Source organism: Paramormyrops kingsleyae, chromosome 10 (assembly GCF_048594095.1).
Source record: "Paramormyrops kingsleyae isolate MSU_618 chromosome 10, PKINGS_0.4, whole genome shotgun sequence".
Lineage (NCBI taxonomy): Eukaryota > Metazoa > Chordata > Actinopteri > Osteoglossiformes > Mormyridae > Paramormyrops > Paramormyrops kingsleyae.
In genome coordinates, this window is record NC_132806.1 from 1,631,212 (window position 1) to 1,703,300 (window position 72,089).

Consider the following 72,089-nt stretch of genomic DNA (forward strand, 5'->3'; position numbering starts at 1 on the left):
GTTACAGAACATACCTGTTCTCAAGCCGAAATGTACAGATGACAGAAGCAACAGTAAATCGACTCAGGTTGGGTTGGATCCTCTGTCCAGCCTCTCATTGTCAATCCATGATTTATAACATGGTCAACTAATGTTGCCCGAATTTCATTGGAGTGCTTGTCTTCTTTGTCTTTGTCCTCTTTCACCTCTCTGTGCACCCCTACCCCTACCTCTTCCTCTACCTCCACCTCTTACGCGTCCTCTACCTCTAATGTCTATTCCTCTCCCTCCGGCTTCCATTGTTCTTTAGTGTTGGTAAATCTGTGGAGATTTATAGTTCTCACATTCTGATTTCTGAGTTAACTAATAAGCAGTCAAGTGCTTGACCAGGTGACGTTTGTGTTAGCCTAATGGGTACATGGGTGTGGCTTTCTGAATGGGTGTGTTTGGAAATACCTAAAAGTGTCTTGGTGTCAGATTCCTGTGTTTTCTGTAGGAAAGTGTGTGCACTCTAATGCAAAAGAAGTCAAGTTAATTGCTTATTGTGTTCAAAGGTGTGATTTGTGTTTTGAATATAACAAATGTTAGGAGAAATTTTGCTCTCTGAGTGCCAGTTTTTGCAGTTGAGCTTTACATTAGATTTTAGTGTGTTAGCAATTGGAAAAAACTGTAAGACAAAGTGGAGTATATGGGTTATTCTTACAATTTCATTATCATGACATATAAATTTTGTGTCATTTTAAAATTGAAAACTTAAATTTTACCCCCTAGTAACCATTTTTTTCCCTAGAAGTGAATGTTGAAGAATGTTGAATCTTGAATCTGTCTTTTTTATTCTCATGAGATGTAATGGTTTTTTGTGGGTGCATTAAGTTGGGCTCAGAAAAAAATTAAATGACATAATTTTGCTTTCTCTGGGCTACTCCGGCCATCTGCTGAAAAGCACAAATAATCTGGTTGTCCTTAATAAGGGGGTCCAGGCACAAACAGGCAGCTCAGGCAGGCAGGCCATAGTATCATAGCTGGTGGCGAGGCATGCTGATACAAAACCCAACAAAATCCTCTGATAAACTGCAGATTTCCTTTGTTTAGTTGAATTGCACATGAACTTGATTTATCATTTGTTTTAATTTTCCCCGGTTTATCCCATTCTAAAGTGTACAAATACACTCAGTGACAAAAAATAGTTAAGCACCCAGAAGTAATGGTCTAATTTGGATGTAATTTGGTACATGTGCAGACCAGCAATGGGTATATAAATGTTTGGATATGCAACACTTGATGGAGTTTGATAGGGGTCGCATTGTGGGTTTACATGAGGCCAGGTGGTTGTATCATACAATTGTCCGACATGTGGGGCATGCAGATGTCACAGTTACCCAATGTTGGAACCAATGGGCACGTGGGGCCACCCACACATGTCGAGAAGGTTCACAGCTTTTTTCCACAATACAAATAGGTAACACTGGATAATTTTCCTCAGTAAATAAAGGGAAAGTATAATTTGTTTATGCTATTTGCTTAACTGGGTTCTCTTTATCTAGTTTGAAGACTTCTGTGAAAATCTGTGAAAATGTTGAGGAAAATTATCCAGTGTTTATTATCCAGTGATTGTATGTCATAAAATTCAAATGTCATTTGCAAGAAAGTGCCGGTATGTGTGGCAAGCCGTCAACTAAGGCTTCTTCCTCCGTTTTTTTAAATTGTTTTTTTGTTTTTGTTTGTACTCCCACATTATATCTTCTCTCTGTTGGTTTACAATCTTCATTTACTTGTTAACATTTCAGTCTTCATAGAGAAGTTGTTAAAGATTCAAAGCAGTGAAAACATTAGAAAAATTAGTGAGTCTGAAATCCCATGGAAAATTAAGCATGAACTTAACCCCATGCAGTTTGCTTACAGGCATGATAGGGGAGTAGAGGGTGCTGCAGTGACTTTGTTTTACCTAGTTTTTAAACATTTGAAAAGAAATGGGTGCCATGTTGTGGTGGTAGCTTAGCGGACGCTGTTTAATGGAAGGGGATTTGGCCAAGAAAAATCAGAATCGGCATGAGAATGAACTAAATAATTTAATTTCAAGAAAACATCACAAAATTCTCAGTCCACTAGCCTGCAAAGGACAAATCACAACAGTTGCAGAGCCTCTGGGCTCACACGCAACAAAAAAAAAAAACCCACATAAGACTAGACAAGCAAACATATAGCAGGTGGCCAGCACCATTTACAAACCATGGTGAACACATAAATCAATTAACCCCCTACACAACAATAAAAGACTAAGACAAAAGCACACACTCTTACATATGCAGATAAGCAGATTTACTAAATAAGTACAAAAACAACCCATTCCTTGTAGCACAGGAAAAGACACAATACAGAGGTGGTTTGATCAAGGCCACCCCTGTCATCCCCCTGGCCATAACTAGCGAAAACTAGGCCAATTAGGCCCAGAACCAAATAATAAGGCTTTGCTGCCTGAGGGCACCCTTTTGCTGCCGGACCGATGCTGCCAACCCGAAACCAAAACACTCACCGCACCAAATGGTAATCCTTTTATGCACAAACATCTCCTTTACGCTCAAGTTTACATCCCAACCTAAACACAATAAATATCCACAGCATAACAAAATAATCTTGCGTTTTTTCATTACAGGTACATTGCCTTTATTAAAACCGGTCCAATGTTTACTTAATGTTGAATGCAAAAGTCCATGTACACATGTGTAGGTGTGTGCAAACGTCTGTGTGCACATTTATGTGTAAAACAACCTCCATGAACGCTTTCCCTGTGCGGTCACTCCATGACCGTCACACATGTGTAACCACCAGACCTGCGCATGAGCGTGGCGCTTTAGCGTTAATAGTACTTGTCTCACCCCTGTGATGGGAAATAAGACGACACTTCAGTTTTCGTGGCAAATGGCTTTCAGCGTATTTTATTCTGCATCTAGCCATTGCCCGTCTCCCAATCCCACCACTCTTGGAGCGCCACCTACAGGCCTATTTCAGTACATTCTGTACTGTGTTAGATCACAGATAATAATGAAAATGACTGTATTAGACCAACTTTCCTTTTAAACAGAAGTTTTATTCAGCTGAGATTTTAGTAAATGAACAGAATGAAATAAATTCAAATAAAATGTGTTGTGTGAGTCTTTCTGGGTGGAAGTATTGTATTGTGTGATATTTGAATTTGTATGTGGTAGAGCAACCCTCTACATTCTCCCCCATTGTCTCCCCCAAGTTTTCCCTATATTTCTATCTTCTACATCTTCCCAAACCATTAACTTTTTCAGTAAGTGTAACTATAGCTATTACTAGGAAGCTGCTGTGGTACAATACAAACACAGTACATGGGAGAGATATAGCATGGGTTACCCATATATCCTATTGGGGACGAATAACTGGGATCAAACATGAGGGCATTAGTTTCTGTCCATGGTGTGTATACTGATTGACCTAAGACAACTTTCTAGTGTTTGGCCGTCCAGGTAACAGGCGTTCTTCAGTGTAGCTCACCCTTTTGCATCTGCTGGGATGGTCTACTAGTTCCGTTACCCTGTCGCTTAGTGGTCTGCACATTTGTTTCAAAGGAGCTCAGTAGTTCAAACAAAGGCCTAACAAGTCAAGAGAAGTCCTGAATGAAAGACCTTTAATAGCTTAAAAAGCCAAGAAGTCTTCATACATCTCTGATAGTGCATGGTGTTCTTTCTTTCAAAACTCTCACAGCTTCTACATCGGTGGGATCCATCTGGATTCCTTCTCCTGATACCAGATGCCCAATGCACCTGACTTGTCTTTTAAAGAGTTTGCATTTCTTGTGATGCAGTTTAATGCCATGATTCCTCATGTGACACAACACCTGTCTCAAGGCATTCACATGCTCCTCAAACGTGTTAGAGTAACACTGCACACAAGTATGGTACACAGGACTCGTCTCTGATGCCCTCCAAGACCTCTTCCATACACCTTTGAAAGGCAGCTTGTGCGTTCAGGAATGCGGACCAATTCATATAAGCCCCACGGTGTGCTAAATGCTGTTAAGTGTCTGGACTCTTAGCTGGCAAACCCTTGGTGGTATGCACCCCCTTGGTCCAACAGGGAGAACCACAACTTGCCTCCTAAGCTGTCTAAAAGGTCTTGTATATGCGATAATGGGTGTCTGACGGGTATGGTCTTACGATTCAGTTCCCTAAAGTCAACGCAGAAACGCAGGCTGCAGTCTTTTTTTCGAATGCACACTACTGGGGATGAATATGTGAACTCTGATTCCCTCATCCAACCCCTGTCCAAGACATTTTGGACATACTTCTTTACTTCTCGAAGCAAGGGTTTGGGGATTAAATTATAGCTTTTCTGTACTGGGTGGTTGTTGGACAAGTTATTTTTCAACCTCAAGTGAGGAATGCAACCGATGTCGCCATCTTCAAATTCCTCAAAGAGCATGTGTCTCAATTTTAGAAAAGCATTTCTTTACATAGCATGTAGTTACAGTATGGAATAGTCTTCCTGTTAGTGTAGTGCAAGCTAAAACCCTGGGTTCCTTTAAGTCAGAGCTACATAAGATTTTAACAACTCTGAGCTATTAGTTAAGTTCACCCCAAACGAGTTTGATGGGCTGAATGGCCTCCTCTAGTTTGTAAATTTCTTATGTTATGATTTTTTTTTTCTGCTGCGACTCTGAAAGGTGACTCAGATCAACAGGTGGGTGCCATATCTTTCTAGTGCTCTTTAACACCCTCTCAGTATTGTACACACTGACTGAGTATGAACTGTGTTCTTGCTTTACATTCACAAGATTGTAAAACATTGGCATAGCATCTACTGGCCTGCTCTATATCACTGGACTATATCAAGTGTGCCCAGCACGGTCCACTGAGGTAAGTAGATATCATGCTGGATGCCATTACATATGGGCACAGGAACCACTTTTGAGGCACAAAGAGGAACATCCAACAGTGCCGGTCATAACTCTAGGCCTTCACGCATTGCACCATCAAGACATGGATCAAACATTATGGTCCCTCCCTCAAGCAGTGACCTGATGCAACACCGCACGTCTTGAAGCCTACCACTGTTAATCTTCACTCCTATTTCACCCAGTCTCACCACACCGATGCTTGGCACAGCTTGTACTTCTTTGACCGTGGAGACTAAACATTCTGCTCTCTCCCTCTGCAGTTCACACAAACTGACACCATCGGCCCTCTCATCACTTTCTTTGATTAGTTCCTCCATTACATTACAGTTTTTTTGGATTGCTTACACACTAAAATTAACCCTCAGGAGTCGGCGGACCCGCCGGCGGGGACACTTGCATTTTTTTCTGGTAACCGTGAAAAGAACTTAAAATGCGTCGTCATGTTTGATCATACACGTAAGTGTAGTACATCATTTTAATCTGTAAATGGTCTACTTTTATTCATGTATACTCACAATATCCACAAAACATTGTGCTTTTGTAAAATAAAGAAAATAAACAGGGTGCGCTTTCAGCTGTCTCAGTCTCTGCGAAAATCTTTTTGAAACACGTCACTAAAATGAACTGAAACTCCGCGAATACTGCACAGACAGACATGAGAAATATATCTATAGAAAGCTTAAAGTGTCTACTTTTAAATAAAGCAATTTAAATTAAAAATAAATATTTTCAGTTTATGTAATTCATGTGAAACCAAGGAGAGGCACAGAATTTCTGTCGCACTTCATTATCTGCTAATGACCCGAGGCAGGGCACGCCCACAGCCATTCACACGGAAAACAGTCCGGGCAGCATGCATATAAGGCCACGCCCCCCGGCTTAAAAACACATACAGTCTAATGGTGCGTTCGTTTTTCTCTCGGATCTCGGAAATTCTGAGTTGAGTGACATTATGGTGCGTTCGACTATTTCTCTCCAAGTCGGAACTCGGATGAAAACGTCACGAAACGTCAAGAAAAACGTCGCTTCCCTTCGGAAACAAGCCTCTTTTATGACGTTGAAGTCGGACAAGATTTGCCCCAAGAGCCTGTCAGCCAATCAAAAAAAAAGAAAGGGTGTACACAATAGCCAATCAGAAAATAGTACTATTGTATCTGGGTAAAATACAACACAACAACCAATGAAAAGGCATCCTGTGGAATGTCACTCTTGCCTGTCTTCAAAACTTGACAGCCCTGGGGTAAGTTATTAAGTCTTATATAACTCTTATTTTGATAATATTAAACTAATATTAGTAAATATTTTCCACACTTCAGCTAGCTTTTGTCAGCTTATGTGAAACATTGGCTTTAAATGCCATTTAGGTTAGTGTAGCATGTAGATAACTCTGCTAACATGCTGCCTTATGTAGCAAACATGTTGTTTCCTGGTGGCTAAGATAATGCCTTATGGAGTTTACAGATGTTTGTAAATGTTCTAATGTATTTCACCTCGTTTTGGATAGCTTTAGATTATGGTTGCTAACATACACTCACCTAAAGGATTATTAGGAACACCATACTAATACGGTGTTTGACCCCCTTTCGCCTTCAGAACTGCCTTAATTCTACGTGGCATTGATTCTACAAGGTGCTGAAAGCATTCTTTAGAAATGTTGGCCCATATTGATAGGATAGCATTTTGCAGTTGATGGAGATTTGTGGGATGCACATCCAGGGCACGAAGCTCCCGTTCCACCACATCCCAAAGATGCTCTATTGGGTTGAGATCTGGTGACTGTGGGGGCCATTGTAGTACAGTGAACTCATTGTCATGTTCAAGAAACCAATTTGAAATGATTCGAGCTTTGTGACATGGTGCATTATTCTGCTGGAAGTAGCCATCAGAGGATGGGTACATGGTGGTCATAAAGGGATGGACATGGTCAGAAACAATGCTCAGGTAGGCCGTGGCATTTAAACGATGCCCAATTGGCACTAAGGGGCCTAAAGTGTGCCAAGAAAACATCCCCCACACCATTACACCACCACCCCCAGCCTGCACAGTGGTAACAGGGCATGATGGATCCATGTTATCATTCTGTTTACGCCAAATTCTGACTCTACCATTTGAATGTCTCAACAGAAATCGAGACTCATCAGACCAGACAACATTTTTCCAGTCTTCAACTGTCCAATTTTGGTGAGCTCGTGCAAATTGTAGCCTCTTTTTCCTATTTGTAGTGGAGATGAGTGGTACCCGGTGGGGTCTTCTGCTGTTGTAGCCCATCCGCCTCAAGGTTGTGCGTGTTGTGGCTTCACAAATGCTTTGCTGCATACCTCGGTTGTAACGAGTGGTTATTTCAGTCAAAGTTGCTCTTCTATCAGCTTGATTCAGTCGGCCCATTCTCCTCTGACCTCTAGCATCAACAAGGCATTTTCGCCCACAGGACTGCCGCATACTGGATGTTTTTCCCTTTGCACACCATTCTTTGTAAACCCTAGAAATGGTTGTGCGTGAAAATCCCAGTAACTGAGCAGATTGTGAAATACTCAGACCGGCCCGTCTGGCACCAACAACCATGCCACGCTCAAAATTGCTTAAATCACCTTTCTTTCCCATTCTGACGTTCAGTTTGGAGTTCAGGAGATTGTCTTGACCAGGACCACACCCCTAAATGCATTGAAGCAACTGCCATGTGATTGGTTGATTAGATAATTGCATTAATGAGAAATTGAACAGGTGTTCCTAATAATCCTTTAGGTGAGTGTATATTTGGCTCCGTTTTGATTAGCCTATAATACTGCTATCGGTAATGTTATTTAGCACAAACATTTCGGGTGTAAATGTTTGAGATGCTAACATTTTTTTATTTATTTGTTTTTAGGAATGTGTCTGCATCACCCTTGCCTTCACCAGCACCTCACATTGGGACACGCATGCTAAATAAACCACAAACCAAGAAATATGTTTCTGTCCTCAAATTATTTTCTTGTAGCACTTTCCTCTGTCCCATACCTGACTGAAAGGGGTAATTATACAGCTCATTATGCAGGTCTTTGTCTTCTCTGGTGTGAACTACAGCATTATTCATGAGCATTCCCACCTCCTCGCATATGGCCTTTCTAAACAAAAAGTGTCTTAGAAAATTTTAATTAATGTATTGTTTTCTGTAAATGAGTGAGTGAGATGATTGTCATATCATTTTGAAGTAAAACCTCTACACTACAAGATCCAGGTCACAAAAGTCTTGTACACAAATGTCATGAATGTGTTTTGTGGTCTAATTTCAGTGACTTATTTTTTTGTTGTTTTCAATAATCACGCATAACTGTTTTTTTCTCCAATATAAAGACTTGTACATACATACTGCTCATATATTATTGTAACCCAGTTTCTGCTGAATACAATGTTATCAGACTTTAGACATTTATATGTTTATAAGTAACTGAAAAATGCACAAATGTCAGGACATGTCAGAATCTCTTCAGGGCTCCAAAACACCTTCAGACTCCTAAGGGTTAAACGTAGTACACTATTAGCAAAACCTTACACTCAAGAAGCAAAACATCAGCCCATATTTGCACAACTATAAGCACATTGTCAACCTCACACTTGTTGCAAAACTCTACACACAGTGATTTGCAAAACACTAAACACACTTAACATATATCACACACAAAAATCTATCATGAAGTCACTTCCTTGCAATACCAAAGCACTGACTGTCAAATTACCGCACCGTCCAACCAATTGGTTCAACATAGTCATCAGGTGTGCAAACACTTGTTTGCTTAATTGTAGACACACCAATCAGGTGTTTAAGCACTATAAAAAGCAGCAGGTGAGTTCATCTGTCTTCAAGCACAATGGAAAGAGTCAGAGAAAGAGTAAGACGACGAGGAGGACAACGAGGAGGAGGACGAGAAGGAGGAGGAAGGGGAGGAAGAGGAATCAACAGAGGAAGAGATGGAGGCCATGCTGGAGGTAGAAGAAGAGGAAGAGGAAGACAAGAAGGTGCTCAAAGAGGACCGAATCTGACAAATGAGATCCGCGCAACATTGGTTGACCACGTTGTCAACCACGGCCTGACGCTGAGGGAGGCTGGACTGCGAGTACAGCCAAATCTAAGCCGATACACAGTGGCAAGTGTGATAAGAACATTTCGGCTGGAAAATAGGTATTGTACAAATATCACCATATCAAAAACATCTGCACGGTTTCAGTAACTGCTTTACAGTACTGTATTCTATGCAGTATCAGCACTTCTGTTACCTTGTCCTGTGAAATATACTGTACTATTGTTTACTGTTTTTTTTCTACATAGGATTGAGGGTCAGGAACGACAAGGGGGAAGGCCTCCTATGTTCACAGAACAGCAAGAGAGGGAGATAGTAAACATGGTTTTGGCCAACAATGCTATAACACTCAAACAGCTCCAAGCTAACATTGTCAATAACCATGCCAGTTTCAACGATATCCATCAGGTCTCAATATCAACACTGGCACGCATCCTAAAAAAAAACACTATTCAAATGAAGCAAATTTATCGAGTGCCTTTCGAGCGCAATTCCGAAAGGGTGAAACGACTGCGGCATGAGTATGCAGAGGTACAGTATGTAGTCACTTTAGCAGTGTGATCTTGCATACTGTATCATAATCTTTTACTGTACTGTAATATGTATACTACATCTACACTGAACTACACAATTTTGCCTGACACTGTTCTTCAGGTAGTTTTACGAATGGATGGAGAGGAGATCCAGCATGAGTTCATTTACGTAGATGAGGCTGGGTTCAACCTGACGAGAACACGAAGGAGGGGAAGAAACGTCATTGGCCACAGGGCTATAGTCAATGTCCCAGGGCAACGTGGGGGAAATATAACACTCTGTGCAGCCATTACACAGAATGGGGTCCTCCACCGCCATGCCCATATGGGCCCTTACAACACAGCACTCATACTTACATTCTTGGACCAATTGCACAACATAACAGCAGCAAATCAAATCGATCATATGCAATACATTGTTGTCTGGGACAATGTGTCTTTCCACCGCTCTGCTCTTGTTCAGAACTGGTTTCAGCAACATCCTCATTTCACCGTCCTATATCTTCCACCATACTCTCCATTCCTCAACCCTACAGAAGAGTTTTTCTCGACATGGCGGTGGAAGGTGTATGATCTCCGTCTCCAGGCTGAGGTACCCCTCATCCAAGCCATGGAGGAGGCCTGTGACCAGATGGAGGTAGCAGCAATACAAGGATGGATTCGTCATTCAAGACGTTTCTTTCCAAGGTGTCTTGCTAATGACAACATTGCCTGCGATGTGGATGAAATTCTCTGGCCAGATCCAGCTAGGCGAAGAGACAATGTCTAGTGTTTTTTTTGTAACAGTAAACTTACAGTACAATACGTAAAGTGACATGTTGTTACAGTACTATGAATCTCCATGTCAACATTTTGGGCATGTTGAGAAATAAATGAGTTTCTTCAGTGTGCAACATTGGTCTTGTGTAGTGTTTAGTGAATTTACTTTATATTTGTACTTTGTTGATGGTAGCCTACTCTAATCATAGGGAAGTAGAAGTGCTAAAAGTGTTTTAGGTTTATCACAGCAGAGTGTAACTCGTGCAAACAGAGTATGGTAAATGTGAAACGTGTGTTTCTTATGGTAAAAAAGTGTGGTTTTTAAACATAAGTGTATAGTTTTTACAGGAGTGTTTAATTATGCAAAGGATCTGTAGTGTTTTGCCAATTGGGTGTGTGGTTGTGCTAATTGTGTGTACTGTTTTGAAAACACGGGCCCTGTTTTGAAAATCGTGCTTAAGCAATCCAAAAAAACTGTAAAACCAAGTAGAGGCCGGTCTACATACGATTTATGTATGTATTTATGTATTATATATAACTGGAGGGTATTCCATGAAAGCAGCTGAAGAAAGTCAGACTTTCTCAAAAAAGTCAGACTCAAACTAGTGCCATCTCTAAACTTAACCTCATGTCATTCCACTAACGCAGTTCATCTTTAATTAAACAAGCCTCATACAAGACAGACTTGCATAGTATCACTTAGTGCGCACACCCGGATATTTGAGAAGCCCAGATGAATGGATGAATGGTAGATCGATCAAATGAGTCGGAAAGCATATAAAACGAGAGTGGTATTTTTTTCCGCCGCAGAACAAACGCTGCTGATGGAGCTGTATGATACAATCGCTAAAAAAGGCAATACTGTGGCCATAAATACAGCCAGGAAGTTGGCTTGGCAATGAATTGCAGACAGACTAAAATGCATAAGTTACGTAAATGTTTCAAGTGCTTAGTACAGTGGCATGGTGGTACAGTGGTTTATGCTGTCGCCTTACATCGCGAAAGTTCCTGGTTTGATCCCCATAGCCAATGGGGAACCTTCTGGGTTGAGTTCATGTGTCATTCTTACTGTATAATGCTATTGTGCATTATTTGATCTCCGTAAAATACTTTCAATTGCATCCGTGTGAAATGTTCTGCTAATAAATTAATAAACTTTCAAAGTACACAGTGACTAAACAAAATATAAAAATATCTTCCTGTTCATATTATTTTAACGTTTCAGTCATTGCATTTCATGCTTGACCATTCTAATATGGGTACGCTTTTACTTAAATTATTTTGGAATTAATTAGAATGCTGAGACGTGATTTTTCTAAAGGCTTTATTACTGTATATTTATTACACAACATTAGTAGTGAGATCGCGGAATTTTGTCTACCGGAACATTTCTTTGAGACAACGCTTAACTAAGAGAGACAGTTAACCTGGTCCAGAGCAGACTTGTTCACTCGCCTAAGTTACCATGGTATCTCAGCAGGGATTCATTTAAGACACGTTGATGGAACAGAATTCCCACTAAAATGAGCCAGACTTGTCGAAATAAGTCAGACTTTCCCTTAATCCTGCTTCGTGGAATACCTCCATGAGTATGAAAGAAAGTAGCAAGCATGTTGAAACAAGTCTGGGCATGTTGTGACATGTCTTAAGGTTACTCATGCACAGTTGTAACATCAATCACAGGCTGCCATCCAAAAATGTGGGTTCCAACAGCTGAACCATCCACCCTACCGTCCTGACCTGACTCCCTCAGATTATTTCCTGTTCCGAGTTTAAGAAATCTCTCCATGGACAACGGTTTTCAAGTGATGAAGACGTCAAGGCAGCTGTTCTGGTTTGAAGGTCAAACAGAAGATTTCTTTTCAAAGGAGTTAAGATCATTGCAGGAAAAGTGGATGAAGTGTATGGAGTTATCAGGGGACTATATTGAAAAATAAAACAAAAATTTTTGAAAACTCTTTTCTTTCATACTCAGGTAGATAAATTATTGAATGCCACTCATACTGTAGCTCTGGCTAACCACACAAAAAAATTGCTGTAATTTTTACAGTAAAATTTTACAGTATTGTTTCGTGATTTTACAGTATTAAACTGTAAAACACAATGCATCCTGGGCCATTAGATGGATACAACTGTTTACTGCTTATTTCACAGTAAAGTATCAGCACGGAAAACAGATGGCACATTTTTTCTTTGGATAAAGTGAAAAACGAGGTTTTACAGTATATTTTGCATGAGAGACCAGGAGGGAGTGAGTGATAGCTGGCGTTTGAATAAAGAGAAAACCGAGGTTTTACAGTATATTTTGCACGAGAGACCAGGAGGGAGTGAGTGATGGCTGGCGTTGGAGAGAGTCAATTTGAATTAACGTTAATGTAAGTGTTACCCTAGGTTTCACTACACATTTTCTCCAAGAAACCAGGTGGAACATAGTTTGAATGAATGTTCATGTAGGTGTATACTGTCGTGTTGTGGGGCCACACATTAAACACTGCTTTCAGCTTCGTTGAATATCTTTACTGATCAACTCAGAAGACGTATACAAATAAACCCCCTTCTTACATCCCGGTCGTGCCAATAACATACACGACCCCCACCCCTCGTGACATCACCAGGTCAAATGACAAACAGGTTACATTACACCACATCCCCCTTTCTTTAAGGACAGGTGAACTTTAACTATAGTTTCTGTTCACTGCAATTTCCCTGAAACCATTACTGTAAACATTTTACTATCTAACTTAACACATGATTATGTGTACTTCAAACACTGAACTCAACATTTAGTCATATATTTTTTTCTCTCTTTTCTCACAGATTTAGTCTCTGTGGTTTTATTACTTCTCTGCCTGATCTTGTCCTCATGATGCTGGGCGTGAGACCTTGTCCCTGTAGAGGGGTCCCCCCCTGGTGGGCAGACAGGTTGGTCCTCATTGTGTGACTGAAGCGCATGTATAGGCATAAGGTGGCAGTAGTTCCTCCTCAGTGTCCCTGATGGTCCACTGATTAGATAGGACTGTGGGCTAGGGTGTACCGATCTCGCTGTGCCCTGTGCTCTTGCGTCAGAGATCCAAACTTGGTCTCCAGGTACCAGCTGTGACAAATCCCTTGCTTTGTGTCTCCGATTGAAGTGTTTGACTGCCGTGTCTCTTTTCCCCCTCCTTGTGGTGAATTCGAGCCAGGTCTGGGAGAGATGGTCGCAGGTTCCCAGAAAGGGCAGGAACACTGGTGCGAAGGTGACGTCCCATCAGCAGTTGGGCAGGGCTGTAGCCATTGCTCAGTGGTGTGGCACGGTAAGCTAATAAGGCACGGTATGGATCTCTTGCCTTCTTCAGCAGGTTTTTAATCATTTTGACAGCGCGCTCAGCCTCACTGTTACGCTTAGCATATCTAGGGCTATTGGTCACATGGACAAATCCATAGTCTGCTGCAAAGACCTGCATCTCGGGCCCTGAGAACTGTGGGCCATTGTCGCTTAGGAGGATCTTAGGGATGCCATGTCGAGCGAACATCAACTTCAGATGAACGATCACGTCCATGGACCTTGTTGGGTTGAGCTGTGCTATCTCTATATACCTAGAAAAGTAATCAGCTACCAACAGGTAAACCTTGTCTCTAAGGGTGAACAGGTCTGCACCCAGTTTTTGCCAGGGCCTTTCTGGAAGTTTGGTTGGCATGAGGGGTTCTTTACAGTTTGATCTTTCTTTGATGCATACTCTGCATTTGAGGACAAGCTCCTCTATCTGACTGCTTAGGCCAGGCCACCACAGAGTCTGACTGGCACTGTTACGAGCCCCCGTCTAGGGTTGGGGCGTAACAGAGTGGAAGGGAAAGGGGAAGTGGAATAAGGGAAACACAGGGTGTGGTGCACAAGGGAACACACGTGGACAAAGGGGTATATTTTTATATTTTTCTGGTTTTCATTTACATGCGACAGACACAGAACAAATAAACCCGGTGCAGAAGGACTCAGGAGTGATTATAGCCAAAGTTATAAACAAAAACCCAGCTACCGAACGCAACCCAAATCTTACTTATCTAACTGCAGGGAAATCAAAGAACAAAAACAACAAGTACTACTCCTCACTCCCTATCCAAAACAATAGCATACACAAAACTCATAAACAAAATGGCAACCACTCCCTATGCACCCAACAAACACCCAGAACATACACAAGCCAAAGCGTCAGAATCCAAGGGGCGCGTGAAGACGTAAACAAAAAACCAGGTGAGAGATCGAAAACAGAAAGCAAACAAATCAAGACAAAGGTACAGATAAGGGCAAAGCGAATAATTATAAACCAATAAACCATTTGCAGAGATAATATAGCCGAGAAACTTTACCTCACTTTTCCCAAACTCGCACTTTGACATGTTGAGTGTGACTCCCACCTCTCGTCGTGCTGCTCCTGGGTGGTCCCCCAGATAAGAATGTCGTCCATGTGGCAGACAACCCCTTGCAGACCTGTAATAACCTCAGTCACCATCATATCCTCCTGAGACCCAAGGAAAAAAGTGTCCTTCAATTTTAGGTTATTTGTCTTTGGAGGAAATAAGACATCTTACAATTTAGATTTTTTTCAAATTAATTTTTATTTTTAATTTCACAGCATGTCCTATTTAGTGTACAACAGGAATAAATATGTTTCCTTACATCAGTGAAAAGATAGATGCAAAAACAAAATGTCCACTACAATGGACATAAATGAATGGGTAGGGTCTCAGGAGGATATTCTGGAAATGTTCTGGGACAGAGGAAATGCCAAAGGGCAGACGATTAAAGTGGTAGTGCCCAAATGGTGTAATATAGGTGGCATAGAGAGCTGACTCATTTGACAGTGGTATCTGCCAGAAGCCCATGTTCATGCCCAGTTTGGTGAAATGCCGTGCTCCTGCGAGCATGCCAAGGGTTTGATCGACAGAAGGGAGGATGAATGCGGACATTCATTTAATTAAAGAGTCAAATCAACGCAGATACATACTTCTGCTTTGTCTTTTTTCGGAGCTACCACTATGCCACGACACCAGTCGGTTGGTGCCTCTACACGACTTATGACCCCTAGTCTTTCCATCCTCTCCAATTCGTTTTTTACCTTGCCCATGACTGGCAATGGGACCCTCCTTGGCACTTTAACCCTGACAGATAGTCTGACATGCCTTGACATTTTTAAATATTTCACCTATCTAAAAAACATTTATCCCAAAGTGTTACGTGTGCTTTTATTCAGCACAAACTCAGCACCAATAACACTGGCCAACAAATTTTAGGGAATTTTTTGTTTCTTCTTTAATTTTCGGTGAAACCAATAGATTTTAACGTGCTGAACACAAATATTTATTTGAAATTTTTTAATCAGGTAGGGTTTTAAAGAAAACTGCAGTTATGCATTTAACATTATAACGTCTTCAGTGGCATAGGCCTATGCTATGATATTGCAATGTAAACAACACAAGAGAAGATAAGAAATGGTTTGATGCAGATTTTCGTTTGTAGTCACTGTCCGGGGCTTCATGTATCAGTGTCTAACAATAGTCCCCCAGCATAGACGGACTCCACTTTCCCTGGTAACGTTTCTCCATGTTTGCAATTTCTTGGTGAAACCTTTCTCCATCTTCATCACTGACTACACCGAGGTTGGCTGGGAAGAAATCCAAGTGAGAATGGAGAAAGTGCAACTTCAGTGACATGTTGCAGTTCACTGATTTGTATGCCTGGAGCAAACTTTCAACCTGTTTGATGTAGTTTGGTGCCTTGTAGTTACCCAGAAAGTTAGAAACGACATTCTTGAAGGTGATCCATGCAACACGTTCGACACCCTGCAGCAGGCCATCAAAATGACTGTCCTTCATCACTTCATGGATCTGTGGACCAATAAAGATGCCTTCTTTCATCTTGGCATCACTGATACGTGGAAATATCTGTCGCAAGTGCGCAAAGGCTTTGCCTTGCTTATTCATTGCCTTAAAGTTTTTCATTAGCCCAAGTTTGATGTGCAAACGTGGATGAAATATTTTCTTTGGATCAACCAGTGGCTCATGTGCAGCGTTCTTCTTTAAGACATGCTTGGGCATGCCTGAATGTGCCCAAGTACATATGATGAGACAGATTTCCATGAAGGATTTGATCTAAATGAGTCTCTAGTATAAATGACATCAGTTATTTTTAAAGAATACAACAGTTCTGACCTACTACTGCCAGGCATGTAAACTGGAATACCCATTACTATGCAAACCACTCCGATTCTAACATTGCTTCCCTACCATTAGAAAATTAGTTGTTTCTCAAAAACCTTGCCCACTGAGAAGATTTCAAAGCTATTTCTGTGATCAGCATCACAAAATCTATCTGGTGCACAAAAAAAATTTGAAGGAAACAAAAACCATGTTGACCAGTGTAATCTGAGACCACTTAGAATGTTACTATTCTATTTTTTTATTGAGGGAATAATTTTATAAGGGGAAATAAAGGGAATGATTCTATAAGGCTGTAACTAATCAAAACGAGAACTGACTGGCACGCCGGCAAGGCAAGGTTACCTAATCGGAACAGATAGGGGGGGTGACAGAGAACATCAGCGGCCCCTACTTATCTTTTAGCCTTCCAGAAGGACAACTACGAACCGATTAACAAGGGCAAGTGTCAAACATGTGGTTGTCACGTACACGGAAGGTACCGAGAAAGGGGGGGATGCCCAAAGGGCTTTAAAAAGGATACAGCTGATACATATGAATTTTTCTCAAAGTCAGTGGCCTATACAATGAATATTGATTAGATAGGTGTCTCCACACCTGTAGTAGTTTGCATACTGTCAATGGCCCATCAGTCTGGAATGTCACTGCACCCCACACCCATCACTTTGGAAAGGCAGTTTGAAACGCAAGAAAAGTAGTAACAATAAAATCCTTTTCACAGTTTATTGGTAGATGGAATAAAAAATGAAAAACTGTGAGCAGTCGCTATAGAAAGCGATAAATATGACGATGCAGTGCCTATGCAGAGTTAAATGGAAATAAAATAATTCACTATTATTAACGCTCTGGGGACAAGGGCATCATCAACCGCGTATCTTTCTCATGTATTTCAGTTTATATCTCGCTGAATTCATTATGTAGAATCATGAAAAGAACACTGACTTAATCCGTAATCTGTCTTCTTTTCAAAACTTCCATTTTCTGAAGTATTAAAGTTTTTAAAATTAGGTTAAATAGGCAAAAAATTAAACCAAGCCACCTTTGTTTTACCTGCATCAGGGACGCGTAGTACCGCTCTCAGCTAAAGATTACTATTCACATTCTAAATAGCAGCATTACAGCATATTCAAACATGGGTTTGAACCAGTGACCTTGTAATTACAAGCACACAGGCTTAGCCCACTGAGCCATGAACACAGGTATGAGAGTTGCTGCTGAAAGCGGCAACACTGGCACAAAGCTTCAGTGGCAGAGACGTATCTGTGTGCCATATTGCAGCCGATCAGTGTAAACACTACCCAGACATGTGCTCTTGTTTATTTGAGTCACAATGGGCGTATTGACATATTTCTTTACCCAATACCAACTGTCGGATTATCATGTTATTATCATGCGAATAGCGCAATTTGCAAGTGGGCAGGCGATCAGAGCTGCTTCGAGACGCAGACGCTTAAGTCAGTCACTCTTGTTCTTTCTATTCGTATCACGAAGTTGTACAAATATATTTAGTTTCTACCTATACATATTTGAAAAGTAGACCATCCAAGGTTTCTGAGGGTGTTTTTTAAATGTGTATATAACAAAAACTCGCAGAGTTATTTAAACAGTTTGGCAAAATTTCTGTCAGGTCCCGCCAGTGGGATCGCCGACTCCAGAGGGTAAAGGGAAAATGGCTTGCCGTTAGGCTTAAGGACAATGGTGTAGGGCTTTTGAACACGCCCAAGTCCTTCACAGAGCTTGGGGTATTCCTTTTTAACACTATCTTGGTCTATAGTGTCAATTCTGGCTACAAGCCGAAGTTTCACTGAAGCTGGTCTGCTTAACAGTGCCACCTGCAGATTTCTGACTATAAAGATTTTCTCTGCGGTGCTCCTCTTCTTGTATGACAGTGTTTCGATAGCTGACCCCACAACATTTAGTTTCATACCGCCTGGCCCGTAAAGTGGTTTCTGTGTCTTTTGTAGCTGTTTATCACCTTGTGTGATTAGTTCATAAACATGTTCAGGGACTGCTGTAACATCGGCCCCAGTATAGATTTTAAATGTTACCTTATGGTCTCTTATGTTGATGTCGGCCATCCATTGGTCGTCTCCGGAAATCACCACTCCGAGAAACAGCTCATCCATGTCCTCAGTAACCTCATTCACTGTGCAGTTTGACCTGCAGACCATGGCATAATATCCCCTTTTACCACATTTGTGGCATTCCGTGTTCTTAGCAGGACACTCATATGCTGGATGAAATGGTGATTTACCACATTTACTGCATGTTTTATGTCCCATCACGATCTGTGCAGTTCTCGTGCCTTTTAGTTGTCCTTGTGTCTGTTTTTTGAATTTATCCTTGTGCTGCTGTGCTCTCTTAACCCACACTGTGTCAATGGCTATTTTAGTTGCGCCTATCTCCCCTCTCAGGTCAGTCTGTTGCCTTTTTATTTCCTCTGACTGTCTTGTCATTGTGATGGCTTTCATCAGGGTAAGGTGTAGCTACCCGGTTGAGTTATCGGCAATGCCCAAGGACTGATGATTCATGAACAAATGGGGGATTTATTTCTCATGAATTCACCGTAAGAGCTAAATGAAAGGAAAGAATAAATTAAAATACATTCCCACAACTTCCATGTATGTACACACATAAACAAACATAAATGAGCTCTCTTCAGATTCCGCTGCTGCATAACTTAAATTTTACAGCGAAATAAACACTCTACCTTGTTCACCCTTTCAACCAGGCACTAAAATCCTTTCTTTTAAGCCGCAGTCGCCAGCTCGTGTTTTTCTCCTTTCTCCTTCCCATGAGCAATAGTGCGCTGCGTGCCGTATTCACGTTAAACCATCAAAAAATAATACGCACAACTTTCAAAGTAAAAGCCCTTGCAGCATTATGAAACGTAAAGCAAAATACATGTTGACAACAAAAGAAATAAAAATAATATTCATCAAAGAAATATATATATATATACACTGCTCAAAAAAATTAAAGGAACACTTTGAAAACACATCAGATCTCAATGGGGAAAAAAATCATGCTGTATATCTATGGAAATGAAAATGATCAACCTACCGAGGGCTGAATTCAAAGACACCCCAAAAATCAAAGTGAAAAAATGATGTGGTAGACTAGTCTATTTTGCCGAAATTTCATTGCAGCAACTCAAAATCGTACTCAGTAGTTTGTATGGCCCCCACGTGCTTGTAGGCATGCCTGATAATGTCGGGGCTGCTCCTAATGAGACGACGGATGGTGTCCTGGGGGATCTCCTCCCAGATCTGGACCAGGGCATCACTGAGCTCCTGGACAGTCTGAGGTGCAACCTGGCGCCTTCGGATGGACTGAAACATAATGTCCCAGAGGTGTTCCATTGGATTTAGGTCAGGCGAGCATGGGGGCCAGTCAACGGTATCCATTCCTTCATCCTCCAGGAACTGCCTGCATACTCTCGCCACATGAGGCCGGGCATTGTCGTGCACCAGGTTGAACCCAGGACCCACTGCACCAGCGTAGGGTCTGACAATGGGTCCAAGGATTTCATCCTGATACCTAATGGCAGTCAAGGTGTCATTGTCTAGGCTGTAGAGGTCCGTGTGTCCCTCCATGGATATGTCTCCCCAGACCATCACTGACCCACCACCAAAACGGTCTTGCTAAACAATATCACAGGCAGAATAATGTTCTCCGTGGCTTCTCCAAACCCTTTCACTTCTGTCACATGTGCTCAGGGTGAACCTGCTCTCATCTGTGAAAGGCACAGGGCGCCAGTGGCGGACCTGCCAATTCTGGTATTCTATGGAAAATGCCCATCGAGCTCCACGGTCCGGGGCAGTGAGCACAGGGCCCACTAGAGGACGTCGGGCCCTCAGGTCACCCTCATGAAGTCTGTTTCTGATTGTTTGCTCAGAGACATTCACACCAGTGGCCTGCTGGAGGTCATTCTGTAGGGCTCTGGCAGTGCTCATCCTGTTCCTCCTTGCACAAAAAAGCAGATACTGGTCCTACTTATGGGTTAAGGACCTTCTATGGCCCTGTCCATCTCTCCTAGAGTAACTGCCTATCTCCTGGAATGTCCTCCATGGCCTTGAGACACAGTAAACCTTCTGGCAATGGCACATATTGATGCACCATCCTGGAGGAGTTTGACTACCTGTGCAACCTCTGTAGGGTCCAGGTATCACCTCATGCTACCAGTAGTGACACTGACCGTAGCCAAATGCAAAACTAGTGGAAAAAACTGTCAGAAAACATGAGGAGAGAAAGATGTCAGTGGCCTCCACCTGTTAAACCATTCCTGTTTTGGGGGTCGTCTCATTGTTGCCCCTCTAGTGCACCTGTTATTAATTTCATTAACACCAAAGCAGTTGAAACTGATTAACAACCCCCTCTGCTACTTAACTGACCAGATCAGTATCCCAGAAATTTTACTAACTTGATGCTATACTCTGACTAAAAAGTGTTCCTTTAATTTTTTTGAGCAGTGTATATATACTGTATATATACACTCACCTAAAGGATTATTAGGAACACCTGTTCAATTTCTCATTAATGCAATTATCTAATCAACCAATCACATGGCAGTTGCTTCAATGCATTTAGGGGTGTGGTCCTGGTCAAGACAATCTCCTGAACTCCAAACTGAATGTCAGAATGGGAAAGAAAGGTGATTTAAGCAATTTTGAGCGTGGCATGGTTGTTGGTCCCAGACGGGCCGGTCTGAGTATTTCACAATCTGCTCAGTTACTGGGATTTTCACGCACAACCATTTCTAGGGTTTACAAAGAATGGTGTGCAAAGGGAAAAACATCCAGTATGCAGCAGTCCTGTGGGTGAAAATGCCTTGTTGATGCTAGAGGTTAGAGGAGAATGGGCCGACTGATTCAAGCTGATAGAAGAGCAACTTTGACTGAAATAACCACTCGTTACAACCGAGGTATGCAGCAAAGCATTTGTGAAGCCACAACACCTTGAGGCGGATGGGCTACAACAGCAGAAGACCCCACCGGGTACCACTCATCATCACTACAAATAGGAAAAAGAGGCTACAATTTGCACGAGCTCACCAAAATTGGACAGTTGAAGAAATGTTGCCTGGTCTGATGAGTCTTGATTTCTGTTGAGACATTCAAATGGTAGAGTCAGAATTTGGCGGAAACAGAATGAGAACATGGATCCATCATGCCTTGTTACCACTGTGCAGGCTGGTGGTGGTGGTGTAATGGTGTGGGGGATGTTTTCTTGGCACACTTTAGGCCCCTTAGTGCCAATTGGGCATCGTTTAAATGCCACGGCCTACCTGAGCATTGTTTCTGACCATGTCCATCCCTTTATGACCACCATGTACCCATCCTCTGATGGCTACTTCCAGCAGGATAATGCACCATGTCACAAAGCTCGAATCATTTCAAATGATTCTTGAACATGACAATGAGTTCACTGTACTAAAATGGCCCCCACAGATCTCAACCCAATAGAGCATCTTCGGGATGTGGTGGAATGGGAGCTTCGTGCCCTGGATGTGCATCCCACAAATCTCCGTCAACTGCAAGATGCTATCCTATCAATATGGGCCAACATTTCTAAAGAATGCTTTCAGCACCTTGTTGAATCAATGCCACGTAGAATTAAGGCAGTTCTGAAGGCGAAAGGGGGTCAAACACCGTATTACTATGGTGTTCCTAATAATCCTTTGGTGAGTGTATATATTCAGTTACTTACATAAGGTCTTGATCCAGTTGCATCCGCTCTGACAATGATGAATCCCTAAGACCCACCACTAATCTGTCTCTGAGAAGTTCATCATGCAGTCCTCCATATTCACAATTCTCAGCCAATGCATAAAGAGCCGTGATAAATGAGTCCACCGATTCGGAGTTTTCCTGCACTCTCTTATTGAGCTTGGCCCGTTCATATATATCATGTTTTTCTTTGGGACAAAGTACATGTCGAACCCTCTCTTAACTGCATTGTACTGCTGGCGCTGCTCGGCAGTTAAATCGAGCCCCTGTAGCACGTCGTCAGCCTCATGACCCATGCAGTATACCAGTGTATTTACCTGATTGGCTTCAGAGGAATTACCCAGGTTACTTGCCTGTCTGAAGTGCTCAAATCTCTGGATCCACATCCCCCATTCCTGCAGTTTCGAAAAGTCAAACGGTTCCGGAGATTCTATTGTGAAGGTCGCCGCGGTGGTGCCACTAGACCCAGCTGTGCCGGCTCGTCCGCCATGTCTGGTCGCGCGCCTGCTCTTTTTTTCTCTCCGATCTTTTTTTGTTTTGTTTTTTCTAGGCGCCGTCACCACCAGTCCTCCAGCCTGACGCTCAAAGCAGGTCTGCTTCTGACATCATGTTGTGTTGTGGGTCCACAAAATAAATAACACACACAACCCCCACCCCTCGTGACATCATCGGGTCAAATGGCAAATAGGTTACATTACACCACATGTACTGCGCGTTCACTGAATATTCACACTGAGAAACCAGGCAGGAGTGAGTGATGGCTGGCACTGGACAATGCCTTTTGACTCAACGCTAATGTTAGCACAAACAAGTACAAAGCTTTTCTGCTAGTTGTAAGCACCGCTACTTTTTTTTTTTTTTTACAAACAATCGTAATATTATTTCAGTCTTTCCAGCAATCACTTTTATTTTGAATTTTGTTAGTTGCACGTTGTTAAAACGATGAACTTGTAGTGAAATATCTTAATTGTGTGACGTCCACAAAAGTACCACATTTGTAATTTATGAAAATACTGTATTATTTTATTATTGTCTTTTCTTTGTATTACATGTGTATATATGTCTACTCCAAAGAGCATGAGATATTCATGCATCCTAAAGGTTTCATCTTAGCCTAAATGTGTGGTTCTCACTCCAACCAGCAGGGGGGGGGGGGCACTGCCGCGTAGCGATTCTCTGCATCATTGTTATGAACTTTCTCATAACTGCAGAGAACGCCAAAGCATCAACATGCTGTTGTCCTGCCTCCTCATTATTCTCCTGTTTTTTGGTGATTTGTAAAATACCAAAAAGAAACAGATAAAACCACATAGAGATGTCCACTAGCTATGCCAGCCAAGTAGGTAGAGTAAAACGGAATTTTGTTATTGCACAAGTTTTAGTGAACAACACGAGAAAGCTAAGTTTGATGAGCGATGTTAGCGAGCAACAATGATTTAGTTATGCTACCAGCGAAGCTAATTAATGTGGCACACGCGTTTTCCCCTTTGTGAATGTCAGCGAATATTTTGTGAAATTGTTGGTTTTTGTCATGAAGCGTGGTCGGCGGACGGACAGAAAGGCAATGGGAGCCGGTCAGACGGGCAAACGGGGTTTAATGGGATAGACAGGGCTGACGATCACAGGCAGGGTAACACCACACTACACACGTCACACTATATTGCCGGATCTGGCAGACATGGGGAGACGCGGACTGATATACACAAGACTTGGTAAACGGAACAGGCAACAGGTGAGAACCATCAGGGCTGAACACGAGGTAATGAGGGGGGCATGGCACACATCGGGATCGTACGGAGCGGGATATGACAGAACCCCCCCCCAAAGGCGCGCACACCGGGCGCGCCAGAGGAGAGGCGACGGACGAGACGAACCGGGAAAACAGGACCTGGAAAACAAAACAGAACGTCAACCAAAACCAGGGAACAGAACGGAGACACAGAACAAGAACAGGGACGAGATGAAAGACAAGACATGACACAGAACAGGGAAGGCGGACAGACAAACCAGGAAGGGAGACACAGAAGGAGGGGAGAAAGGCGGAACAAAAGGGCCAGGAGCGAACGGAGGAGACAGAGAGGGACGAGGAACAAAGGCAGGAGGGACAGACGGGAACGGAGGAGGAACAAGGGGAGCACGAGGGAGCCCAGGCGGGCGACGGGCAGCGGCCGGAGGGGCCGCAGGGGAGAGGGAGGAGGGAGCAGGAGGGGACCACCCAGGGGCCAAGGGAACGGGACGAGGGAGTGACAGAGGGGACACGGAGGGAGCAGGAGGGAACCCCAGTGAAGGCAAGCAGGAGGGGGAAGCCGCGGCAGGCGGAGGCGCAGCCGGAGCCGGCGAAGGCGCCGTCCGACGCTCAGCCGGAACAGGGGGGCCCGGAGGCGACCGACAAGGAGCCGGAGGCGCGACCGAGGACCGGCACTGCGGAACCAGGGGGGGACCCGGAGGCGACCGCCGACCCTGAGCCGGAGGAACCGCAGGCGGCCCCGGAGCCCCAGCCAAGGCGAGCGAGGGCGAGCCAGGGGGCAGGGCGGGCGGGAACCGGGCCCCACGCCTATGGCCCCGGCCCTTTCGGGACACGGACAGGCGGGGTCCTGAGGGGCGTGGGCCCCTGCAGGGAGAGGGATCTGGGGTCCACAGGACGGTCCCCAAGGGATCCCACTCAAGGTCCCCCTCGGGGACAGGAGTCTGAGTCTTGGGCGGGGCCACGGGTGTGGCCAGTGCAGCAGGCGGAGCCGCCGACGAGCAGGGCTGGACCGGCTGGACAGGCAAGCAGGGCTGGACAGGCGAGCTGCCAACCGGGGACGCCGCGGGCAGAGCAGCGGCAGCAGCCGGCGATGCAGCCGCGGGCATGGCCGCAGGCAGTGCAGCCAGAGGCCAGACGGGCGAGACGGGCAAGTCAGGTACGTGGCCAGCAGGGGGTGCTGCAGGCAGAGCAGGGACCACTGCAGGCGCCTCGGGCATACGGTCAGCAGGGGGCGCCTCAGCGGGCGCCGCCAGCACGCGACCAGCAGGAAGTGCCGCAGCGGGCGTACGGTCAGCAGGGGGCGCCTCAGCGGGCGCCGCCAGCACGCGACCAGCAGGGGGCGCTGCAGGCAGAGCAGGGGCCACTGCAGGCGCCTCGGCGGGCGCCACCAGCACGCGGCCAGCAGGGGGCGCCTCGGCGGGCGCCGCCATCACGTGGCCAGCAGGGGGCGCAACCGCGGCCACCTCAGGCAGTTTAGGCGCCGGCAGGACAGGCGAGCAGGAGCAGGGCTGGCCGGGCAGGACAGGCAAGACGGGCAGTTCAGGTGCCGGCAGGACAGGCAAGACGGGCAGTTCAGGTGCCGGCAGGACAGGCAAGACGGGCAGTTCAGGTGCCGGCAGGACAGGCAAGACGGGCAGTTCAGGTGCCGGCAGGACGGGCGCCGCCATCACGCGGCCAGCAGGGGGCGCCGCAGCGGGCGCCGCCATCACGCGGCCAGCAGGGGGCGCCGCAGCGGCCAGTGCCGCAGGCAGAGCAGGCAGGACAGGCGGGTCAAGCAGGACAGGCGGGCAGAGCTGGCCGGACAGGACAGACGAGACGGGCAGGTCAGGCGACTGGACAGCAGGAGCCGCCGCTGTCTGGGCAGGCGGGTCAGGCAGGACAGGAACGGCGGCCTCAGCGGGCGCGGGAGTCGCAGGGGGCGCCTCAGCGGGCGCGGGAGTCGCAGGGGGCGCCTCAGCGGGCGCGGGAGTTCCGGGGAGCACTGGAGTCACGGGGAGCACTGGAGTCACGGGGGGCGCTGCAGGCAGCACAGGAACCTCGGGGGGCGCTGCAGGCGGCCCTGGAACCTCGGGGGGCGCTGCAGGCGGCACAGGAACCTCGGGGGGCGCTGCAGGCGGCACAGGAACCTCGGGGGGCGCTGCAGGCACCTCTGGAACCACGGGGGGAGCTGCAGGCGCCTCTGGAACCACGGGGGGCGCTGCAGCCTCTGGATCCACGGGGGGCGCTGCCCACTTTCGAAACCGCGGAATCCGCGGGATCGCGTCCTTAACGGACCTGGCCCCTTTAAGGGCCAGGCGCGTCCTGGTGAAGGGGCAGGTTACGGGCTTAGGCAGCGCAGCGGCGGTGACGTCACCCGCAAACACCGCCGGGTGGAGAATCGGGCAGGGATTCTCCCAGCGTTCAGCAGGGCAAGCTGCGGAAAGGGAGACAGCCCCCAAAAAGACCTCCTGCGCGTCTTCCCGTCCTCTGCCTCTCCGCTTCTTCCGCGTTCTTCTCCGCGCTGAGGTAGGCGGAGGCAGGGGCACCACGGGTAGCTCGCTGTCTGGCAGCCCGCAGTCCAATGCGACCTGCCTCAACGTTATCCTGGCGACCCCTTCCCTAATCTGCCGCACGTTGTCACGCACCTCCCCCGCAAGGTGCGCGTCTCCGGGCAGGGACATCTCCTCTAAGGCGTCCCTGCTCCGGCTGGCTAAAGCCCGAAGCAGGGGATCCTCCTGGACTTCGGGCTGGGAGAGCCAATACAACACCTCGTCCGTGAGGTCGAGGTACTCAGCCTCACCGATCAGAGGTGTTTTCTTGTGGAGTTCTGTCATTCTGTCATGAAGCGTGGTCGGCGGACGGACAGAAAGGCAATGGGAGCCGGTCAGACGGGCAAACGGGGTTTAATGGGATAGACAGGGCTGACGATCACAGGCAGGGTAACACCACACTACACACGTCACACTATATTGCCGGATCTGGCAGACATGGGGAGACGCGGACTGATATACACAAGACTTGGTAAACGGAACAGGCAACAGGTGAGAACCATCAGGGCTGAACACGAGGTAATGAGGGGGGCGTGGCACACATCGGGATCGTACGGAGCGGGATATGACAGTTTTCCGGTTAGTTTAGCTTACTGTTACCCACCATGCTAGGCTAAGGTTAAGAGTTTTTGCACTTAAAGTTAATACTGAAATAACTCATTTACCAATCAAACATTAGAATTTATACTTGGGTGAAACAGTTGTAATGAGTTTTGAGTATTTTGTGCAGCTACGTGTTAAGCTAGTACTGGTAAATCTGCAGTGAATGAGTTTTACTAATGGAATAAGCAGTTAATTACGGAAGAGGATTAGGGCCACCATGAAAATATTATTTGAATTCTGACTTTAATCTCAGAATTCTGACTTTTTTCTCAGAATTCTGACTTTAATCTCAGAATTCTGACTTTTTTCTCAGAATTCTGACTTTAATCCCAGAATTCTGACTTTTTTCTCAGAATTCTGAGATTAAAGTCAGAAATATGGGTACCTGTAAGGCACCAACTTCAGTGAGTTGGTGCCTCCTCATATCCCTGTATAGTTAGCATGCAGTCTTCCTCCGTGAAACATGGACATTGCGCCAAGAGTCAAACTGTGATTTGCGCTGCTGAACGTTTTCCATTTATGCAAACGTGCACAAACTCCAGTGCAGTTAACACCGATGTAACAAATCAACTTCTTAACTGGCGTCGTAGTACCGATTGAGACAACCCGATCTTGTTAACCCAACGTTCGCAAATTAACTCCAGGCTAAATCTGATTTCGTAGTACAGGCCACGGGTGTAGAGGAGTAGCATCAGGGACAGCTAGCTAGCGGCACAGAATATAGCGACACACATCGCAGCGGTAGCTGCTGCATCGACATTCACGTCATTCATTCATGTTCTTTAGCTGCAAAAGGTTCCGTAGGTGTCCCAAGATCACTGCTAATGAGCGTGTTCATGCACAACACTAAAACCGACTAATTAGCAGTAGGCTTAATGGTAGTACCTGCACTTATCATCCTTCATATCAGTATCCGCTATTCTATGTTTTCAACAAATGCAAGCCACTAAACCATCACATATCTGTTTTTCACTCACCTTTTGCTCTTCCATTATTGACATAGCTTCTTCCGAAACCCCTCGAGCCCGCAAAAACTCACTTAATGCTGACATTTTCGATCAGCGTGTGGTTCCTCTGCTGCATAACAAAACCACATGTCATCGCGGTTAAGTTATTAGCCTCATATTGTTCATCTGTTCATCACTTTAAGTATATTTTGCTGGTACGTGCCATAAGGAAGGTATGTGCCGTAAGTTTCGAGAGGATGCCTACAGGTTCTCCGGACTTCCTGCCCTCGTCGCCATTCGCCAGTTGCTCCCTTCGGCTCCGCCCTCTCTGACCTGGCCACGCCCCTCCCGTCTCCGGCGTTGCTTTCTGTTTCCTGCTTGCGCAAAGAGAAGGCCACACCTCGGAAGTCGGAACCTCGAGAGCTCTGCTCATTGTTTTTGATTATTGTGGCTTGTTTTATTGGTTTTGGACTTAGTGTATGACAGTTTTGGTTATTGGTTTCTGATTTTCCGTTTTGCCCTTTTGTACTTTCGCTTTTGGTTTGATTGCTTTTCTGGTTTGACTATTCTTTTGCTCGCCCCTTCGGACACTGTCGCTTTAGATTGTGTGTTTGCTGTGTGTGTTTGTAACTTGGTGCGTAAGAAATGATTGCCTTTTTTGTTTTGCGAGACGTGGTGATTTATTGTACGCTTGGTTAAGGAGATAGGTTTAGTATTGTTGTTTCGTTTCCACTTGTTTTTGTTACACTTAGGTTTAGCTTAGTTTGGATTGTGTTCATTAGATGTATTTTGTTTATTTTGGCCACTGTCACTCCTGAAGTCTGTTGCACCTACGGTTGTGAAATGTCTGTGAATAAAATATAAAAAAAACTATAAAAAAAAATCACGTTGTGTCTCGTGTTCCCTTTTTCTGTTCCCGTTTGTCTTGTCATTCCCTAACGCAAGGTTCTTCAAATCTAGACCTCGATTCCAAATCCAGACCTTGTTTTCAGTTCTCCCAGGTAGTTAGTTTAATAATTACTGATTCTGATTGGTCAGAGGCTTCACACCTGACTGACAGGTAAAGGGAGGCTGGAAAACCAGCAGTGCTCGGACCTCGAGAACCGTGATTTGAATAAACCCACTCAATGTGAGATTTCACACTAAGTAACAGGTTCCAATAGATTACCTGAAGAAGTCTGGTCACTCAAAATATATGATTACAATCTGTGCTGCTTTTCAGTTCTCTCCAACTTTGTGTTTGCGATTGCAAAATTATAATTATGCACAGCAGCTCTCTGAAAGTATCTCATGCATCTAAAATTTTTGGGTGAATAAAAAGTGTACCTGCTAGCTAGCTGTTAAAAATAATTACTAGATTATATTACCAACAGCACCCTGCTGTTCTAATCCCCTTGAGAGTTTAGCAATGTTGCGATCCCCAGTCTATGGTTAGGGATCGACAGAAAGGAAAGGGAAAGGGTTAGGGCAGGGTTATCACTCCCATACCCTTTCTTTTTGAAGCCGGAGAGGCAGATGTCCTGGTTATTGGGGGGGGAAAATATACATTTGTATAAATAAAATGCATGTTTTATTAAGAACATAAGAAATTTACAAACGAGAGGAGGCCATTCGGCCCATCAAGCTCGTTTGGGGAGAACTTAACTAATAGCTCAGAGTTGTTAAAATCTTATCTAGCTCTGATTTAAAGGAACCCAGGGTTTTAGCTTCCACTACACTAGCAGGAAGACTATTCCATACTCTAACTACACGCTGTGCAAAGAAGTGCTTCCTCAAATTTGTTTTAAAATGTTCTCCCGCTAATTTCCACTTATGGCCACGAGTTCTTTTATTTAGACTAATATTGAAATAGTCATTTAGCTGAACAGCATCCAGACCCGTTAGAATCTTATAGACATGAATCATATCCCCCTTAGTCTCCTTTGCTCAAGGCTAAACAGATTCAGTTCCGCTAACCTCTCCTCATAAGACATTCCTCTAAGACCAGGAATCATTCTCGTAGCTCTTCGTTGCACCTTTTCTAAGGCAGCAATGTCCTTCTTGAGGTATGGTGACCAAACCTGCACACAGTATTCTAGGTGGGGTCTTACCAAGGAATTATATAAGTGTAACATCACCTCCCTTGACTTAAACTCCACACATCTAGAGATATAACCCAACATTCTGTTCGCCTTTTTTATTGCTTCCCCACACTGGCGAGAGTGGGACATGGAAGCATCAACATACATACCGAGATCTTTCTCGTAATCAGCTACCTTTATTTCAGTGGAACCCATAAAATATCTGTACTTTATATTTCTGCTCCCTGCATGGATTACCTTACATTTATCTGTGTTAAATTTCATCTGCCAAGTATCAGCCCATTCGCTAATTAAATCCAGATCCCGTTGAAGCCTCTCTGCTGCTAGATTAGTATCTGCTACCCCGCCCACCTTGGTGTCGTCTGAAAATTTAACCAGTTTACTGTATGTATTTGTGTCAATATCATTAATGTAAATTAGGAACAATAGAGGTCCTAATATTGAACCCTGCGGTACCCCACTATGAACGGAGGCCCACTGTGACATTGTGCCTCTAATAACTACTCGCTGCTTCCTGTCAGTTAGCCAGTTTTTGATCCAAGTTGCCACAGTTCCTAAAATCCCTGCAGCTTTAAGCTTTAGCAAGAGCCGTTTGTGGGGGACAACATCAAAGGCCTTCTGGAAATCTAAGTAAATCACATCATAGGCCTTTTTGTGATCAATTTCACTTGTAGCTTCCTCAAAGAACTCAAGTAGATTCGTTAAGCAGGATCTACCTCTCCTAAATCCATGTTGGCTATCCTTTATGATGTTATTTGCATCTAGGTAATCTACCATTTTCACTTGAATTATAGCTTCCATTATTTTTCCAGTAATGCTAGTTAAACTGATTGGCCTATAGTTTGCTGGATTACTTCTATCCCCTTTTTTGAATATGGGTGTTATATTAGCATGCTTCCAATCTGATGGTACCACACCCGCAGATAATTTCTGGAATATTAAAGTTAAAGGTTGGCTAATAATATCCCTCATCTCTTTTAAGACTATAGGTAAGATGCCATCAGGCCCCTGCGATTTATTTATTTTGAGTTTAGCTAGGCTTAGTATCACATCAACCTCAGTTATACATATATTGGTCATAGACGATGCTGTATTCGTATTAATTGGTGGTAAGTTACTTGTGTTCTCTATTGTGAACACCCTTGAAAAATAATCATTAAACTCATTTACCATATCAATTTCATTATCAATTATAAGTCCCTTACTATCCTGCAAATTAGTGATTCCAGCTTTTAGTGCTCTCTTGGAGTTAAAATATTGGAAGAAACCTTTACTGTCATGCTTAGCCTCCAAAGCAATTTTTCTTTCTACATCCCTCTTGGATAGCCTAATGTCATTTTTTAACTCTGCCTGTAGACTTAGATACTCATGCTTAATTTTGAAATCATTAGTTATTTTCCATTTGTGGAACAGAGCCCTTTTCCTCCTGACTTTATTCTTAATTTCCTTAGTAAACCACCTTGGTTGTCGTTTCCTAGATTTAGTTTTGCTGGAAACAGGTATGAAGTCCTCTTGCACTTGCAACAATGTGCTTTTGAAAAATTCCCATGCCTCTTCTACTGTTTTGCTATTTAACTCTGTCCAGTTTACAGTTTCTAATTTCCGTCTCATACCATTAAAGTTAGCCTTCCTAACATTGTAATACCTTTATTTTTTCTGTTGTTTCATTATTGTACTGATACCTGCATAGAAAGCTCTCCAGCAAATTAGTCTTTTCTTCCTTCTTCCATGCAGATTGACAGTGAAGTCATTGGGCTGATGGATGATGCAACTCTGGCAAATTATATCCCTTCCTATGGAGACCGAATTGCTCTCTTCAATTTCTGCAAAACTACAAAACCTCTTTCAAAACGAAAAGAGGGGCTTTCGGAAAAACTTCGTCATAAAATAAAACTCAGAAAGGAGAGCAGCAAGGAAAACATATCAGAACCCCACACAAGACCAACACAGACAAAAAAGCTGAAAACAACACGAAATATAGAGATAGGATAGATTCACAAAGACGGTAAAATAGCTAAGCAAGTAAGGGCAAAACAAGGAGGTGGCACCAGAAAAATTCCAATGGCAAATGAAGCTGGATTAAAAGACATCCTTCAAGAAGGAAAGAAGCTTTTCTTTCCTGATGGAGTATCTCCTAAAGGTTCTGAATCAGACTTTGAGTTTGAGGTGTGGGACTTTAAACAGAACTACCTTTCTGATGAAACTTGCCAGTCTATTGGCACTATGTATGAGACCGCAAAGCTGACCATGTTACGTTTTTACATTGCAACCACGCCAAAAGGACTTGAAGATGATGCCAGTGGGACATCTGAAGTGATCTTTGTCTCAGCACACAGTGCCAGTGATATTAGTACAGCAGATTTACAAGTGGGAGATGTCATGGGAGATTTTGATGGAGTCCAGCCTGGTTTAGAAGTGTCTGTTGATTCTGAAATTGCATTTGCCCCCCTTTATGATGCTGAAGAAGACCTAGAGGACACACTGATCTATGAGGGTCTTCTTGTGCCTGCAAGTCCACCTCATCCAGAGGATGTGATATCGATCACTGTACATCATGCTAACACTTTACATGATATGATTACTGCTTTCTCTGATCCTGAGATTTTGAACAAAGCATTAAATGTGAAACGCATACTTCCAGACAACCAAGAAGAAGCAGGCAGCGGATCTGGAGTATTAAGAGATGTCCTCAGCTGCTTCTGGCATGAATTCTATGAGCGTTGCACACTGGGTACAACGGTTAAAGTGCCCTTCATTCGTCATGATTTTCCTGCTGAAACATGGAAGGCAATTGGTAGAATCCTATTGATGGGTTACCAGAATTGTCAGTATTTGCCTAACAAACTTGCACTCCCCTTCCTTGAACAGGTTCTTTTCAACAGCATGTATAGTAATATTAAAGAACATTTTCTCCAGTTTGTTAGCAGCCAGGAACGTGAGGTTTTGAAGCAAGTGATGAGTGATTTCTCCACAGTTGACTCTGATGACCTTGTGGAAGTTCTTGACAGCTATGGCTGCAGAAGAAGAATCACAGCTGAGACTCTTTCTACAATACTTGATGAAATAGCACACAAAGAGCTGATCCAGAAACCCATGTTTGTCATTGACTGCTGGAGGGAGATCACCCATAATCATCTCTCCCTTAGTCCAGAGGCACTGAAAAAGTTGTTCTCTGACTTGCAGCCAACCTCAAAAAAGGTCCGTCAGCTGCTGAAATTTGCAGCTAATTTAACTCCCAAACAAAAGGAGGTGGCAAATCATCTCAAAAGATTCATTAGAGAGCTAGATGAAAACAAACTTCAGAAGTTTTTGCGGTTCTGCACTGGATCTGATCTCATTGTTGCAGACAGCATCTATGTGGAGTTTAAAGAAATGACAGATTTCACAAGGAGACCAGTTGGGCACACATGTGGCAAGATTCTGCATTTAGCCGAAAGCTATGAGAATTTCCCAGATTTCCGCTCAGAATTTAATGCAGTTCTTGAAAGCAATGTCTGGATAATGGACATTGTTTAGATTCCTACAATCATTGCCATAACAATACACTGTTGAGTATTATACATTTGATTTCACTGTGCATTGTGCATCGTGCAAATTATTTTTGCATTAGTCACACTTGAAAAATGCTTTATAAGCCATTTCTGGGTTAAATTCAGTTCAGGTCTGTACCGTTTGGATACTTGCTGCTAAAATACAGTTTCCTAGTTAGTGCAAGTAAGTTTTAAGTGTATTTAGTGTTTTGAAGTCTTTATAATAAATTCCTAAGCTATTCTGATGACTTCTCAGATGTCACATCACCTTGACGACAGATTTTACAGTATCTTGGGACACCATAATTCTGGTTCTTCTTTCTGAACAGACCATGTCTTCTGTGAATTCCTTTTGAAGTAAAGACAGTTATTGCTCCTATGCACCAAAACTGTTGTTGTGTGTAAGGGGGCACACTACGTAGTATAGAACGTTACTGCAACAGGTCAGTAACAGGTCAGTGCCCTCTTTCTAAGGAACTTTTCAAAGAGGAGTAGAGGAATAAGAGTAACTGGACCTCACTGAATGAATATCCGGTATTTATTTACAAAAGAAACAGATATAAACAAAGTACACCTCTTTTAAGGCTTTTCCCCACAGTTGTAATTACAAAACATAACTGAAACCAAAATAACCTCAGAGCTCTTAAAAACCCCAAAGTAAAATGTCCAACATAAAATGTCCAATCTACCCGGGTAGCATATTTTTGTTTTGTTTTCAAGGTGAATTGAGGTCTCAACGCTTATCTGTAATATGGGACGAAGGTAGAAGGCAGGGAAAGGTTCGCTTCGGTTAGCAGGCGCTCTTCTTCAACCTTATCCTCCGTCGCTGCCGCTCGTCCGTCCAATCGACAGTTTCGATCCAATAAAAAAACCAACCTGCATAGCAGTGTAATACCCAATTATTCCCTCAAAAATTAAAATACCAGACCTGAAGAAACTCGAAAACCCATATTCGTGGAATACACAGTAGTTTGGAATTACTAATTACTGAACCTTAATTTCTGCAAACTAGCATAGCATTTCTCTCGGTAACATGGCTTCAACATGGCTTCCCGTAGCACAATAGTTAACCTGAATTCCAAGAAAAACTCCGATTGGCTTTTTTTCCTAATGTGGTCATTACCTCAGTTTTCCTCACTTATACAGCAGTCAACAGCAAAATTAGGAATGAAAACATCTATATATATATATATACATACAATGTGTATACTTTTCATGGTACGTCTTTACAACATGTAATTTATAACCATGCTAGCTAGTGTCGCACATGGCAAACAGCAAATGAACTTACCGGAGAAAAAAAACATCCCTGTTCAATTTTCTAACTATCTGCTTAATGCTTATAAAAGCAAGAAACAATTCGCTATTAACCCTCTGAGCTATTTATCAACCTTCTTCATATTAACTGCATCTCCAGTGCACTAATTGCTCCGCCACTCGCGGTCTTTTTTTTTTTTTTCCTTCTTCCCTGTTTGCTCGTAATTGCAAAAAAAACTTCTTCCCTCAGCACGACACACTGCCATCTACCGGACAGGAAGATTTGAACAACCTAAAAGTTTAAAAAAATAAAAAATATTAAAAAAAAAAAAAAAAAAAAGAACAACCTAAAAGCAACATAGGATTCGGGTACAAAATTAAAATGAGTTAATCCCTTTCTTTTTTTTTTTTTTTACAGCCTGCTTTGAGTGGGTTACATCCTCCCCCCCTTAACCTGCATGCATCCTTGCATGTTGTACTACATGTTGTACTCTATACTACTTCAGATGCCTCTGGTGTTAAGTAACCTATGTAAGGCATGGTATCAAAAGTTTGGGAGAACGCTCTGATCTAACCCAACTAAGATTGAGTGCATGACGGTGACTAGGGGATTCCCTAAGGTTGGGTAAGTCAGTCGTTTGGGGGCAGTTCTATCCCGGGCAGATCTTCTTAACGACACCCCCTGCATAAGAGTGACCTCTGCATTTTCTGATTCCACTTCTTCCTGTACATCTCTGCTTCTCTCCATCGGTTCAGGCACATTTTCTGCTCCATTCCTAGGACTATGATACTCACGGAGGTCTATGGCAGGGACATTAGGAGGGTCCTCTTCCTCTCTTACCAACTCTGATGCAGGTGAGTGAAGAACATGACTTGCATCACCATCAATAGTCACAGGTCTAAATACAGGAGCTTCAGGGTTCAATGTGGACACCTCACGACTCACATTAACTCCCTGATTCCTAGCGGTAGATTCACCCTTTGTCCAAGCGTCCTTTCCAGCAGGACTTTCAGCTTGAGGCCTTTCCCTTTGTAAAACCCATTTGTCTTGTTCAGTATCAGCCTGAACAGATTTCCTATCCGTCATAGGTAGATCTAGAAGGGAGTAATACTCACCCTCATCCTCCATTTCAGATAACCCTTCATTTTCCTCAGCTCCATCAGGTTCTGAGTGGGGCGGCTTTCTGGACCTCTGTCTGACATTTGACCTCTGCGGCTGAACGTCCTTCACAGTGGATGGAAGAAAGCCACAGGGCAAAAGCAGGTCTCTGTGTAGGACTCTTTCAGGTCCATCTGTGTGTTCCGGGATGATGACATAGACAGGGGAGTCTCAAACCTGTTTAACAACCACGTATATGGTTTCACTCCACCGGTCAGCAATCTTATGCTTTCCTCTGATACCGATGTTCCTCACAAGGACTCGGTCTCCTGCTGCTAGTGTGGACTCTCTCACTTTACTATCAAATCTCTGCTTGTTTTGTGAAGCATTCTTCAAACTGCGTTCGGCGGCCAATCGGTAGCTTTCTGTTAGGCTCTCTGTCAGCCTTTTGACATATTCTGAGTGGGACAGCTTACTATTCCCCTCAGGGTCTAGTCCGAATGCTATGTCAAGTGGAAGCCTTGGTTGACGACCAAACATCAGCTGATATGGTGAATATCCGGTAACGTCACTTTTGGTACAATTATACGCGTGGACAAGAGGCTGTACAAAGTCTCTCCACCTTACTTTGTCTCCCTCTTCAAGTGTCTCGAGCATCTCGAGAAGTGTCCGGTTGAATCGCTCCACAGGATTCCCGTGTGGGTGGTAAGGCGTTGTCCTTGTCTTTTTTATGCCAAGTAAAACACAAAGGTCTTTGATCAGTGCCGATTCAAAATCGCGGCCTTGGTCACTGTGCAACCTCTCTGGGAATCCGTAATGAATGAAAAAGTTATTCCATAGGGCCTTTGCTACAGTCTTAGCCTTTTGGTCTGCCGTTGGAACCGCCACTGCATATTTGGTAAAGTGGTCCGTTATGACCAAGATATTCTTTGTTCCTTTCCCATCAGGCTCCAGAGAAAGATAGTCCATACATACCAACTACAAAGGACGGCTGGTCTTTATATTAACCAGGGGAGCACTTCTTTCAGCTTGTGCCTTTCTCCGTACACATCTCTCACAAGTTCTGATCTTTTTACTGACGTCCATGGCCATACGGGGCCAATAGAACCGGGCACGGACTAAGTCCAGTGTCCTATCAATGCCCATATGTCCAACAGCATCATGGAGGCTCTCCAATGCAGTCTTCCTGTATTCCGTCGGGAGGACTAGCTGATGGAAAGGCTCACCTTGGTTCATGCGTTTCCGATACAAGACTCCATTTGAGAAGACTAACTGGTCCATCACTCTCAACATCAACTGAACTTCTCTATCTTCCCGATGCCTTAATCTGTATGAGAGTCGCTTCCCAGCCTTCACTATATCCATTACCCTACTGGTAATTGGATCCCGTCTCTGCTCACTTTCCCAATCTTCCAGTGACATTCATGGCAAGGTATTCGACCCAAACGTGTCAGCTTGACAGAACTCTACAGGAATGGCAGAAGCCTCAATTGCCAAACATTCAACCAGTGCGGGCGGGTAAGCTATGCCTGGCCCTGCTACTGAAACGGGTTGGTGTCTATGGCACACTGCCTTCACAGCATCAGGTGGGAAGTGAGCTTTTCTGTCATCCTGCAAGAACTGAGCAATGAACCGCCGGATGCGATCATCCTCATCCTGGGAAGGGGAGTCAGACTGGCGCTGGCCACCAGGGTGTGGACGCCTGGAGAGACCATCTGCATCCTGGTTCCTCTTCCCAGCTCTATACTGGATACTAAAATCAAAGCTTGAAAGGGACGCAAGCCAGCGATGACCTGCTGCGTCAAGCTTAGCAGACGTCAATACGTATGTCAGTGGGTTATTGTCCGTCACAACTGTAAACTTTGCCCCATAAAGATAATCGAAAAACTTTTCAGTGACAGCCTACTTTAAAGAGAGAAATTCAAGCTTGTGTGCAGGGTATCTCCGTTCACAGCGACTAAGCGCTCGGCTTGCATAAGCTATTACCCTCAGCTGACCTTCCTGCTCTTGGTATAAAGCGGCACCCAACCCCTGAGTGCTTGCGTCTGTGTGCACAACATAAGGCTCCTTCGGATCTGCAAACCCAAGAACCGGAGCTGTTGTGAGCTTTTGAATGAGGGTCCTAAATGAGTCTTCACAAACTGATGTCCATTTCTCATTGAAAGGTTTCCCATAACCCACACTCGTGGGATGGGTTGAGTTGTTGTAAGAAGAGACTAACTTTCTCTTTGGAGGTAGGTACCCAGCTGTCAAGTCATTTAGAGGTCGTGCTATTTTGGAGTAATCCTTTATGAGTCTCCGGTAATATCCGGCGAATCCAAGGAAAGACTTCAGCTCTTTGATGTTATTAGGCCTCGGCCATGTCGTTAGTGCCACTATCTTTGCAGGGTCGGTCTCCACCCCTTTCGCAGACACCACATGCCCAAGATATTTAACAGATGTCCTAAAGAATTTACATTTTTCAGGCGAAAGTTTCAAGCTAAATTCCTTCAACCTGTTGAGAACACGGAGTAATCGGTCCTCATGTTCTTCGAGCGTAGCCGAGAAAACAATGACATCATCGAGAAAAACTATGACTTCTCTTAAATTCATCCCACCCATACACTTCTCCATCACTCTCTGGAAAGTACTAGGGGCATTGGTAACTCCCTGTGGCATTCGATTAAACTCCCAGAATCCCAGAGGTGTCACAAATGCAGTTTTACATTTATCTTCCTCCTCCATTTCTACCTGATAATAGCCTGACTTAAGGTCCATAATAGAGAACCACTTTGACCCCGTTAGGACTGAAAAAGCTTCTTCTATATTGGGTAAAGCGTATGCATCCTTGATAGTTTGTCTGTTCAATTTTCGGTCTATACATAGCCTGATATCACCATTCTTTTTCTTGACCACAACAATTGGAGAAGCAAAAGGACTTTCAGATTCGCGTATAATGCCAGCATCTTGAAGTTCCTTTAAATGACACCTGACTGCCTCAAAGTCAGAAGGATGGATTGGCCTGGGCCTCTGCTTAAAAGGAGATGGATCTGACAGACGTATTCTATGTTTTATCTCAGTCGTATGACCAAAATCAAGGTCCCTAAATGCGAAAACTTCTGACATTGAAGTTAACTTTTTTGTAATTCTCTCCTTCCATTCTTCAGATAAGGGGGAGTCCACAAAGTCGAAGGTGAGGTTACCTGAATTAGATACCTGTATGGAGGTGCATGATGTAAAAGATGAAGACTGAACAGGCTTTCTCCCTCCAACCTTGGTGTCATAAGCAGGCAAGAGTGACACTGTTTTAGGCAAGGAAAGTCTGGCAATACTATGACCTCTGTGTATTCTAATATCATGTGTGGTCTCATTTTTGACTAAGACCGGCACCTTTGATGAAAAAGATGAATGGCTTGTCATAACATAGCTACAGAACAAGAGACCAGCAGGTAAACCTGCCCGAGGGGGCTCCACTAAGAGAGTCATATCGGCCAGTACGGGGATATGTCTTGCATATCCTTTTAAAGCCATTCGTTCCCCTGCGGGAATGATGACACTTTGTTTGCTCTGCAACTTTACAGTGCCCACCCGGCCATTTTGTTGGTTCACTTTGAATCTGTTGTACAAGTGCTTCACGAAGGGAGAGCAACGACTGTTCTTAATCATGTTTTTTTCATTCCCATTACGAATGGACACACACTTTTCATACAGGGGGTCTAAGGTGTTTGTGCCTATCAACAATGGAACATGCACGTTTGTTTGGTGGTCTGGCACAACCAGTGCAAGAGTGTGAATCTTCACAGGTTTCCCCATGATGTCCTTCGGAAAGTCTATGTCCATTTGGATATAACCCGAATACGGCACTGCCTGACCACCTGCACCTTCTATGTCTAATAAATCTTGAATAGGGAAAACGGGCAGGTGCGGTAGGCAACTTTCATGAAATGACTCTGAAACTGTGGTAACCTGGGAACCTGAATCTAGAGGGGTCTCACACTGGACCCCTTCAACAATAACAGTTGAAGTACATTTTGGCCCTATTAACCCTCTTGGGAGAGTACCACCTACTGGCCAAATTGGGGAATGCGTTTCACTTATGACGGGTTCCACTTGATTCTGTGGGGGACAGTTCGAGTTGTTTCTGGGTGCAGTGTGTCCCTCAACTGCAACCCTGTCTAGTTTAAATGCCCATACTTAGTTTGCCATTCATTGCGTTTTGTTTTCAGTTCCTGGTATTTCTGGTCCACCAAGAATTTATTTGGAGGATTTGCGCACTGTCTGGCTAAATGGCCGTCATTGCCACATCTAAAACAGAACCAAGCTTTTGGCATGGGTCTTGGCGTGGCTTGTTGGGCTTGAGCTTCAGCTATTCTAGCCGAGGGGGCTTCTTCAGCTGGAATCTGGGACTTCATGGCATGATTCCACCTCCTCTGCTCCCTCTTGTTGGTGAGCTGCACTTTCAGTTCAGCAACTTGTTTGCGTAACGCCTCAGTCTCTGTAATGCATGTCTGGAGAACATCTCCATCTGTACCATAAAAAGAAGGTGTTTCCTGCACAAGATGCACATTCATAAAAGACTTGGGCTTCGTGTAAATGACGATGCATGCGATCCTGTTTTGCAGTTCTCCTGTCTTCTTCTGTTCTCACTCGCAGTAGGAAATCAGAGAAATCGGGAGGCGTTTCAGTTTTAAATTCTAATTGCAGTGACAGAATAAGAGATTGATCCCAGGATCCCCGCTGAAACTGTCGCATCAACTGTCTATTGGCATCTGCTTTGGCAATGCCACCCCTCCTTATAGCTGTGGTAATCAGCACCTGCAACCGCTGCAGGTATTCTGAGGCTTTCTCCTCCATGTTCTGATGAGTGCTAAGGAACCTCGCAAAAATCTCCTCCCCATCTTCAACTAATCCATATACTGATTCAAGAAGTTTTACATAATCACTAGGAGCTGCGTACGGGCCTAATTGCCCAACCAAATCAGAGGCTGGAGGAAGGAGACTTTCTAGAATTTTACGACGTTGCATATCAATGGGGGTTTTATCCTGGATCATGAGTTCTACATGGAGTGACCATGTCTGAAAATCTGCTTCACTTGGGGGCTTAGGAAGTTTGCCTGAAAAAGGACGAAGACGCTTGGATGCCTGATTTGAAGCATTGGCATTGTCATTCCTTACAACATGCCCTACAATAATCCTCTGGATATCGGGTGGATTGAGGAGGTCACTTCTTGGGGCTGTTTGGCTAATTTGGGCTGACTGTGAAGTTGTCTGTTTATGTGTTTGAGTGGTAACTGTAGGGAAAGACTGTCAGGCTGTGTGAGATCTGGTGTGTGGTTTATAAATTAAGGGGGTCCCACTGTCATCAGAATCAGCTTCACTAGCAGAGTTGGAGCGATCACTGAGGTCTAAGGGGACTGCCCTCACTGGAAACGCGGATGTCCTACGAGTAGGAGTCCCTGCATAAGCCCTGTCTACACGCCACACAATGTTAGGGTCCCCCATGCTCAGAAGATATTGGGGTAAGTTAGGCATTAGGTTTGGAACTGATTCCTCAGACTCAAATTCTACCAGGGCTTTAACGCCATTCTCTTGCCCTGTCTGTCTGACCCTAAGCATCCTGCTCACAGACCCATAGGCTGAACAGAATTCAGTAATCTGCTCATCAGTATCAGAAGCAGTAATGCCCTCGACATATACAGCTTTCCGTAAATTTATACCATATGCCTGTTCTACATCCATGACTACTTATAACTCAACACCCCTTAAATTTGAAATTATCAAAAGAAAAAAAAAATTCCAGTACAGTCTCTAAATTAAATCAACCTGCAAGGTGACCAATTACTCTACAGCCCTTCTACTCCTCCTGGCTGGCTCGCCAAAACTTATGTAAGGGGGCACACTACGTAGTATAGAACGTTACTGCAACAGGTCAGTGTAACAGGTCAGTGCCCTCTTTCTAAGGAACTTTTCAAAGAGGAGTAGAGGAATAAGAGTAACTGGACCTCACTGAATGAATATCCGGTATTTATTTACAAAAGAGACAGATATAAACAAAGTACACCTCTTTTAAGGCTTTTCCCCACAGTTGTAATTACAAAACATAACTGAAACCAAAATAACCTCAGAGCTCTTAAAAACCCCAAAGTAAAATGTCCAACATAAAATGTCCAATCTACCCGGGTAGCATATTTTTGTTTTGCTTTCAAGGTGAATTGAGGTCTCAACGCTTATCTGTAATATGGGACGAAGGTAGAAGGCAGAGAAAGGTTTGCTTCGGTCAGCAGACGCTCCTCTTCAACCTTATCCTCCGTCGCTGCCGCTCGTCCGTCCAATCGACAGTTTCGATCCAATAAAAAAACCAACCTGCATAGCAGTGTAATACCCAATTATTCCCTCAAAAATTTAAATACCAGACCTGAAGAAACTCGAAAACCCATATTCATGGAATACACAGTAGTTTGGAATTACTAATTACTGAACCTTAATCGCTGCATACTAGCATAGCATTTCTCTCGGTAACATGGCTTCAACATGGCTTCCCATAGCACAATAGTTAACCTGAATTCCAAGAAAAACTCCGATTGTGTCACGCCCACAGAGGCGGGGCCGGACAGGGGCATTGCACCAACACGGGATTGACACTGGTTTAAAAGTAGAACCGGCATCGTCCCTCGGTGCGAAGTATTGAGCCAATGTTATTGAGCCTTACTGAGCGATTTTCGGTTTACGATGTCCCTACTGATTGGACGGGCTCGTGAGTGGGCCACGGCCCTTTGGAGTGACGACAGTCCTCTTTTGCGGTCCGGTAGGGAGTTTCATCAGGCTTTGATGGAGATTTTTGACCATCCTGCCGTTGGAAAAAGACCAGCGGTTCGGCTTTTGGACTGCCGCCAAGGCAATCGCACGGCGGCTGAATTTTCCTTTGAATTCAGGACCATCGCCGCAAACCTGAGGTGGCCAGACGACTGTCTACAAGCCATCTTTCTCCGAACGCTGACTCCAGACTTACAGGACGAGCTCGCACATAAGGGAGAGGCCCCTTCCTTCGACGATCTGGTTCGGCAGGCCATACGCTTGGATAACCCCATGAGGGATCGCCAACGCTGACGTCCTCCCACGTAGGTTCCCCGAGGAACAGCCCTCCCTGCCATCGAAGCTGCTGAACCTATGCAGGTGGACCGGACGCCCCTGACACCAACGGAACGAAGACGACGGCTCCAAGGGGGATTATGTCTATATTGCGGAGGAGCCGGTCACTCCATCGCCTCTTGTGCCTCTCGTCCTGCCCCCGGCACGGTTCAACTCCCGGTAGGTATATCCTCCTTTTATACAAATTCGCTTTCCCAGTTCACCGTGCCCATATGTGTAGAACGGGGAGGGCGCTCATTGACAGCGGGTCCGCCAGCAACTTTATTAATGCTAACCTAGCTGAACGGATGAATCTGACCCTGCAGAGACTGGCTCATCCGATTTCCGTTCGAGGGGTGACCGGGGACCGTATGCCGGAGGGTACTATACTCTATCGGACTCAACCCTTCCAGCTAAGTGTGGGGGTTTTGCACACTGAATCGTTGGAGGTTTACGTACTGCCTAAGTCCAAAGATGACGTCATACTCGGGCTGCCCTGGTTACGGAAACATAATCCTCGTTTGGAGTGGAGAACAGAGGAGATTGTAGCCTGGTCGGACCAGTGTCTCCGGGACTGTATGTCCCTTCCATGTCAAGCAACTGGCGTCGAAAGTCCCGAACCAGAAAACCTTGACGTCGTTCCAGCAGAGTACCTGAATTTCAAAGACGTCTTCAGTAAGGAGAAGGCATCCGAATCCATGTATCATTCGTTCATCCGTTTTTCAACATGAAACCAAAACAAAAAAAAACGGAAAACCACTCGTATTTTCAGTTTTTGTTTCCAAAACCAAAACGACAAAATGGATAATGGCTCGTTTTCCGATTTCCCATTTTGTGCTCAAATCAAAAATGGAACAAACGGATAACGAGCGCTCATGTCCGATTTTGTTTTTTTCATTTGAGACAAACGCCGTGACCCGGAAATGACTGTACTGAGCTGAAAACTGGCAAACTTGCAAAGAAAGGTCGCATTTAATCAAAATGGAGAGTTTTGTGTTGTTCCTGGGCAGCAAACGAGTCACTCTGAAGGAGGAAGATATGACCACAGAGAAGATCTCGGTTATATTTCAGGTACGTATTTTTTGTCAATCCACTCTAATTCAATGTTATATATATATATACGTATGGTACAGTCATATGTGAAACTTTTAAGCACACATCCATGCTAATGAAAACACACACACATGCACATGAAACGCTCGCGCACATACATTGAAATTAACGCATGCACATACATGTGTGAAAAGCTTCTGTATGAGCGCGAGCGAGTGTAAGTTAACTTCAACTGTGTAAGTGTGAGTTTTCAGTAGTATGGATGTGTGCTTAAATGTTTCTCATATGACTGCGTGTGTGTTTAATAATATACAGTATGTGTTTTGTTTGACCAAAGTTTTAAATATTTTCTAAACGGCGCCTCATATTTTTTAGTACCGCGATCAGGTAAAACATATTCAAGCTAGACCGAAATCTGTGGGTGCGTGTATACATATTGAACCTTCTGTACTCTCAAAATCTGTCACAGGTACAAAGGCAAAGTGTTTATTTGACCGACGATGCCAACGTAGCCATTTTCCCCCAACCTCACGGCAGCTTCAATTGCTTTGACCTCAACGACAGAGGCCATTACGAGGTTCACGGTGACAGTATTACTGTGGAAAGATCAGCAGGGGCACTGCCCTCGGACCATCCTGTCCGCTTCTCCTTCCACCGGACCCCTAGCACAGCCGCCAGCTCCTGGTCTCCAATTCCACGGGCTACCATGACCAAAGCTTTCCAGAGGTAATTTCTAAGGAAGTTGAAATTTTCTAAGGAATTTCCCCATTGTGGGATTAATAAAGTCAATGTAATCTAATCTGAGAAAAATTCTCCTTCTTGCTAAAATGTGTGTTTATGCTATTCTGTTGAGTTGCTTTTTAGTGAAATGCTCAGGCCTATATGTCTAGGGTCTATCTAGAACTGTACAGGAGCATAACGTTTTGACTTTATATAAAGAAAGTCTGTGTTCATGCAAATCTCAGGAATGTCTTCATTGCTGATGTACTGAATGGAAAGCTGGAGACCAGCAAGATGGTTACAGTCCGCCTCTCAGAGTTTGAGGCTTGTGTGCCATCAATCGTCAGTAAAGTGAAAGAGGCCCTTGGACAGGAGGAGTCCATCATTTTGACAGATAGCCAGGGAAATGAAATAATGGATTCTGAAGGAACTAGGGGTAATTGCTTGGCTGTCACAATAGTGTTACAACAGCTTATCTGCATACAGAGTTAAGCTCACTTACAACAGCTGCATGCAGGGTTTCCGCGGGTCTTAAAAAAGTCTTAAATCACTTTTCCGTGAATTAAGGCCTTGAAAAGGTCTTAAATCAGACCAGCAAGTCTTAAATTCATATGATCATGGCATAAATTTTTGTGAGGGATTGTTTCTGTCACGCCCCGCTCCGTCCGCTCCCGATGTGTGCCACGCCCACCTCATTACCTCCTGTTTTCACCCTGATTGTTCTCACCTGTGGCTCGTTCTCCGTGGCATGTCTTGTGTATTTAGTCTTTGTCTGAGTCTGTCTTCGGCAGACTCACCATTAATGTTGCCCATCGTGCTTCCCCGGTCCTGTTTTCCCAATAAATCCCCGTTTGTTCCCTACGTCCTGGCTCCGATCGCTTGTTTTCCTGCTCGCTTGCCCGCGATCGTGACAGAATGGTGAGTCTCCTAAATAAGCTCAGCGCTACAGGGGAAATCCTCCCCATGGAGGAGGAGGTGATCCGATGGACGGACCAACTCGATCACCACCCGGATCCCGAAGCCCGCCGGCTTGTAGACAGCTGCTGGGAGCTCCTAGATAGGAGATTTCGGACCGGCGAGGAACAGCTGCTCCAGCAGGTGGGCGAAAACCTGCAGCGGCTGAGGGAGAGAGCGGCTGTTTGGCTACCCCGCCCGGGGTATGCCACCCGGGAACCGCCCCCCGACTCGCTACCGGCCACCTTCCCGGTCTCCAAAAGGGCTGGGAATAAAAAGCGCAAGACTGAGCTTCAAGCGGCTTCTGCCGCTCAAACCCCGCTTCCTCCTGTAAGTTCCGGCCGGCGGAAGAAGAGGAGACGACGGGGAAAGGGAGAAGACGCCGCCCCGTCTCTCTTCCTGGGAGCCTGCTCTCTGCTCCCCGCCTGGGAGCTACCCAGGGAGCATGACAGCTCACCGCCCGCCTGGGATGACATCGCCTCTGCCCGCCTTGCCAGCTTCCACGCGGAGAAGCCACCTCCGCTGGAGGCTTATTCTTACCGGCCGGAGCGTCTGGGGCACGGCGGCATACGCGCCGTTAGAGACGGCATTCCCCGGGTCTCAAGAGCCCTTAAAGGGACAGCGCCGACGTGCTCGGCATCCCTCCTACCGGCTCCCGACAGCACTGCCTGCTGCTGCTGCCACCGATCTGCCCGCGGCTGCGCTGCCTGCTGCCTCCGCCGAACTGCCCGCGGCTGCGCTGCCTGCTGCCTCCGCCGATCTGCCCGCGGCTGCGCTGCCTGCTGCCTCCGCCGATCTGCCCGCGGCTGCGCTGCCTGCTGCCGCCGCCGATCTGCCCGCGGCTGCGCTGCCTGCTGCCGCCGCCGATCTGTCCGCGGCTGCGCTGCCTGCTGCCGCCGCCGATCTGCCCGCGGCTGCGCTGCCTGCTGCCGCCGCCGATCTACCCGCGGCTGCGCTGCCTGCTGCCGCCGCCGCGATGCCAGCAGCACCGCCCGTCCTGCCCGCCCTGCCTGTCTTCCCTGCTGCAGCTGCTGCCGCTCTGCCCGCGGCACCGCTTGCTGCAGCTTCCGCCGCTTTGTCAGCGGCACCGCCCGTCCCATCTGACCCGCCTGTCCTGCCGGCTCTTGAACTGCCTGTCCTGCCGGCTCCTGAACTGCCTGAGGTGGCCACGGTTGCGCCCCCTGCTGGTCGCGTGCTGGCGGCACCCGCCGAGGCGCCCCCTGCTGACCGTACACCTAAGGCGCCTACCCAGGCGACCCCTGCTGACCACATGACGGCGGCGCCCGCCGAGGCGCCCCCTGTTGGTCGCACGCCCGAGGTGCCTGCCAAGGCGCCCCCTGCTGGACACACGCCCGTGGTCCTGCCTGAGGCCGCCTCTCCCGCCCTGCCCGCGGCCCTGCCTGCGGCCACGCCCGCGGCTCTGGCTGCCCCGCCTGCGGCCACGCCCGCAGCCCTGACTCCCTCGCCCTTACCCCGGCAAGGCCGACGCCCCCAAGGACCCCGCCTTTCAGTGTCCCACAAGGGACGGGGACACAGGTGTCGGGCCCGGGTCCCGCCCTCCCTGCCCCCTGGCTCGCCCGTTCGGCCCCTGGCTGTGGCTCGGTGGCTGCCTATGGGTCCTCCGGCTCGGGGTCGGCGGTCTCCTCCGGGTTCCCCCCTGGATCCTCGGTGCCGGTCCTCGGTCCCGCCTCCGGGTCCTCGTCGGCCGCCTCCGGGCCCCCCTGCTCCGGCTGGGCGTCGGACGGCGCCTTCGCCGGCTTCGGCTGCGCCTCCGCCTGCCGCGGCTTCCCCCTTTGGCCTGCCTTCACTGGTGTTCCCTCCTGCTCCCTCCGTGTCCCCTCCGTCACTCCCTCGTCCCGTTCCCTTGGCCCCTGGGTGGTCCCCTCCTGCTCCCTTCTCCCTCTCCCCTGCGGCCCCTCCGGCCGCTGCCTGTCGCCCGCCTGGGCTCCCTTCTGCTCCCCTGTTTCCGCCTCCGTTTCTCTTTGTCCCGCCTGTCTCTGCTCCTGGTCCCTTTGTTCCTCCTCCGTGCACCCCTGGCCCCTTCGTGTCGCCTGTGGGTGTCCCCGCTGGGTCTCCTTTTTCTCTTTGTCTGTCTGTTTTCCCCGTTCTCTGTCAGGTCCTGTCCTTCTTCTCGTCCCTCTTTCTGTTTTGTCTCTCGGTCTTGTTTCCCTGGTCTTGTTGAGGGTTTTGTTCTTGTCTTTCAGGTCCTGTTCCGTCGTCCCGTCCGTCGCCTCCTCCCGGGCGCGCCCGGTGTGCGCGCCTTTGGGGGGGGGTTATGTCACGCCCCGCTCCGTCCGCTCCCGATGTGTGCCACGCCCACCTCATTACCTCCTGTTTTCACCCTGATTGTTCTCACCTGTGGCTCGTTCTCCGTGGCATGTCTTGTGTATTTAGTCTTTGTCTGAGTCTGTCTTCGGCAGACTCACCATTAATGTTGCCCATCGTGCTTCCCCGGTCCTGTTTTCCCAATAAATCCCCGTTTGTTCCCTACGTCCTGGCTCCGATCGCTTGCTTTCCTGCTCGCTTGCCCGCGATCGTGACAGTTTCCTCGTGTGTTTTGATTTTAAAGAGAAGCGAAAGCGTAATTTCTGTGCTACATGGCTTAGATCGCTCAATATTCATTGAACGGTAGATGGCGTTATGTGCTGCTTCATCTGTCAGTAACCCGAAGAAGAACTTGACAAGCATGCGCAGATGAACCCTTTCTTCTAAAGCGCGCTATTTAGACATGTAGTGCGATTGGAAGTCCGAAGAATACGTATATTCTTATGATTCTTATGATTATAATATAATATCATAATTCTTATGATTATAATATATTCATATGAATTTCCCTACAATATATTTTTTTTCCTTAAATTTTCTTTATTTGGTCTTAAAAAAGTCTTAAATTTACTCTTAGAAAACCTGCAGAAACCCTGTGCATGACATACACCTACTTAAGAGCATTTTATTCTCACACAGAAGTATGTTTTGTACTTATAACTGTCTTAGGTTCTTTAAATTACCTACTTAGTGCCTCAAGTACATTTTTTTAAAACTTGCTGATATGATGAAAATTGTCAACAATCCAACAACCGTTTGGTTAAATGATAAAACCACTTACTGTTATTCCAGGATTAACATACTGGAAGCAAAATTCCAGAAAAGTCTTTGCAGTACCAGAAGAACAGATAGGACTCCTACAAAGCAATAAAAGGCGGAGACTGAGGTAAATAGACTGCTGTTATATTATTTTTACTCATTTTTATTTTGCGGCACAGCATTAATATGGTAGGTTAGTAAGCTCAGTCAAGTAAGCACATGAAAAGCTGACTATGGAACTACATTCTGGTGTGCGTTGTGCTATTAGTCTTTTGTTCAACAAAAATGGGAAGTTTTTTTTTATTGCATGACGGGTGACATTTCGGACTATAGTTTGTTAAAGTACACATTGAATAACCTTTTTAAATAAATACTATTAGAGATACAGTATAATTCAAGCTTTCAATAAGAAAAGTTTTTTAGTTTTAGAAACTTCTTAATTTAAAACTGTTTCGCCATAATGCATCCTCTATTTTGGGTTGATCTGACATTATAATAAATGGAATCTCCAAATTAATATATTTTAATCACACTCCAGTAACAGATGAAACTGTAGATAACAGACAATAAACTTCTCGATTTTCATTCATTAAATTAGGGGACATTCAGAGTGCTGTAGTACTTATTCCAGTTTCAAAAAATTAAATTGGCTTTCCTTTTAGACTACATAACACCAGTAAGGCTGCACTGGTTTTTACTACTGTGTCTTAACTAATTGTTAAAATCACTTTTTATGTTTAATTATTAAATTACATTTTCCAGCCGAAGAGAAGATACTGGCCTTCAAGAGGTTGTAGGTGACATTCAAGAAGTCGTCGAGGCAGCCCAGGGACTTAAAGATGTGTCAAAGGCGATCAAGGAGTTGAGCGGATTTGCACATTCCAGACTGACAACAACACTGTCGCTTTCGGAGGCTGAAGTGACTTCTTTAAAAGCTGTCTTTGGCTGTCTTGTCTGCACAGGTTTGTAATGTTTTAAATGCTTCAATGTAAAGACATTATAAGGGATCACACCATGCACTACATTATTACACACTACTCTGTATGTTCATGTGTGTTCTGGTAGACCTCAGAAACTGGGTGGAATTTCTTTATTTGCTCATTAGTACAGGTTTTAGAGTTGGCATACTTCCAATTTAAAGGTTAACAGAGGTCAACAGAGAAAACTGCATTATTGCAGACTTGTATCAATATTACAAGCATCAAATTTTTGCCACAGAACAATGTTTAGTACAAAGATTAAATAATTTTTTTCTCCAAGATTTTTCTTACAAGATGACTTGTAACTTTGGGACTTTTTGCCAGCATTGTGGTGCAGAGTGCAGGAGCAGTGGGCAGCACGCAGGGATGTGCCTGGGGGTTTTGGGGTTAGGTCCTTTCCTAATTGCACTTTCCAGGCCTGCTGTGTCTAGAATTTGAACTGGCAACCATTTGGTCACAAGCCCGCTTTCCTAACCATTAGACCATGACTGCCCCCAGTCCTCTAACCATCATTCACACAATCATTTTATATGTTTCTAACATTTAGATCATGTTGTGCTGATGTATATCCCATTTACCATCAGTAATTTTTTAAATTGTTCTATAAGTACGCTTAAATCTTTTAGCTTGGGTTCAATGTCAGATTATTCTACAAAAAAAGAACAATTATTTGCAACTAGATAGGCCATTAATGTTGCACAATTAAAATAACACCTATAAAGCACTGCTTAACTATGTTTTTACTTAACAGGTCCTATTGATAAACCAATTTTCTCAACCTGCTGCAGAAGCTTAATTGGATGTAAGGGATGTATTGAGGAGTGGAGCAGCACCCATTCTTACTGCCCAAAGTGTCGGGCTGAAGACTTGGAGAACAATAATCACGAAGTGGCTGGACTCTCTGAAGCATTGGCACCACTGGAGAAGATATTCATTTAGTATGTTGTATTCACTACAGCAGCCACAAATGTTTGTAAAATGTTTAATTACCGGTATGTGCACTTTTGAGGTATTATTTAAGCAACCCCCTTTTTCAAGGTTGCATAACATGGCACATTCAGTGGAGAGGCTGCCAGTACTCTTGTGATTAAAAATGTTGTAATATTTGTTGCGCTTCAAATATACACTTACAGAATATGTTCTAGAACGTTTCAACTGTAACGTTTGTTTTTTCCAGTCTTACTCTGGCCATGTGCACAGACGTAAATGTAAAAAATGCACTTTTGCCATGCAGTACTGTGAACTTGTTACATGTTACAATGTTAAATTATTATATTTGTTAGAGTTATGTATTTTATACTTGTTACACTGACCTTTTGGACATTAAAAGACATATGAGGTCTCAAGAGAACTGGTATTTATTTCAACTAAAATTGAGGTTACAATACCTCAAAATATTGTAATTTTACAAAAATGTAAGTTCAGAATCCTTTGTTATATGTAATGATTAAAAAATTTCCTATGCAAAGGTAAGTACACACAAAAATAATCAAGTAGTTACCCAAAATTGCATGAAAAGCATCATTAACATACCTACATCAGATTAACATACATATACAAATATACAAATATATACATATAACAAATGTGAATGATCACTCCCCTGTGTATATTTATCTTACATATACCTCTCTGTAATGTTGATGAGATAAAACAGTGCCTCCTGAAAAACTCTACGGTCATTGTTGAACACTGTGTCAAAGAGAAGAGATATGTCTGGAAAGCTCTCTCCAAACAGCTGTTCTGCACGGCATCTATCTTCCTCAGATGAAAATGGGTCAACTGCAAAGGCAGACACCCAAGTCAGGGAGGACCTCAACTCCTGCTCGTACATGTTTGCTGCCTCTGCAGCAGTGGGCAGCAGCTCCTGTGAGATTCTTGCTGGACAACCAGCAGAGGCAAGCTGGTTTGGTATCCCTCTGCCTAAAATGTTGTGTGGGTAAAAAGCTTTTTTAGTTTATGACACAACCTTACCAGTTGTTATACGGCTTTATACCTACAAATACTACCATACCTGGTATCCTATGACAATTCCAGGACTGCACAACTCTTGCAAGTCCAATTTGGCTTACTTGGCATGCCAGGTTGGAGACACAAAATTTGGTCACATTATCCTCCATATTGAGCAACTCTTGGTCCAGCAAGTGAACGAGGGCCTGTTTAATGGGATAGTTTACCCGATTATTAACTTCTGGCCAAATTCTTTCCACATGAAGATTCTGTTTGGAAAATAAAGATGCAAGACCAATAAAACACAAGTCTCCGGATACTATTTTTGGTAAATAACCACTGGAAATGCTTTAGCCAAACTTAAAAAAAAAAAATCTAGATATGTGCTCAGTAAGACAAAATTCACCCTTGAAGAAGCTGTCTGCACATAAGGCTGCCTGTCAATGTTGTGTCGGTGTTGAGCAAGCTTCTCTTGCATATACAGAGCCAGGTAAAACTCTCTTCCATGATCTACTCTGACTTGGTCCCACATGCCATTGTTGGCAACTGCTACTGTGTAATAAAACAAGAGTGCTAAGTTTAAATTCTTATACTTTATATGGACAGATATGCCACATTGAACTGCCCACAGTAATGACAAAGGAAATACAGACTTTTTTGACATTTACCATTGTGGCCAATACTAACATAATAAAATAATGTTTAATAATCCCAATATAATGCATATTAATTTCAGTGTTTTAACCTTGAATGGACTTACCTGTAAATGTCCTCATAAATAACAAGGTTGTTCTTCACTGGCATTGTTGCTTCAGCAACAATTTTGCTGCTGAAGCCATCCACAGCCAGGACGTGTGTGACCCCGAACATTACCATCTTCTCATTCTGGTCCATGTGGAGTTTATGGCCCATATACTCCGCATTGTAAGGAACAGGGTTTAAGTTACGTGCTCCCTAAAACAAGTATAATTAAATCAATGTAAAGGCAGCACTCTAATTAAAAATGTTCACCGAATCTATAAAATCCATACACACATGGACTGCTAATAGTTGAACACAGATAGGCCTGGGATTTTAAGGATCATTGAAATGTTAATAATTATTATTAACGTTGGTGAACTTACCTTGCGACGCTCCTCGTTATATGGTTGGTGCACATCTTTGAGAATTCTTCCCACTCGACATTCTCCTGCTCTAACTCCCACTGATGACAGGTATCCTGTCATGAACTTTCGTCCATAAGACGAGCCCGTCTGTCAAAACATAAATTTAGCAGTAAAGTAATAGCACCATATATAAAAGAGAGCTTCTTGGACAATGAAACAATGTTACTCATGGTAACATAATATGGTATAATGAGACACAATGCAGTAAAGTATCTATAAGTTTAATATAGTCAGGCTTCTGCTTCAACCTCAAACTTTTAGGAAATTAAATACAATCTACACCAAAGACTCCAGAGTGCCACACAGCTGTATGATCCCTAATATAAACTTGTTTTCAATAGGCAGTCGGGTTGCAAGGGTACGCAAGTGAACAACACTCAAAAGAACAAAATTAAGATTTCATTAAACCATTAGCATGAAAAATAATGCCTGTTAATGTTGAAATGTGAAAACATACCTTATGTATTGATGATACAATGGCTGTTTCCAAGTCTGTGTCAGACACATGCCTTTTTCTCTGTAGTTGGTGCTGAATACAGAACCGTCGAACTGACATTTCTGAGCATGTTTGAACACCTAAGTGCTGCAGCGCGATGGAAATCTCAGCATGCGTTTTCCCATTATCAAAAAGTTCTTTCACTACATCTGCACAATCCTCCAATCCGGCCATGATGGTAAAACTAGCTAATTTTATTTCTCGCAGCTGTATTGTTCGCGCTTGTTTTACTATAAGTACAGACGTCATTTCCGGGTCACGGCGTTTGTCTCAAATGAAAAAAACAAAATCGGACATAAGCGCTCGTTATCCGTTTGTTCCATTTTTGATTTGAGCACAAAATGGGAAATCGGAAAACGAGCCATTATCCGTTTTGTCGTTTTGGTTTTGGAAACAAAAACTGAAAATACGAGTGGTTTTCCGTTTTTTTTTGTTTTGGTTTCATGTTGAAAAACGGATGAACGAATGATACACGGATTCATCCGGACTCCCTCCTCACCGAGAGTGCGATTGTGCCATCGACCTGTTAGAGGGGGCTAAAATGCCGCGGGGTAGACTGTATCCTGTCTCATTAACCGAGGAAGAGTCCCTGGAGACATACATCCAGGAGGGATTACAGCAGGGAATTATCCAACCCTCCACCTCACCTGTAACAGCTGGATTCTTCTTCATTAAGAAGAAAGACGGGGGTCTACGACCTGTGGTGGATTATCGTGCCCTTAATGCGATCACGGTTAAGAGACGTGATCCTCTCCCTCTAATCCCTTCCTCCCTGGAACAACTGCGAGAGGAGGTTATATTCACTAAGCTCGATCTCCGGAGCGCCTATAACCTGGTACGGATTCGAGCAGGGGACGAGTGGAAAACCTCTTTTGTCACCAGTAGGGGGCAATACGAATATTTAGTGATGCCGTACGGGTTGGCTAATAGTTCGTCAATCTTCCAATGACATGTTGCACAAATTCGTCATAGTGTACATTGATGATATTCTGATTTATTCCCCTTCTGAGCAGGCTCATGTCCAACACGTACGACAAGTCTTACACCGACTTCGAGATCACAAGCTCTATGTCAAGGGTGAGAAATGCGAGTTTCATCGGAATCAAGTAAGGTTTCTGGGGTATGTCATTCAGCCCGGAGCTGTAGCCATGGACGTGCAGAAGACCTTAGCGATCCGAGACTGGCCGGTACCCCGGACTCTCAAGGATCTACAACGGTTTCTGGGATTCGCTAATTTCTATAGACGATTCATACGTGACTATAGCAAGAAAGCCGCGCCTCTCACGTCACTGACCCGCGGTAAGCCTATTCGACTGCATTGGACAGCCGAAGCTGACCAGGCTTTCCTTCGACTAAAACAAGCCTTCAGTTCAGCTCCTGTTCTCAAGCAACCCAACCCGGAACTACCGTTTGAAGTGGAGGTGGATGCGTCGGAGGCAGGGGTAGGAGCCGTTCTGATTCAACGTGATCCAGAGACGGGACGTAGACATCCCTGCGCCTACTACTCCAGAAAGCTGACAGCCACGGAACGGAATTATGAGAACTACTGGCTATGAAACTGGCGTTGGAAGAGTGGAGACATTGGTTAGAGGGAGCTCGTCATCCATTCGTCGTTCTGACAGACCATCGTAATCTAGAATACCTCCAGTCTGCCAAATGCCTCTCTTCGCGTCAAGCTCGCTGGTCTCAGTGGTTCTCACGGTTCACCTTTCGAGTCAGCTACCTACCAGGGAAGAAGAACGGAAAAGCAGACGTCTTATCAAGACAATTCGATCCCCCCGAGTGCGAGGATCGCACGTGTCCCATCCTAGATCCGTCTTGCTTTGCCTCTTCCATTACCTGGGATTTGGAGGAAACCATCAGAATGGATAACGAAAAACTCAAAGTCCCCTCTAGGTGTCCCCCGGGGCTTCTATACGTATCTCGTTCTCACCGTCCAGAATTGATGAAGTGGGTCCACTCCGAATATGGGACTGGACATCCTGGTGTATCGACCACCCAACTCCGTGTGGCTCGTCGGTACTGGTGGCCGGGGTGGCGTCAGCAAGTACAAGCCTTCGTGGACAGCTGCCCGGACTGTGCCCGATGCAAGTCTTCCTCGTCTCGTCCTTCTGGACTCCTCCAATCTTTGCCCGTTCCTTCCAGACCCTGGTCGCACGTGGTGATGGACTTCATCACGGACCTCCCTCGCTCCTCTGGTAAGACTGTGATCCTCACTATTGTTGATCGCTTCTCTAAAATGTGTCGGCTGGTCGCACTGCCGAAGCTGCCTACGGCAGTGGAACTCGCTGATGTCCTGTTGCATGAGCTTTTCCGCGTGACGGGCATCCCGGAGGACATTGTATCCTATTCGAGGACCGCAGTTCGCGTCCCGGGTGTTCAAGGAATTTTGTACCAAGTTACGTATCTCTCTAAGTCTTACCTCAGCGTATCGTCCCCAGTCCAATGGTCTTGCAGAGCGGACGAATCAAGAGGTCTCCAAGGCTCTTAGACTTCTGTGTCGTAACGATCCTGACAGCTGGTCGTCGCATCTAATATGGGTAGAATACACTATGAATTCTCTGGTCCAACCACTAAACTCACTCCCTTCCAGTGTGTGTTAGGATTTCAGCCTCCTCTGTTCCCCTGGGATGCCCCTGCTGGACTCGTACCTCACGTGGACGCTTGGTACCAAGAATGCAAACAGGCTTGGAGGAGCATCCAGACTGCGTTGCGCACTCAAGCCGCCCGCAACAAGGTTCAGGCTGATAAACATCGTCGGCCGGGGTTCCCCTATCGCACAGGACAGAGGGTTTGGTTGTCCACCAAGAACCTACGTATCCCGGGATGTCGCAAGTTCACGGAACGATACATCGGACCTTTCAAGATCCTGCGAAGGCTGGGACCTGTAACGGTGAGGCTCCAGCTTCCCCGTGTTTACAGTACAGATATTTTATGGGTTCCACTGAAATAAAGGTAGCTGATTACGAGAAAGATCTCGGTATGTATGTTGATGCTTCCATGTCCCACTCTCGCCAATGTGGGGAAGCAATAAAAAAGGCGAACAGAATGTTGGGTTATATCTCTAGATGTGTGGAGTTTAAGTCAAGGGAGGTGATGTTACACTTATATAATTCCTTGGTAAGACCCCACCTAGAATACTGTGTGCAGGTTTGGTCACCATACCTCAAGAAGGACATTGCTGCCTTAGAAAAGGTGCAACGAAGAGCTACGAGAATGATTCCTGGTCTTAGAGGAATGTCTTACGAGGAGAGGTTAGCGGAACTGAATCTGTTCAGCCTTGAGCAAAGGAGACTAAGGGGGGATATGATTCAGGTCTATAAGATTCTAACGGGTCTGGATGCCGTTCAGCCAAATGACTATTTCAATATTAGTCTAAATACTAGAACTCGTGGCCATAAGTGGAAATTAGCGGGAGAACATTTTAAAACAAATTTGAGGAAGCACTTCTTTACACAGCGTGTAGTCAGAGTATGGAATAGTCTTCCTGCTATTGTAGTGGAAGCTAAAACCATGGGTTCCTTTAAATCAGAGCTAGATAAGATTTTAACAACTCTGAGCTATTAGTTAAGTTCTCCCCAAACGAGCTTGATGGGCCGAATGGCCTCCTCTCGTTTGTAAATTTCTTATGTTCTTATGTTCTTATCGGATCTGTCCGACCTTTCACGTCTCTCTTTTGAAACCTGTCAAACACAGTCATCTGCGCCCAGACACGGAGACCCCCGACACGCCGCTTCCTCCCATCGAGGAGGTGGGTTCCCCCTCCCGGGTCCGCTCCATCCTGGACTCCCGCAGACGTCGCGGCACGCTCCAATACCTGGTGGACTGGACGGGGTCCGACCCGGCTGACCGCTGTTGGGTCCCTGCTTCCTCCTTGTCTGAGACGGCTCTGCGGAACGCTTTCCACATGGCACATCCTGGGAAGCCGGCTCCCCGTCCGCGGGGTCGCCCTCGCAAGCGCCTGTCGGCCTCCGGGTGGCGGCCGTCAGGAGGGGGGTCCTGTCACGCCCACAGAGGTGGGGCCGGACAGGTGCATTGCACCAACAGGGGATTGACACCGGTTTAAAAGTAGAACCGGCATCGTCCCTCGGTGCGAAGTATTGAGCCAATGTTATTGAGCCTTACTGAGCGATTTACCTGTCTCTCGTCTGCCCTGTTCTCCCTGCCTTACCTGTCGTCCTGGTGTGTTGTCCTTGCCTCCGTGCCTTCCCTTTCCAGACCCGTCCCCGTCCGTGACTTACCTGCCCCATCAAGCCCGTCCTCTCCTGCCTCGTGTGCCCTGTTCCTGTCTCTCACTGTCGGATGGATCCCCTTGGTTACGAACCCGGACTACGCACCTCGACGACGATTACGGCACGCCTCCACCTCTCCTCTGCCCCGCTTCCCAGAGCGGGACTTCCAGCTCGAACCGTATAAACGGTTCCCGGTCTTTTGGATAGGAAGGTCTTTGCTCGCAATAAACCTACCTAATCCCTGCACGTCTGGATTCCCGGTCTCCTCATTCCATGACAGATTGGTTTTTTTTCCTAACGTGGTCATTACCTCAGTTTTCCTCACTTATACAACAGTCATGAGTTAACAGCAAAATTAGGAATGAAAACATCTATATATATATATATATATATACATACAATGTGTATACTTTTCATGGTACGTCTTTACAACATGTAATTTATAACCATGCTAGCTAGTGTCGCACATGGCAAACAGCAAATGAACTTACCGGAGAAAAAAAATATCCCTGTTCAATTTTCTAACTATCTGCTTAATGCTTATAAAAGCAAGAAATAATTCGCTATTAACCCTCTGAGCTATTTATCAACCTTCTTCATATTAACTGCATCTCCAGTGCACTAATTGCTCCGCCACTCGCGGTCTTTTTTTTTCCCTTCTTCCCCGTTTGCTCGTAATTGCAAAAAAAACTTCTTCCCTCAGCACGACACACTGCCATCTACCGGACAGGAAGATTTGAACAACCTAAAAGCAACATAGGATTCCGGTACAAAATTAAAATGAGTTAACCTCTTTCTTTTTTTTTTTTTACAGCCTGCTTTGAGTGGGTTACATATGCATGAAACTATAATTCTTTGTTATTGAAATAAAGTCTGAAGTAGTATATGATTAAGTCATCCAAATCCAGCATTACAGGCATTGTTGTGAGCAGAATCACAGGCACTATATAATGCAGTCTGACAAATTTGAGTTTTCATTACATATCTTGTTGATCATCCAAATTGATCATAGCAACATCGAGGGGCTGTAATTGTCCAGTCATCCTTATTCCAAATTCTTATGTTCTCAGGTAGCCTATAGTAACTTTATTTTTACATCAGAAACAATTTTCTGATTGCGTGTTCTTAAGCACTCACACTTGTTTTAATTCTACACCATGTTTATGGTTGACTCTAGAGATATGTTGTGATAGCCTATGCTTTTTTATTTTTTGAAATTTGACATCAGGTTGCTGATGTAGAAGATATGTTCAAGAGGCTCTATATGACCATTTAAGTTTACCATTTTATTTTTTACAATCAAAATGAAATTGTATGGTTCACATAACGTTTTGTGGAATTTTACATGCAGGAAATGTTTTTAGCCCCTGAGTATTATTTTAGTTGATGTCTTATAAAGCCTTTGAAACAGTAAAAATGGTGCATTTGCATTTTAAACGAAGCCAGTCATTCTGATTATACCCTTGTTACAAAACAGACAATACGTTTATAAGATTTAACCAAGTTATTATTGGCATTACCAAGAAAATCCTATTTTTTAATGGAAACTTTTGATGTTAATAAAATGTTACTTGTACCACCACATTTGTCAGGCCTTCAGTTAAATGTTGATCTAATGTTTATTATTAAACAACATGTCCATAAGGGTAAAAATTGATGGTGTAAACAAAGTTTAAACATACAGTTGTGTAATAATAAAGTATTATATAGTAATTCCTATTGGACAAAAATGTCAGAAACCTATTAGCTTGCATTAAAAGCAATTATGAAAGAGGCTGTCCACTTCACAAATGAAATGCACACTGCATTGCATAGACATTTTTTTTTTTATTTTTACCCCTGTCGTGTCCGGCAGTTTAGCAAGCAGAATGTTAGTCTGGGTGCTTTATTGTGCCAACACTTTTATTTTGCCAAGTGGAGCTTCAGATTAAGCTCCTCTTGTTACTTGGGATATACTCTTTATTAACCATTTTAGATTATTGCGCCACAAAGCCGGAGCTGACAGGGAAAGTTAACTGAGGTAGAAGAGATAGAGAGAGGAGAAGAAGAAAAATAAATAAATACACAAAAAATTAATTAAAAAAAGGGGGAGGGGTTCAGACAGAGAGAGACAGGGAAAGAAAAATAATACATGACAACTTAAGAAAAAGTAGAGCAAAAAGGAAAGAGTAACAAAGGGACAGCTTCTGCATCTTGCTGCTGGACATTGTGTCATCACACCAGCTGCTGTTATCTGAAAAATAAGATCCAGGGACACACACAAAAAGTATACATGCAAAGAAACCAATGGTACCATTTATGATGGGGAATATGCTTGTGCCAGTATCTGCTTCTGAAATTAAATACATTAATACCAAAGAAAAAGATACATAAGCAGACCAACAGGAACACAGTCTGGATATCGCCGCACCAGTATCTGCATCTGAGAAGAAAGAATGGAAGCCAAACACACACACACACAACCAGACAAGGAGAGAGAGGGATAAAATAGGGCAAGAAAGCCTTAGGCTCTCTTGTGTGTGCGTGTGTATGTGCGTGTCTATGCATGTGCGCGTTCTATGTGTATATGTGTGGATGTGAAAGTGTGTATGTGTGTGTGCATATATACGTGTGTGTGTATGTGTGCGCATGTGTGCATGTTTGTGTGTTGTGAGTGTACAGTATGTATGAGTGTGCAGGTTAACATGGAATGATTCCCAAAGGGTGTGCGAGGCCACAACAACGGCGCCCTGGGCCCCCCCAGACGGCCAGGAGAGCCCCGAGCGATCATGCACCCAGCCGCCCCACAGCAGCCAGGTACCCGGGCCCCCCGCCACCGGAGGGCTGCGTGCATAGACATTCTGATAAAAAGGCTCTATGATTACCAGTAACTGGCTGATTTAAATGTGCAGTCAATTATTTTAACAGCACCAGGTGCCAACTTGTCACCATTACATAGAGTTAGGGATTTACCGATAAGAACAGATTTTAAGTGTTAAGGAAAATATGACACATGAAGTGCTTCCACTGAAAATCATACACAATGGCCATCCAACTGGCCTTTTTTGGTATAACCATGACCTGGACAACTGAGACTTTCAGACACTTATCAGCTAACTAGTCAAATTTTGTGTTGTTAAAAAAGTACACAAACAAGATATTCAAATTAAAATGCAAGCATATGCTTCAGAAAAATACTCCACAAGTAGAAATACTACTTCTCATTTTTTATTCAAGTCAAAATTTTGCATATAATACAAAAGTATGTTTTATATCTCACCCTGCCATGGTATTTAGAATGTTTCAGACTGCATAATGTGTAATAACTAACTACAGAGATTTCACTTCCCATTTAATTTGGATAGTCCATGCAAAAATGATTCAGTACTTATGTAATTAAACTAACTCATAAAAAAAAATCTATGTATTCGGGGGATGTATTTCCTATGTTGGCTTCTATACTGGTTATGTTCTCTCATTATATTCTGCCAGGCCTGCACTGCAGTCATCTTCATGTTGAGACATAGATATGCACTGAAAAAGCAACACAGTCTACTTACAAGATAACTATTAAAGGGCTAAACTACATATTTTCTTTTTTATTTAGTAAAAACTGGATTTGTAGCATTTATCAAATATTTTGCAGTATTTGCTCTCTTAACATGATGTACAGATCAGCTGCAGCAAGTGGATCTGCTGGAGCATCCCAACCATATTCCTCCATCAGTAGACAACACAGTTCAAAAACAGTCTCATCGCATGGAAACTGGCCTTTGGGAGTACATTCTTCCATACACAAATTGACCTCCTCCATGGAAACAGGTTTAAGTCTATCATCAGCACTGTGCAGTTCTGGGAAGGAGTACATCATAACAGGCCGGCCCGATGCCATGTCACCATTTGATCTTGGCCTGATTTTGTGTGAATTCCATGTGTTGACAACTTCATCAAGTTCATCCTGCATAGAAAGAAGCATAGTAAGTATAGACTACAAGCAATGTGAAACGGGTCTGTCTAAATTGCTGTGTTGTCACTGTATTTCCCCATCAGCTAATGACAATCCAACTATCACAGGAAAAGACTTTAAACAGTGATTACTGCAAAAAAAAAACCCTACAGTAAATCAGAGCAGGTGAACTGACAACCATACAGCTGCCTTAATAATCACAGTGTTATAAAGGGGGGCAATACATGTTATTCTGAGCTCAGGGCAAATCACTGACTATATAATTGAGGTGGCATGGATGAAGCCACACTGTCCCACGCATCTGTGTGTCTCTCCTTGATGAAGGATTGATTGATTGAAAAGTACTTATGTTAACAAACTTGTATCTAACTGAAATTTAGATGTTTCTAAAAACTAATGTTCTACAAATAAATGCATTCAGATATATGCTTGGATATTGACTGTGTGCATAAGGAAATTAAATAATGTGTCAGACAGCCCCTTTGGGCTCAGTAGCAGGAGGGGAGGAATCAGAGAGAAAGTCAGTTAGTTAAAGAAAACCTGCCAGAAAAAGGTTAGGTTTACAGAGTCAGTTACTACATTAACTAACTCAGAGTAACAGTTCTTTCTAGAACTGAATCCCAGAAATTTGCTTGTGTCTGGCTAAGACTCACAGTTTTGACTAAATGCTCTTTCTGAACCCAGAATTTCAATCCACGTATTGACCTATATACTCATGCCTTACAATACAAGGCCTGTTATGTGACAATAAAAACAAATGTGCCCTATGTACCTGTCCAGAGAAAGGTGGAGTTGATATCATTGGTATAGTGAATTAAATTCAGTGCCATCAAAGTATAAAAAAAGAAATAATGTTCACCTGACTTTGAGAGAGAGAGCTTGTAAACATTTTCTACACACAACCAAAAGCACTATAAGTACATTTTTAGAATACTTATTCTTATAAAAATATCATTAATATTGGAATTATTTTTACTTTTATTATGCTATTTTTATTGCTGAAGAGGGCGAGGAAAGATTTGTACCTGAACAAGATTGAGGAAACAAAACCGAATAAGATTTTTGTCCAAAAAGTCTCCTGTGAAGTGACCATCATCCTGAAAGGTTAGAAATAAGTTTATCTAGAACTGTGCACTTTGTTTGCGGAGGGTACCCCACCATCCCTCAATGCGCTGGTTTGCTGTGCTTCTTCCATAAAGAAAACTTCTCTCCCCTGCAAAACTGTCTGGGTCGTTTCTGCGCAAAAACATCTGCATTTCTTCTACACAGCCGTTTTCTGTACCCCTGTCTGCACAAATCCTCTCTGGACATCCACCTATGGATGAAACTGTTTTGATGAAGTAGCTTGCAACTACTTTATGATCATTGTTCGTGGTATAGGCCTCCATCCATAACACATAACGGCTGAAACCGTCTATACAGCCATTAATGGCAATGCCATAGGGTTTTAATTTATCATAGCCGTCCATGTGCCAAAGTGCATTTGGTCCTCTACAGCTGTACTGGCGTCTTCTCAAACGCCGTGATCGTCTTAATTCCACATCTTGTGGATCAACCAATTTGATGATGCGTCTTATTGTATCTTGTGACACAACAAATCCTCGTTGAACTGCGCAAAGATGTAGCCAGTGGTAACCCTGCATCTGTCCATTAGTCATAATCTCATGTTGGACAAAAGCCAGCACTTCGTCCAGGTCTGACTGGTTTCTCCTTCTGAATAGACCTAGTCTTTTACAAATTCTCTTTAGAGTTCGGACAATTATGACTATCTGATTGTTGTGTGCTAAAAGTGTGAGTATTTCTTTGTTAGTAAAAGAAAGTCTGAAGTACAGTCTGATTAAGTCATCCACATATGGCATTGCAGGCATTGTTGTAAGCAGAAAAACTGATAAAACTTATGTGATCATTTCAAATTAAGACTTTTGCAGAAATTGAAGAGAGCAATTCAGTCTCCATATAGGAAGGGATATAATTCACCAGAGTTGCATCATCCACCAGCCCAATGACTTCACTATCAATCTGCATGGAAGAAGGAAAAAAAAGTCAGAATTCTGAGAAAAAAGTCAGAATTCTGAGATTAAAGTCAGAATTCTGAGATTAAAGTCAGAATTCTGAGAAAAAAGTCAGAATTCTGAGATTAAAGTCAGAATTCAAATAATATTTTCATGGTGGCCATAATCCTCTTCCGTAGTTAATGTATATTGGGAAAAGAACTAAATGTATTCGGAACAAGAAAAAGGGGTATTTGTATTTTGTCTGGGAATATGTATTTGATGCAGATGATAAAACTTATGTGATCATTTCAAATTAAGACTTTTGCAGAAATTGAAGAGAGCAATTCAGTCTCCATATAGGAAGGGATATAATTCACCAGAGTTGCATCATCCACCAGCCCAATGACTTCACTATCAATCTGCATGGAAGAAGGAAAAAAAAGTCAGAATTCTGAGAAAAAAAGTCAGAATTCTGAGATTAAAGTCAGAATTCTGAGATTAAAGTCAGAATTCTGAAATTAAAGTCAGAATTCTGAGAAAAAAGTCAGAATTCAAATAATATTTTCATGGTGGCCCTAATCCTCTTCCGTAGTTAATGTATATTGGGAAAAGAACTAAATGTATTCGGAACAAGAAAAAGGGGTATTTGTATTTTGTCTGGGAATATGTATTTGATGCAGAGACACTTTTTTTATTATGGGTTTTGTTTAATATGTTAAATGTAAAAAGACATTGAACTTTAAGTAAACACTTAGAACATAGAAAATGGTTCTGAAGGGAAAAATGCACCTGTCTGAGAAAATGTTTAAATAAATAACTGCAGAGAACACCAAAGCATCGACACGCTGTTGTCTTGCCTCCTCATTATTCTCCTGTTTTTCAGGAACTCATCTGTTAACTCAGGTGCCGCTGGGCGGTACCCGTTACAGATTTTTGGTGGCCCGTACGGGGAGCGGCAACAGATGCGCTGGCTCCAAGCACAACCAGAGCCAAAGGATTGAAGTGTCCAGGGAGCTGATGCCTCTTCAACCCACGCAGTGAAGGAAGCTAGGAAGAGATACCTGGAAGAGAGACCAGCTGTGAGGAAGAGGGAAAAGCAGTCATGGCCTACAGTGAGAGGAAAGGCTTGGTTTGGAACATCAAGAAGGTCCTGCTCACTCTGAAAGCCAATGAACTTTACCAGCTAGCCAAAAGTGTTGGTCCTGTGCCAGGGAAGGATACATCCATGCTTCAGGTTGGTGATGAAGAGGGTTGCTTTGAGCACATTATGGCTATTATGAATGACGGGACTTTGGTAGAATCTGAAGACTCAGGTATAGCAGTGTTGTTAGAGTTTAATGATACTGTGAATGAGGTCATTCAGAGTCATCATGCTCAGCTGAAAACAGGTACAGATGAAGATGTACATTATGTATTATTAAACCCACTACTGAATGATAGTGTGACAGTAGGTCAGTCACATGCTGTTGTTGATAACATGACAACCAGTGCTCAAAGCGCTAACACAACTCACACACCTACAGTTAGTCTAGCTACCACTTTACCAGTCACCCATCCCACGCACACAAATACTGATGTCAAAACCACACAGCACACTGACACAGCTACAAAGAATGCTTTCTAGCTATGCTCAGCTTAGTAACAAAGTCCTACAGTGCATAAATAACCCCACATCACCCCTTACATTTACACCTTCACCAACACAGTCTACCCCACAATCAAACCAAACTCATACATCTGAACAACACTCACACAGAACACCTGACCGAGTTGTCCCCCTTCGGGACCTTTCACTGCTTCGTCGAGAGTTTAAGATTCAAGGAGGACAAATCGGTGACCAAAGCTCAGACATAAGCTACAACAGCATATGCAGACAAATCGAAGAAGGCCTTAAAGAGCAATTCAGTGAGCCTGAAGTCCTGAGAGGTGTTCTCAAAGTCATTAAATCAGGAAACTTCAAGGACATGCTAGTACACAAGGAAGATTTAACCATAGAGGCTTTTTACAGTCCCATTTAGGGGGACAAAGTAACACGGAACTATTCCAAGAACTCATGTACACAAAACAGAGTGACAATGAAACACCATAACAGTTCTTGTACCGAGTCATAGGCCTCAAACAAAAGATCACAGTACAAGACATTTTCCTCCACATAGTATACCAGGGCCTCAGCCATAAGCATGATGACATACGTAGAGAACTTAAATCACTGCTCTCAGACAGCAATGTGTCTGATGAGACAATCCTAAAACAAATGATGAGGGTAACAAACACTGAGAATGAAAGACACAGACGCCTAGGGACAGTTGTGCGGCAGAAACCTGTAAACATGCATAGTGCGCAGCTTGAAGTTGCAGCGGCACAAAGCAATAGTACAAAGAAACATCGTTCGGATCAAGAGCCCAAAGTTGAAGTGCTCCAACAGTTAACTGAGAAAGTGGAGGAGTTAATGAAGAAAGTTGAACAACTGCAACAGCCATTGCAGACCCAACAGCTAGGGTCTTGCCACAACTGCCCAGTTAAAGTAGACCAAAAGAAAGCCAAATCTTACAGCTGTGCTAAATGCCTTGAACTAAACCGTCCAGGTTGCACTCATTGCTTTTACTGCGGTGAAGAGGACCACAGGGCAGTGGGTTGCCTGAAGAAACCCAAGCGTCAGGAAAACATGGGCCAGTTTCTGCTGCAGGACAGGCAGTGACCGGGCTTCACCTTCAGTCCCAATTGGGCCCACCCCACACTACTGAGTACGACACAGAGGGCTCAGACACCAATAAGACTAAGCCAGCTATGATGAAACAAAGGCGAAAAGACCACAATGAACAAGCATTTCCCTAATCCCCTCTTCCCATACCCAGTCAAATGAGTAGGCGCCTGGCCAAGTTTATAGGTGCCAAGGCTCTTGCACGATGTAACCTCAGTGGGTTGACAGTCGACACACTGCTAGATACAGGAGCTCAAGTGAGTATGATCAACAGAGGCTAGAAGGAGAGATACCTACCAGATGCCCCTGTGACGCCTCTCAGTATAATATTTGATTATAAGGAAGAACTGGAGGTCCACACTGTAAATGGAGACATTCTTCCTTTTGATGGCTGGGTCCTGATCACGGTCAGCTTGAGCGGTAATGGCAGCTTAAGCGAGCCCATCACAGTGCCTTTCCTTGTATGCAGTGTTCCGCTTGATCAGCCACTACTTGGGTTTAATGTGCTAGAGGAAGTGGTCCAGAGTCGGCCAGCAGAACTTGTCCCAGCCCTTACTGTGCTTCTCTCTGATGCAATGTCAATGCCCACTGAGAAGACTGAGCTGTTAGTGAGCTTCATTCATGCTGGCGAATCCTCCATACATCAGGGACGTCTACGGACTGGCACTCATGACACCCTTATTCCAGCTGGACAAATATCCTGGATAAAGTGCCAGGTCCCTCCTGCTATCAATCAATCAGATCCTCTCCTCTTGTTCGAACCTGATGAAAATAATGCACACCTGACAGAGTTAGGGATTGGAGAGGGCCTACTGAAAGTGCAGAACTCAAGTAGACCTTATGTCTCAATATCAGTGAAGAACGACACAAAACACATTGTCACTATACCAAGGAAGACAGCCCTCGGTAGTGTTCAAACGGTGGCAAAGGTGATTGAGATTCACTGGGTAGCTCTCAGGCAAGAACAGTTGTTAATGCCCTTCCAACAACAGCCACTACAACTAGTCCATCCTCGTGGCAGCCTCCAGTGGACCTCAGCCACCTTAGCGATGACCAACAGGAAACAGTAAAGAGGATGCTATGGGAAGAGTCAGCCGCTTTTGCAAAGGACAGTCATGATATCGGATGTATTCCTAGCTTACAAATGTCGATAACCCTCAAGGACGAAATTCCAGTGCAGAGAGCGTATTCCTCGGTGCCTAAACCACTGTTTAAAGAGGTCAAAGAATACATACAAGACCTGTTAATGAAAGGTTGGATTGTCAAATCAAAGTCCTCCTACACTGCACCAGTGGTTTGTGTTCGTAAGAAAGATGGGACTCTCCGTCTATGTATCAATTATCATCTCTTGAATCAAAAGACCATCCCTGATCGACATCCACTACCTAGAATACAAGACTTGATTGACACGCTGGCTGGCTGGCTATTCTTGGTTTAGCATCCTCAACCAGGGCAAGGCTTATCATCAAGGCTTTATTGCCAAAGATTCAAGACACCTCACTGCCTTCATTACCCCCTGGGGGCTGTATGAATGGGTGAGGATCCCATTTGGCCTCTCGAACGCTCCGGCGACCTTCCAGAGGAGTATGGAAGAGATGTTAGGGAGCCTGCGAGATGACTGCTGTATCCCATACTTGGATGATGTATCATAAAGTATAGGCCGGGAAAGTCCAATGCTGATGCTGACACACTGTCACGTCTCCCATTGGACATTGAAAGTTTTGCCAAGTTCTGTTCTGAGGAGTTTACCAGCGATGTGGTGCAGGCTGTTTGGGATGGAAGTAAACTGGCTAAACAGAAAGATGTGGCCTGGGTCGCCACTCTCAACATCTCATCTACCTTACCTACCCTCTCATCTGACCAGTTAGCCGCCATTAGCCACGATGAACTCATGAAAGCAAAGCGAACAGATGGTGCAATCAGTGAAGTGATAAAGTTGAAAGAAGCAGACACACTCTTGACTGACGAAATGCGTAAAACAGCAAGTGGGGTCACCAAAAGACTGTTGCATGAATGGGGAAAACTAGTCTTGGAAAACGGTCTCCTATACAGACGTACTCATGAAAGGAAGCAGTTGGTGCTCCCCGCCAAATACAAAGATTTAGTGCTAAAGAAACTTCACAATGAAATGGCTCATATTGGCACAGAAAGGGTCCTTAATCTAGCAAGAGAAAGGTTCTATTGGCCTTTTATGGCCAAAGACATTGAGGACTACATTACTAAGAGATGTCCGTGCATTAAATCAAAGAAGCCTGTCACCCAGGTTCATGCCACAATGGGTAGCATTACGTCAAGCTCTCCATTAGAGTTAGTGTGTATAGACTATTTACATCTGGAAGCCAGCCGTGGTGGCTATGAGTATATACTTGTCGTGGTGGACCACTTCACAAGATTCGCTCAGGCCTACCCAACAAAGAATAAGAGTGGCAAGACAGCAGCTGAGCGCATTTTCAATGATTTCATACTACACTTTGCATATCCATCAAAATTACATCATGACCAAGGCCGTGAGTTTGAAAATGAACTATTCCACACCCTTAGACAGCTGTCAGGCATCCGTCACTCAAGAACATCGCCATAACACCCACAGGGGAATCCGGCTGAGCGGTTTAATCGCACCATACTCCAGATGTTGAGAACCTTAACTGACAAAGAAAAAGAGCGATGGAAAGACAAGATCCCACTAGTTGTACATGCATACAATTGCACTCGACATGAGTCAACAGGCTTCTCGCCCTTCTTCCTTCTCTATGGCCATCATCCCCGCCTCCCCATAGATTTGCTTTTTGGGTTGGTTGAAGACAATGAACCAGACACCCCGAAAGGGTGCGCAAAAAAATGGGCTAAGCAGATGTCCAAGGCCTATCAAATTGACAATGAGAATAGCAAACAGGCCAGTGCCAAGGGCAAAGTGCTCTATGATAAGAAGGCAAGAGGTAGTGTTACAGCCTGGTGACCGGGTATTAGTTAGGAATCTCAGTGAACGTGGAGGACCAGGAAAGTTCTGATCATATTGGGAAAAATAAAAATCATCTACATAGTAAAAGAACAGCTTGCTGAAAATCCAATGTATGTAGTATACCCTGAAAATGGGGAAAAACAAAAGACAAGAACACTGCACTGAAATCTGTTGTTAGTTCCAATTGAAATCTCTCCATGTCCTGCCATATCTGTCTCTGACAAAAAAGCTCAGAAAGGAAATGATCAGACTCGACGTACCAACACACAATACCCTGTAGGCCCACAGGAAGAATCAGGTTCTGACTCAGATTCTGGTGAGGCCGCAAGCTGTAACCATTATTGGCTAAGGGTGCCAGCAGAAAGGCTACAGGAAACAACTGCCATAGTCACCCGCCAACAACTTGAACCTAGTTTGAATTGTCCAACTACAGTACGTATAAGAGAAGAAAGAGTTACACCAGCGTACTTGCCTCAGACAACTTTGATTCCGGTGAGAGAAGCAGACATAGCGGAACCCAGACAGGATGAAGACCATCCTGCTGATGTAGGACCTGGGGAAGAAAGGGGGCATGAGGAGGTTGGAGAGTCCATCCAGGAGGAACAATCCCTCATTCATCCTGTGCCACACAACCAGGCGGAAATCAGAAGGTCAGGTCGGGATCGACGCCCAAGACAGATCTTTACATATGAGAACCTTGGTCAACCCACACTGACAATACAAGCCACAGTTAGCTCTGCGAACACAAACTTGCACTCACCTGTTTATGCTTTATCTCATATCACTCCGCCCCTACACCCATTTGTTCCCTACACCACACCAACATACCAGCTCAACCCATACTCAACCTTTTATTCCATTTTTACACACATGCCTTACACTTGCACTCCAACCCCATACATAGGCTACTACCAGTTCCTGGTGCTTTTTGAAGAATGAGTTATGAAAAGTTGATTAGAAATGGTGGGACCCATTTCTTTTTGCTGGGGAGTGTGTGACGTCCACAAAAGTGCCACATTTGTAATTTATGAAAATATTGTATGATTTTATTTTTGTCTTTTCTTTGTATTACATGTGTATATATGTCTACTCCAGAGAGCATGAGATATTCATGCATCCTAAAGGTTTCATCTTAGCCTAAATGTGTGGTTCTCACTGCAACCAGCAGGGGGGAGGGGGGGCACTGCCACGTAGCGATTCTCTGCATCATTGTTATGAACTTTCTCATAACTGCAGAGAACGCCAAAGCATCGACATGCTGTTGTCCTGCCTCCTCATTATTCTCCAGTTTTTCAGGTTGGTAATTTGTAAAATACCAAAAAGAAACAGATAAAACCACATAGAGATGTCTGCTAACTATGCCAGCCAAGTAGGTAGAGTAAAACGGAATTTTGTTATTGCACAAGTTTTAGTGAACAACACGAGAAAGCTAAGTTTGATGAGCGATGTTAGCGAGCAACAATTATTTAGTTATGCTACCAGCGAAGCTAATTAATGTGGCACACGCGTTTCCCCCTTTGTGAACGTCAGCGAATATTTAGTAAAATCGTTTGTTTTCCTCCTAGCTTAGCTTACTGCTACCCACCATGCTAGGCTAAGGTTAAGAGTTTTTGCACTTAAAGTTAATACTGAAATAATTCATTTACCAATCAAACATTAGAATTTATACTTGGGTGAAACAGTTGTAATGAGTTTTGAGAATTTTGTTCAGCTACGTGTTAAGCTAGTACTGGTAAATCTGCAGTGAATGAGTTTTACTAATGGAATAAGCAGTTAATGTATACTGGGAAAAGAACTAAATGTATTCGGAACAAGAAAAAGGGGTATTTGTATTTTGTCTGTGAATATGTATTTGATGCAGAGACACTTATTTTATTATGGATTTTGTTTAATATGTTAAATGTAAAAAGACATTGAACTTTGAGTAAACACTTAGAACATAGAAAATGGTTCTGAAGGGAAAAATGCACCTGTCTGAGAAAATGCTTAAATAACTGCAGAGAACGCCAAAGCATCGACACGCTGTTGTCCTGCCTCCTCATTATTCTCCTGTTTTTCAGGAACTCATCTGTTAACTCAGGTGCCGCTGGGCGGTACCCGTTACAATTGCAGTATCATGTTTTAATTCGAAAATCAATTAATTAATAAGATGTGGTGCAAGTTTGTCATGCTTTATTACAACATTAGCCCGACCAATAGTTAACATACTTAAGTGGTTTAGACTGCTACTACTGCATATTAACCCCACGTCTGTTTTACTTGCCTATAGCTGAGTTATAGTTGTTACTGTTACTACTGTACTGCAAGGTACCTTGTATAATTGCTTGTATAAATGTTAATTGATTTTAGGTGAGACACTGTCTTTGATGAAGTGGATGATAAGCATCAAGGGTCAGGTGGTCATATCTCCATATCCAAACTTTGTGGCAGGTCTGGCAGCTGCCTTCATCTCATTCTACACTTTCAACCTTGAATACCAAGAAGAAGCTTCCTGTACCCTGGAATTAATCCAGAGGTAAATCAGTATAATTATTGAAATACAACAGAAAGTCAACAGCACTTATAGACAATAAACTCATATATTTAAATATTGAATTACATGTAAGCTGTATTTATACATCCATTAGTATAATACAGAACTCAGGCAGATAAGCTGAATAGTGGAGGGATCTCAGTAAGGTCGTGTCAGGATCAGCACCTGTTTGTCCTCCCCATTTGGCCAGCAGGTGTTGCATTCAGGCAACATTTTTCCAGTCTTCAACTGTCCAATTTTGGTGAGCTCGT

General features: G+C 44.3%; 1 protein-coding gene and 1 long non-coding RNA gene across 6 annotated transcripts; one reads left to right on the forward strand and one right to left on the reverse strand.

Moving 5' to 3' along the window:
• The first annotated feature begins 44,036 nt into the window (after window positions 1-44,036).
• On the forward strand, window positions 44,037-51,148 carry LOC140593217 (uncharacterized). 4 transcript variants are annotated; one of them, XM_072717133.1, is made up of 6 exons: window positions 44,037-44,141; window positions 44,593-44,849; window positions 45,089-45,279; window positions 48,915-49,008; window positions 49,644-49,843; window positions 50,650-51,148. In XM_072717133.1, the coding sequence occupies exons 1-6, from the start codon at window positions 44,052-44,054 to the stop codon at window positions 50,655-50,657; spliced, it is 840 nt and encodes a 279-aa protein (XP_072573234.1). In that variant the 5' UTR covers window positions 44,037-44,051; the 3' UTR covers window positions 50,658-51,148. The 4 variants fall into 4 exon arrangements, 2 of the variants coding, with proteins under 2 accessions (XP_072573234.1, XP_072573233.1); XM_072717132.1 differs by having other exon boundaries at window positions 50,613-51,080; XR_011993462.1 differs by lacking the exon at window positions 44,037-44,141 and adding an exon at window positions 44,271-44,340 and having other exon boundaries at window positions 50,613-51,077.
• Window positions 51,149-51,455: 307 nt separating this feature from the next.
• On the reverse strand, window positions 51,456-53,737 carry LOC140593218 (uncharacterized). 2 transcript variants are annotated; one of them, XR_011993465.1, is made up of 5 exons: window positions 53,435-53,737; window positions 52,936-53,064; window positions 52,572-52,765; window positions 51,876-52,017; window positions 51,457-51,784 (listed from the first exon to the last, which is right to left on the reverse strand). It is a non-coding gene; the product is annotated as an uncharacterized lncRNA (long non-coding RNA). The 2 variants fall into 2 exon arrangements; XR_011993464.1 differs by having other exon boundaries at window positions 51,456-52,017; window positions 53,435-53,733.
• Window positions 53,738-72,089: the final 18,352 nt, after the last annotated feature.

What these genes read in the sequence shown, in the direction of transcription:
- LOC140593217 (XM_072717132.1), top strand. Translation starts at nt 44,052, where the DNA reads ATGGAGAGTTTTGTGTTGTTCCTGGGCAGCAAACGAGTCACTCTGAAG. An exon ending in GGATTCTGAAGGAACTAGGG is followed by an intron (nt 45,280 to 48,914) that starts GTAATTGCTTGG and finishes CTGTTATTCCAG; the next exon opens with GATTAACATACTGGAAGCAA. An exon ending in AATAAAAGGCGGAGACTGAG is followed by an intron (nt 49,009 to 49,643) that starts GTAAATAGACTG and finishes TACATTTTCCAG; the next exon opens with CCGAAGAGAAGATACTGGCC.